This window comes from Patagioenas fasciata, chromosome 7, assembly GCF_037038585.1.
Source record: "Patagioenas fasciata isolate bPatFas1 chromosome 7, bPatFas1.hap1, whole genome shotgun sequence".
NCBI lineage: Eukaryota > Metazoa > Chordata > Aves > Columbiformes > Columbidae > Patagioenas > Patagioenas fasciata.
This window is the reverse complement of record NC_092526.1, coordinates 43,924,646-43,993,575: the sequence shown is the minus strand read 5'-3', so window position 1 is coordinate 43,993,575 and position 68,930 is coordinate 43,924,646. Positions and strand designations below refer to the sequence as shown.

Genomic DNA, 68,930 nt, shown 5'->3' with positions numbered 1-68,930 from the left:
CAGATGTTTGGGAATTAAATGGGAGTTACATACCCCATGGAGACCCCAGTCTAGTGGGCAAGTGGAGAAAATGAATCAAACTCTAAAAAGGCAACTTAGCAAGATCTGTCAGGAAGCAAAAATTCAATGGCCTCAGGCCTTGCCAATAGCATTGCTGCGCATTAGGATTAAACCTAGGAGTGGGATGTCAGTAAGTTCATACGAGATTTTGTATGGCAAACCATGTGAAGCACCAGACCCAAACCCAGAGGTACGTGTGAAAGGTAATCAGGACTTGCACAATTATGTGTTGTCTCTTGGCAGGACATTGAATCGACTCAGATCCGCACTAGTGTGGAATCGCCCACTAGCGCTCGAGAATCCGGTACATGATATAGAGCCTGGAGACACGGTGTATATAAGAACCTGGAATGAAGAACCCTTAAAAGAGCGCTGGGACGGACCCTATCAAGTACTCCTGACTACATTCACCGCAGTCAAAGTTGCTGGAGTAGACTCCTGGATACATTATACCCGAGTGAAAAGAGTTCCAAGACTGTGGAAATCGCAGATAGTGGGTCCTACCACGCTCAAGATTACATCGCAATAATGTCTGGTTTTCATTACCGAATTGTGATTTTGGTTAGAGCGTTTGTACTTTTGAAAATTGGAGGGGGAAGTGCCACTCTATTCCACAAGGCCTCTGATAAACGGTGGGAAAATGGGACAATTCAAATGGGATTGCAAATTAGGCCACGAAGAGCAGTAAACAATAATGAAAGTACCCAGGTGCCACAGGTAGTACAAAGCGTACAGAATCAGGCAGAGAATCTGATGATAGGGCTAATTTGAGATTTTGCATTGACCCAGAATACCAGTAGCATCACTGCTTGCCTTCCAATTCCAAAATCGGCTGAAGATCCAATACAGTGGGGAATAATATCTACCACCTTACCAGAAGTAAATAAAACTAGTAAAATAGCATGTGAATCTCACACTAGAATAGAAGAAGTCCCAACTGAGCGATGGGTAAAAAGCAGACCCCAGACAGAAGTAATGACAATAGAAGATTGTATGAGACTCAGAGGAAAACTTGGTCCAGGTGCTGGGTGGAAAACCAAGTGCACCTATGAAAGCTGGACCAAAGAGATGGTAAATGAAAAGGTTGAACGGACTTACTGGGAATGCAAAGATCAAAATAGCAAAAATAGAACTGAATCATGGAATAACATGTGGACACTGAGTATTGTACAACAATACCAATATAGTGAAGCGTTTCCATGGTGTGTACGGTGGTCCAATGTAACAGGAGGAACAACAGTACCATGGTGGAATTGTTCACAAATAATAACCTGCCAGACAGATGTAAAAGAAATACCTCTGTCCATCATTAAAGTTGCAACAATTGCAGGTTGCATTTGTCAGAAACAATTGGATCCAAAGGAAGCAACCAAAATAGGCATTGATGGAGATAGAATTGATTGTAGAGGCGTTATAGGTAGTGTGGGACATCTGGTTTGGGCCTTAAGTGATGGGACCTGGACAACTCACCTACCAATAGGAGGACCAGTAAGGGAAATTACTCTGGGACTGCCGACCCTATGTCCTATTTGGAAAAAGTCACCCTTGAAAAATAGGCAAGAACTTCTACAGGTTAGGCACAAACGAGAGGTAGATGAAGATGTGTGGCACGAACCATCAAGCAGTGTCAAATTTGGCTGGGCACTAGAATCTTTCTTTGCACCAATTGCGGCCTACAGAAATAGAGAAATGATTGATAAATTGATTGGGCAAATGGATCGATTGGCTAGAATAACTAAAAAGGGTTTTCGGGAACTTAATATACAATTACAGGCTACGACTAAAATGACCTTGCAGAATAGAATGGCACTCGACATAATGTTACTGAAAGAAAATGGTGTCTGTGGATATTTGAAAGACAGAATTGATCGTTGCTGCATCCATATTCCAAACGTAACTTTGGAGGTCGAGAAGGACATTTCCCAACTGACCCAAACAGAGATGGAGCTGCAAAAAGAAAAGCAGGATGCAGAACAGAGCTGGATAGGAGCTCTGTTGGATTCATTTGGTTTAAATTTAGGAGGATGGGTACATTCACTACTAGGAAGCTTAATTGTACTTACAATTGTGATTATACTTCTTTGTTTATTATATGTAGGTATTGAACGCGTAATTAGTCAAACAGATGCTAAGAATAACCACATTTTTAGTGTCCTGAGTAGGAATTACGCTAATCCTGTATTTGACAGCCATCCAGCTAGCCCTCCAGCTTATGAACTGTCACATTTGCCAAATCACCAACCAAATCAATAATTGAAGAGGTTGTTTCAAGTGAAAATCCATTGTCTAAAGAAAAGGATTTTCAAAGAGGGGAAGATGATAGTAATCAACCTTACAAGATGTTTTTTTCCATGGAACAGGACAGGATGGGTCTTCCCTGATTATCGCTGGATCTGTTACAATTGAATAAATATTAGGATAGCAACCAGCCCTGTAGCCATAGAACTCTTGTAATCAGTAACCAAACTCTGTTCTTAAAGCTGACATAGATTTATGGTATATTCTTATAACGCAGGTAACTGTAACCGAGCCTTATTTTTAAGGTGGACATAGATTTACGATATATTCTTTTAAAGTTGGTACCGTAGAAAATAACTGATAATCATAGCATCTTTTAGACAGAAAGTTTGTGTTAGAATAGGTGTGGAATATGCTAATGGTTGTCAGGGGTGTAATGAATATGTATGTGACTGACTTGTATAATAAGGTATGGTCTGAATCAGCTGTTCGAAGCCAGCTTTGGTTGTGAACCCCTGGTTTCCCAGTGCTGAAATAAAGCACCACATATAATTACGTCCATGGTTATGTGTCCTGATTGCTAACAGGTCCATTTGGCCACTCCCAGGTCCCTCCCGAACTCCTGGGTCCCTTGGTGCACTACTGGCTCCCTCCCGAACTCCTGGGTCCATTGGGGCACTCCTGGGTCCCTCCCGAACTCCTGGGTCCAACTCGAACTCCTGGGTCCCTCCAGAAATCCTGGGTCCCTCCTGAACTCCTGGGTCCGACCCAAACTCTTGGTTCCCTTGGGGCACTCCTGGGTCTCTCTTGAACTCCTGGGTCCCTTGGGGCACTCTGGGGTCCCTCCCAAACTCCTGGGTCCCTTGGGGCACTCTGGGGTCCCTCCCGAACTCCTGGGTCCCTCCCCAGCTCTTGGGTCCTCCCCGAACTCCTGGGTCTCTCCCTGAACAGCTGGATCCCTTGGGGCACTCCTGGGTCCCTTTCCGAACTCCTGGGTCCCTTGAGGTATACCTGGGTCGCTAGGGGCACCCCTGGGTCCCTCCCGAACCCCTGTGTCCATTGGGGCACTCCTGGGTCCTTCCTGAACTCCTCGGTCCCTTGGGGCACTCCTGGGTCTCTCCCGAACTCCTGGGTTCGACCCTAACTCCTGGGTTCCTCCAGAAATCCTGGGTCCCTCCTGAACTCCTGGGTCCCTTGGGGCACTCCTCTCTCCTTCCCAACTCCTGGGTCTCTCCCCGAACAGCTGGATCCCTTGGGGCACTCCTTGGTCCTTTTCCGAACTCCTGGGTCCCTTGAGGTATACCTGGGTTGCTAGGGGCACTCCTGGGTCCGTCCCGAACCCCTGTGTCCATTGGGGTTCTCCTGGGTTCCTCCCGAACTCCTGGGTCCGACCCGAACTCCTGGGTCAATCTTGAACTCCTTGGTCCCTCCTGACCTCCTGGGTTCCTCCCGATTTCCTGGATCCGTCCCGAACTCCTGGGTCCCCCCCGAACTATTGGGAGCCTCCCCGAACTCCTGGCTTTCTTCGGGCACTCCTGGGTCCCTTCTGACGGGCCTGGGACAGTGCTGGACGGCCTGTGGTGGAGATGGCCAAGGGCACTGGCAAGGCTGAATGTCCCTGACAGACCCAAGGGCTTTGTCCCCTTGTCTATGGCTGATGTTCCTGCCACCAAGGCCTACGAGGAGACACATCAGTTGTCACGGTCCCGGGGCCTCCCTGCGCCCCCTGGGGAGGCTGAGGAGGTGCCACACTGCTGTCCTCCGCTTGGCATCGCACTCCAAAATGCAACTTTCACCTCAAATCTCCTCACAAACTCCCCCAAAACGCCATGTTTTTCTACCTCAAATCCCCTCCAAGTCCCCCAAAACACGATTTTTACTTTCAAATCCCCTCACAAACTCCCTTAAGATGCCACTTTTTACCTCAGATCCCCTCAGAAACTCCCAAAAAATGAGGGGGTTTGCCCTGAAAATGAGTATTTACACCCTACAGATGGAGCTCTAGGCCCAAAATAAGGCTTTAGGCCCTAGAAATGAGTATTTGGACCCTCAGAATGAGGATTTAGACCCTAAAAAGAAAGTTTTCTTCCCACGGCACGGCAGTGAGCGCGTCTGTCACATCCCCCATCCTGCACCCGTTTCTGGGAGCGCTGGACGGAGCAGCGGACTGTTCAAGACTGAGAGCAACGGGGGTGGAACTTGTAGAAACTGGGATTCAAATTTGGCCAAGGCGACCCTGAGAGCAGCCAGGTGCCCAGGGCTGAGCTGACCCTGGGCCTCCCAAGGAGACACCCTGGCCTCCCTCCCCAGGCGCAGGGTCACAGTGGGGCCCTTTGTGACCTCACACTGTGACTCCCACTGCCCCGCATGTGCTCAGCGCAGCCGTGGCCCCAGCCCACACTGTCCGGCAGGACGGTGACGGGACAGGGTGCGAGCACGGAGCTGGCGAGAGCCCCGAGCGTAGCCCACGTCTTTCAGAGATTCATAGAATCAGAGAGTCATTTTGGGTGGAAGAAACGCTAAAGATCGTCGAGTCCAACCAGCCACAACCTATCTCTAGCTGCCCTGGCAGACTCACGCAAGGAGTCCCTGAGTGCAGCTCCCATCTTTTACTAGCGAGGAGCTTCCAACCACAGCCCACGTCTTTTACCGCTGCCCCTGGCAGACCCGCACCACCAAGACGTTTAGCTGAAGCTCCCCAGTTCCCGACTCTCACCCCTTCACCCCATCGAGCAGGATGGCGCAGAGACCCCCCAGCCGCCCCAGGCTGGCCCTGCAGGACGTCAGGGCTCGTGGGGTCGTCCGAGCTCCATCGCAGCACGAGGTGGATGTGGCCCAGCCACCAGAGATTGGTGAGTGAGGGGCCTTGATTGTCTGGGCAGGGTGGGGGGCAGCCCTTCCTCTGCTCTGTCCTGCAGACCTGCGGACCCTCTCTGCAGCCCTCCCTGCTCTCCTCCTTCATTAGATGCCAGCTGGTTACCTGTTTATGAATTTGAAGAGCAAAGCGTGAACTTCATCGTGACCTTTGTCGGCAACCCAGACAAGGTAACCACGGCTGTGCCAAAGGCGGCTGTGCCGGCGTCTGCTGGCAGGGGCTCTGCTGCGGGGCTGCTGGAGGGAGCTGGCTGGGCAGAGCTGCTGCTCCCAGGTCTCCAATGGGCACCGCACCCCGTGCTGCGGTGCCGCTGGGCGTGTCCCCATCTCACACTCCCTGTTTGTCTCTCTGCTCTACGTCTGCCAGGAGGAGAGCCAGACGATTCGTTTTCTCCTGAGCATCTGTGAGCTGTGTGACAGCAGCCAGCGCCGTGGTCTGACCCAGGGCCTAGATGTCTTCTGCCAGAGATACGAGCTGGCAGAAAATATCAAGGTGAGGGGATACCTGGCGGCTGTGGGGAAGGGATGGAGGCCCCTGGCACCAGCACCCTGTGAGGACAGCGTTGGGCAGGGGCTGGTGGCACTGGGTGCTGGCGGCTGCCAGGTCCCATCCCGGCTGTGCTCTGCAGGTGCTGCTGGAAGAGGAGCCCAGAGAGCAGCTGCGCATGGCGGTGTGGTGGCAGGCCACGCTTGCCATTGCCACATTGAGGTACCTGTCCGTGGCTCCTGGCGACTCCCAGAGCCCCATGTCCGCCTGCATGAGGCCTCGAGGCGCTGCTCCCAGCACCAGTGTCTAATTGGCTCCTCTGTCTCTTTGCAGCTCGGTGGAGGGAGTGCTGGAGGGCAAAGAGAGAAGTCTAATCCAAGTGGTCTTCTCCAGTCTCTTCTTGCCTCCTCCAGAAGAGGAAATGCCATACGCCACCTATTGCCTCTACTTCTTGGTAAGTGCTGGGTGAGCTACAGGAGCCCCCGGTCCCTCTGGGCTGCTCCCCTACCACCCCATGCTGCGATATGACCATAGATCCAAGGCAGGGCAGGGTCTCAGCTCTGCTGTCCCACCCTCATCCCTTCATCCCCTGCCTGTGGGCCTGGCCAAGTCCAGTTTCGCAGGCTGCTCTGCCCGCAGCAGATTATTTGCCGCTGGGTCTCTCCCAGGCACAGCAAAGCAGCGTGAGAGTCATCCCTTGCTGTTGGGAGCTCAGATCAGTCCCCTGCGGGCGAGAGGGATGGCAGGAAACATGGCCACAACTCCTTGTCTTCTTTGCAGACCATGACATCCATGGACTTCATGCTGCAGGAGTTGCTTCTCAACTCTCCTGCCTGCAGAGTCGGCGAGCTGCTGCAGAACATCTTCCAGGTCTGGGGCATGCAAAGTCTGGGCTTCACAAGGGCTGTTCCTGGCCCTGGGGGACGGGATGTCCACTCTGGAGGTGACAGTCCCACCCCATGCTGTGCAGAGACAGCGCGCTGCCGGGAGGGTGCCCACCTCCCTGGGAAACCTGGGGCTGCCCTCCAGGCAACTCCGCGGCACAGTGGCCGCAGAGGGTGGCATCTGCCTTCCTGCCTGGCCACAGGGCTGGCCCGGGGCCTTTGTCCCAAGCCTGCCAGGGATCCTAGGGCAGGAACCCCACTACAGGCTTTGCTCGAGACCAGGGGAAGCCTTAATGGAGTGGGCCAGTCCATCCCAGCAGCTGAGCACTGCTGCTTCTGCTGGAGCGGGGGGCCGTTCCCAGGGCTCACCAGCAGCTTCTCTCTTCCCAGATGCTCTTGACTTTCACCAGTTCTGATAGAGCACATGTGCGGCTGAGGGCCATGGGGAGTATTGAATGCCTGAGCGCTCTGCTGTCCACACGTGCCACAATGCGGGTAAGGAGCCAGGCACCCTCCGGCCAGGCCGTCTCATCACCCCTGCACCCCAGAGCAGCCTGCAGCTCTCCCCACGCAGGGCTGCTGCCCAGCCAGCTGCTTTGGGAGCTGTGACCAGCACAATCCTGGAGAGCCCTGACTGCCCTGGACACACACTTGGCTTCAGGGCTTTGGCACCAGCTGCCTCCCTTCAATCATCCTCCTGTTCTTTTTCCCTCACCCAGGACTGGCTCCACTCTCAGAGAGACATACACGGCGATGTCAGCTATAGAGACATCCAATTCCCAATCCTCGGACAGCTGCTGGGACATCTCCTTCTCCATACTTCTGGGGAAATAGAAAGTGAAGCCGAGGAAGCCGTGTCTAGCCTTCAGAGATTCATGGCTCGGCAAAACAGTAAGAGAAGTTGCTGTGGGCTTCACCCCCCTACGCACGGACATCTCCCCCTATGTCTGCTGCTCTTCCTGACCTCCTTCAGCCCTCACAGCTGCTTCCCACAGCATCCCAGCTGTCATTTTGCTGCAACAGCTAAGTGCTCTCCTGAACTCTGGGATCCATTCTCTGCTGCTCCCATTCCTCCTTCCTTTCAGGATCTAGAACCCCGCTCTTTTGTGGTTCCCAGAGCCAAAGCTACGGCTGATTGCCATGTCCCAAAGCCATGTGTTCCCTCCCAGCGCAGAGCAGATCCATCTCTGCATCCTCCTGGCTGGTCCTGCCAGTACTTCCAGCAGGAAGCTACTCCTGATGCCCTCCAGAAATCTCCTTGACCACTTAAGTCCTGCCACCTTGCAAGCAGATCTCAGGGCAGTTTGGGAAGCTTCCTGGCAAAGCTACTGTGTCTTAGTGACTTTTCTGTGTTTCCCTACTGTTTAGGCAGGAACAATCAAGCACAACAGCCCCCTTTGGAAGGTGATCTCCCCGACTTGGGGCTTTGGGTAAGCAGCTAAGACATACTAATCAGCTCTTGTTGGCGCTCTTGTTCGGCATCAGCCGGGGACTTGTGTGAGCAAAGATCTTCACAATTAGCGGGACTGCCGTGGCCTCCCTGTCCCTGCTGAGAAGGTTCCTGCTGTCCCCGAGCAGGGACGATGCGAGGGCTGCGCTCCAGTGTCCCAGCAGCAGCCCCAGTCCTCCTGGCCACCAGCAAGCTCTGGTTGGCAGCAGGGCCAGCACCCTGTGCCCAGGACCCCAACCCGCCTCCCGCGCCCCGAGGCCTCTTTTCTCATCCTCCCCATGCAGACACTGCCACCCCTGCTGCCAGCTTTGCTGCGGGCACTGCCACCAGCACTGCTAGGCGACTCTGCAGGGCTGCTGGCGCTGCCCAGTTATGCAGCACCATCAGGGCACTTGGCGTGATATGGCTTTGCTTCCTTTCTTCCTCCTCTAGTCCTGTGCACCATACCTCAGACTTTCTGAGAGGACAGACATCGTCCTTGTGTTCATTGAGGCGATGAGAGACTCCAGCATCTTTGACAAGGAGCACACGAGGGACTTGCTGGACGTGGTCATGCAAAACCCTGGCTTCTGGCTGGCGGATGTAAGTGGCCTGTGGCTGGAGTGCCCTGCCTTTTGGCCCTGTCAGGTCTTGTTCCTCTCTCCATCCCTCCTTCCCAACCCCTGTTGTCTCAGGCACCTGAAGCCACATGAAGGCAGCAGAAAGGGATGGTAAGGGCAGCCGAAGAATCCACCGCACTCCAGCAACAGCACCATCCTCACCTGTGTCCCCTCCAGGTGCCAAAGATCACGAGCTGCATCCATGAAAACCTGGAGAGCACCAGCACGGCACCAGCCCGGCAGAGCCTGGACTCCCTGCTTCTGGTGATGGCTGACAGGAGACCGGGGGAGGTGGTCCGGACGCTGCTGAGGATCGCTCCAGCAGGAGACAGGTACTGACCCCAAAAGCCATGAGGGTTTGTCCCCTGTGGGGAGAGGGGCCCGGGGACTCTCTGGCTGCCAGAGCCAAGGAATCCTGCAGGACACCCCTGAGGAGCAGGACCCTCCATCCCACCACGCTTTCCAGCCCTGGGGGTCAGCCAGGCCCGCAGCAGCCACAGCTGAGCGAGCCAGCCCAGAGCCCCCCACCGCGCCCCTGCCAGCCCCACGGGAGCACCAGCTCAGCCTCTGCTGCTGCCCAGGGCATCCCATGTGTCCTGCAGCGCTGTGGCCCAGGCTGCCCTGCTGACAGAGCGCTCTGGCTTGCAGGACTGCCCTGGCACTGTGGGAGGTAGTCTTCTCCGCACCCCGGATACCGAAGTTCTTCAAGAAGCTCCTCAGAGAACTCCAAGTCAGCAGAACATTCTACAGCCTGATCAGCTCAGCCACAGACCAGGCCTGCAAACTGCCCTTGGCTGTGAGTTACCAGGAAAGGCCTCGGTCACCTTCAAGAAGCCCAGCAGGCTCTGCCAGTGTCTCACTGCTGCCTTTGCTTGAGCTGATGCCCTCCAGTGAGCTTCAGTCGGAGGATTCTGGTGGCGAGTCCCACGTCCAGAGCTGTCAGAGGCATCCAAGCCTGGTGATAGCCTCCCTGGTCCTCCAAGTCCTCATGAGACTGGCAGAAAGACCTGACATGGTGAGCAGGGTGGCGTCAAGGGGAGCACTGTTGTCAGCTGGGGCTGGGGCAGCAGGTGGGGCGGTGGCTTGGCCTTGGCTGGGGGTCAGGCGGTGGGTGAGAGCTCCAAATGCCCTCCCTGCCGTGCTGGAGCCTGATGGCTGCCGGGGGAGCTTTCCAGGCACAGAGGCTCTCCCAGGCATCTCCCCTTCAGGCCTGTGGGGAAAGGGAAAGGGGATGGCTGAGCAGGGCACAGGGAGTCCTCGCTTTTCTTCCTGCCCTGGCCCTGCTGTCCTGTGTCTCTGCCTGTGTGCCCATGGCCGCCACCTACCAGGAGGCTGCCACAGAGATTCCTGTGCCACCACCTGCCAGGAAGCTGGACAGGAGGCTGGTGCTCAGTGACCAGCTTGCTTGCCAGGGTGGTCTTTGAGTGTTTCACAAGAAGGAAACTGTTCTTCACACAGGCAAGAAAAATGCAGGTTTTCCTGCCGCACGTCATCGGGGTGCTCGACTACGCCAATGTAGACATCAAGACGAAGGCCCTGGAGTTCTTCCGAAATGTGATGGGTCACCTGAAGAGGGAGGAGACCAGCCCCATCACCAAGCAGCTGGTGGAAAAGCTCCTGCCCCTCTTTGATGATGTAAGGCTGATGGAGGAGACCGAGCCCTGCGGGCGGGCAGCTGTCACCCCATGGGCAGCACTGGGAGTAGGGTCCTCTCCACTGGGCTCTTACAGGATGGGTTCTGGGCTTTGCAGCCCAGCACAGCTTCCTCCTGCACAATCTGAGCCTGGAGCATCTCCCCTCACATCAGCCCCCATACTGCTGCTGCTCACCCTGGGCAGAGAGCCGCTGGGTTTGAAGTCCGACTTTCCTCCTTCCTCCCAGGTGTCCAGCCGGCTGCGAGAGCTCGCCATCCGCCTCTTCAGAGAGCGGGTGCAGTCAATGATGGGGCATGACAAGAAGAGCATGAAGAGCTATGTGTGCCGTGCACTGCTCCCCCTCTTCTTTCATCTGAGCGACGAGAGCGACAGCGTGGTCAAGGTACAGCTTCCACACTGAGCACTGAGGCAGAGGAGGGCGTGCCGATACCACACGGGTGGCCTGGGCACCAGGGGACAGGGCTGCTGGCAGCTGGCAGCCTCCACCAGCACAGCCCGTAGGAAGGGTCCCTGCAGACCCAGCGCGAGCCGCAACAGAGAAGCTGCCACGGCCATTTCCATCACCTGCCCTACCTGGTCCCGCAGGGCTCAGCAGCGGCCCGTGGCCACCGAGGCCTGAACAGGCACGTCCCTACGGGCTCCTCAGCTGTCCCTGCAGGTGCTGGGGCTCAAGCTTTGAGCCTCACTCCCTGTCCCCAAGGGCTGTGCCCAAGAGAGCTCCAGATGTTTGGGCCAGGGCATGTCTCTGCTCCCAAAGGGCAGGATTATCCCAGCAACAAAGCCAAGAGGAGGGGGACGCCAGGTGCCATCTCCCAGCTTCTGCTGTTCTGCAGGCCACCAGGGAAGCCCTCCTTGCTGCAGCAGAGCTGCTCCAGTGGAAACAGCTCAAGCACTCGGCACAGACACAGCAGACATGGAGGATTGCAGAGCGCTTGGTGAGGACAACGCCCAAGGCTCAGGGCAGATGGGTGCTGCCCCACATCTGTGGGCTGTGGGCTCTGCAGAGGTGCCTCGCCCGCCCTGCTGCAGCCCGCAGCTGCATCCTTGTTCCCTGTCCTCAAGAACAAAGCCCCCAGGGGCTCTTCCCTCTGCCCCACACCCAGTGGGAGGGAGGGCTGCCAGCACCCCTGGGACCCCTCGGCCTGTGTCTCTCTGTCAGCCTCAGCCCCACAGGGCTCCTGGCTGGGACACAGGAATGGCCTGGGGGGGAAGGGGAACGTGGGTTGTTGGGAGGAGAGACAGCGACTTGCTCACACCCTTGTGCTCTCTCCAGCTGGAGCAGGACAGGAGCAGGGCTGAAGAATACTTGAATCGCAGCCTGCCGTACCTGAAGGATGCTCAGGCCAGCTTGCGAGAGGCGGCCGCGAGGTTCATCGGTGAGTCACAGCCCCCGGGTCCCTCTTTCGGCAGCATGGCCCCAGTCCCCGCCGCTGCCCAGGCGCAAGGAGCAGCCCTGTGGCTGCCAGAGCCCCGGCTGCCCCGTGCAGGGCCTCGGGCTCCCCTCCCAGCCCTGCCCACGTGGGTGGCCTTGGTGGCCGCCTTGCTCAGTCCCACCATGTCAGCTACTGGTCTTCCCTGACGAGGGGAGGGAGCAGGGCTCTGACGGAACTCTGTGCCCAGGGCTGGCTGCGCGGCCCCTGAGGGACCGAAGGGAGGAGGAGAAGCTGGCTGAGATCTGCAGCGGTGAGTAGGGAGCATGGTCCGGAGGGGATGCCTGGGGGTCTCTGCAGACGTGGGAGCTCTGGGTTCTGCTTCTTTCTGTTGCAGCCCTTCAGCCCTTGGAGCAGGACAGCGAACCCTCCATCCGCTCTCTGGCGGCTCAGACCATCCTCATCCTGAGCAACCCAAGGGAGCAGCCAAGATCGCGATGGACCCTGCGAGCCCTGTGCTGCTGGTGCCGCTAAGCCCGGCGGAGGTGCAGCTCTTCTCGGGAAGAGGGCTGGATTTTAATAAAGCTGGAGGAGAATGCTAAAGCCCCGGTGTCCTTCAGATGTGCAGCGCCCTGAGCGTGCTGAGCAGACGGCGTCGTTCCTGGGCTCTCCCGCTGCCGCAGGACGTGGCGGGTTCACAGAATCAGAGGACGGTTTGGGTTGGAAGGGACCTTCACACTCATCCAGTGCCACCCCTGCTGAATGGGAACTGCGGAAGAACCGACGTCCTTACGTTCCTTTAACTGCAGAGTGGCAGTCTGGGGGGATTTTGAATGTGTTAGCTCTGGTGGATACGGGGGCTGAGCTCACAGTTTTACGTAGTGATATTAAGAACAAAGATGCTACATCACAGATTTGTGGTTTGGAGGGACATCTGACCCCTGCTCTCCAAGCTACTGTTACCCTCACAATCGCAAATCCCAAGCCATTTACTGAAACAGTGTTGATTGCCCCAATTAAAGAATATATCCTGGGTATTGATGTCCTAGCAGGGCAGACGGTTGAAACCTTAAGTGGTCGTTTTGCTTTCGGCTCTCTGCACGCAGGATTTGCTATCCAGTCTGTAACTGTCTTGTGTGGATTCCCAAAATGGGATCCTGTTGTGCTGCCTGCACCTGCCAAGGTGGTGACTCTAAAACAATATCGCATCCCGGGGGGGAGGAAGGAATTACTGAGACTATTCGGGCACTCCAGCAAGTGGGGATCACTAAAGAAACCATGACAGCTTTCAATAATCCTATCTGGCCTGTTTGAAAAACAGATGGCACTTGGAGAATGACTGTAGGCGATAGAGAATGGAAGAAAGTCACCCCCCCCACACCTTGCAGTTATGGTGCCAGCCCTTCTGAGAGCTTCTCTCTCTGCCTTTCTCCCAGAGACAGCGCAGCAGCGGCTGAGCACAGCTCACCAGAGGAGACGGCGTGAACAGCCCTGCCAGGAGCTGCCCGACTACCCTGTGACACCGCTGGCCGCAGCCCAGGACCTCAGTGCCCCGACTGAGGGTCTCCCCAGCACCCTGGGTGAGGCTTCCACACACTGCGGGTGGGAAGGGACTTGCCGGGGGGCAGCTGTGCTCGTACCAGTGTCTCCAGAGGCTTGGGATGCTCCTGGGGGCTGGTTTAGTGCCCCTGTATGTAAACCTCAGGTGTGAATTGGCCTCCGCGTCCTCTGCAGGGGCTCAGCGGAGCTCTCTGAGCCAGCGCAGTGCCCGGAGGGGGCAGGAGGGGAGAGGCAGGTGGGTTAAAGCCCGTTTGCCCTGGCTTTGTGGTGTCCCCATCCTGTGCCGTCAGGTCCCTGCTGGGTCTTTCCCCAGGCGGGGACGCCCTTGGCGGCTTCCCCTGCGGGTCTTGCTCAGACTGCGAGGGTCTGGGCTCCGGATGAGCACGAGGAGGGGTCCCCTTCATGGGGGACATGGCACGAGGGAGGCTTTGGGATGTTTCTCTTGTTGGTGAGCAACACCCTGGACTGCGACCCTGTTTCTGTGGCACTTTCTGGGATCATTCCCACACTTCCTTCCCCTCTTCTCAGGGGGATGATTACTTAGAAAAGGAGAAGATCCTCTTGGAGTCCCTGAAGAAAGCGCCATACACCACTTCACGTCTGTCAGCATCCCGTCCGTCCTTCTGCCCTTCTCTGGACCGCAATTTCTTTGGGGTTTCGCAGTTATTTCTGGAGATCCCGAGGAAAGTGCCCTACTGCGCTTCACCTCTCCCAGCGCCTGGCCATCCTCCCTGCCCCCGACCACCATTTCTGAGAGGGTTTCTTAGAGAAATGGGTTTAAAAGCCCAAGGCTCTTTCGCCTTGTGTTCCCTGCCCCTGAGAGGGCCCCAGCCTGGACTGTTTCTCTGCTGTACCTTTTAAGTTGTATTTTATCTTATAATTAAGGCATCTTTTTAAAGCGCAAACGTCTGAGACTCTGATACAGGGAACCTGGGGTCAAGAACGTTTCCGGGACAGTTTTGTGCGCATGAATCCGCGTGTGGCACTGCTTTGCTGATGGAGCTGGGAAGGAAATACTCGTCCTTCTCTGGAGCCGAAAACCACACACAGTGGTTGGAGAAACTGCCGGTTTGACTCGGAAGGATGGAGCCAGAATTTGAGGGCAGAAATCAGTTGCCCCAGGTCCTTGGGTCTGGAGATTGTTCCGGGATGTTCTTCTGGTTTTTAAAGGCCGTCTTCCAGAAAACAACAATCCAAGTGAAGGGTCCAGGCTGTGTTTTCCTCCCCACGCATTTCCCTGTGTGATCTGCTCTGTGACCCCGTGTGAGCAGGGGTTGGACTGGGGGTCTGCAGGGGTCCCTTCAGCCCGGGATTCTGTGACTCTGCCCTGCGGTTCCCCAGCACCCCCAGGATGTTCCACAGCCCACAGGCAACTGCAGCTTTTCCTTTTTGGGCCGATTTCTAAAAAAAACCTGGCTGTGGTTTTGGGCTTCACCTCCCGTCCGGGTACCCCGGGGTGACAGCGGGGCCTCTCCGGTCCTTCCGCGGGCTCTGCCCGGTCGGAGCAGCAAGGCCGGCGATGGGGAGGGGTTCCCGGGGAGGGCAGAGCGCGCCCCGCAGGGCTGCGGGGACGTTTCTAGGCAGGCTCCGCGCTAAACAGCCCCGTTGCTAGGGCAGGGGGGAATTCCCAGCCCGGCGCTGCGGTAGACAGACCCGTTGCTACGGCTGCGGGGCCTTCCAGGCCGGACTCCGCGCGGCGCGGCCCCCGTCGCTATGGGAACGGGGCCCTTCCAGTGCGGGCGGCGCGCAGCATGGCGGTGCCCCTGCCGAGCGCGGCGCTGAGCGGCGTCCGGAGCGGGCGGGCGTTCGGCACGGCCGGTGAGTCCCGGGCCGAGGAGCCCCGGTTCCCCTGCGCGGGCAGCGGGAGCCGCTTGGGGCGTGGCGGGGAGAGCGCTCGGGCGGCTGAATTGCTGGCGTGGCCGGCTCGGGGAGGCGGGGGTGGCTCCGGCTCTTCCCGGGCTCTCTCGGCCTCGTCTCTTGCGCTCTGGAGAAAGCGGGAACTCTCTGGCAGCGAAGAGGTGGAGTGAACAGCAGAGGCAATGCCGCTGTTCGGCGGCATTCTTTATTTCATCCCTGTGCCCCCTTTGGGGGTTTCCTGCTTTATCTGCCCCCACTTAGGTGTTTTATTTCCCCCTGATGGATGCTGGATGTGCAGTGGGACCTGCTGCTGCTGCCATGGTCCCCCTTTGCTGCCCAGGGTGGGGGTGCTGGGACCACCTGCAGCCCCAGCTCATTTGGGGGATGATGACTGGCAAACCAACCTTCCCCCCACCCCGGGGGCACCCATTCTGCCCCCCTCTCTGTGCACTCTAGGTTCTCCCCATCCCTCTTCCCCTCTGCATCCTCTCTCCAGTTCCTCTGATCCCAAATATCACAGCTCCTGTGCTTCCCCCTCACACCCCCCATGCCCCAGATTCTTTCCTGGGTCTCCCCGATTCCTCTTTACCCCTCCAAATCCCCTTCAGCTCCGTTGCCCTCCGCAGGACTTTGCTCCTGTCCCCTGCTCAATCACCTCTATCCCCACCAAGCACCTTCAGCTTGGTTCTGGTCCCTGCATGCTCACTCCCACCCTGTGTGACACCCCCTGCACCGTCCCATCCCTTTCCCCCTCCCCATATACACTTGGATCCTCTCTGGACCCGTCTCCAAGACCCTCCCTGGGTTTCTGTGCCCCCTGCTCTGCTCCAAGCTCCTCTGGGGCCACCCAGACCCCTCTGTCCCTTCCTCTGCTCCCCGTGCAGCAGAGCGGCCTGTGAGAGCTCGGGCAGGATGTGCTCCCCGTGTTCCCCCTGGATGGGACCCTGCCCCACGGTCTCACAGCGAATAGAACCTGGAAAGAGGCTTTGCTGTCATCCGCTCTGGGTCGCCCATGGCGTGGCTGGGCTGGGACAAGCACCAGCCGCCTCCTTCCCCAGGGGAGCTGGAGCTGGTCACATCGTTGTGCAGGTTTTGGCAGTTGTTCTCCTTGCTGGTGTTCTTCAGATGACCTGAATCCCAGAGCACAAAATCTTTCCCATTGAGATTTCTCCCAAACAGGCACGGGTGTCAGAGCCGGCGAGCTCCAGAGTGAGCGCTGTGCTGTCCCCGCGCTGTGCTTTGTCCCTGCGTGAGCAGTGAAAGCCGGGCAGCTGTGTGGGGGTGTTATTTTTCTCTGCTAAAGTGGCTGAAGCATTTCAAAGGGTTTCCCCAGGTGTTCTTGGCAGAGAGCTAAAGCCAGGCACATTTCCCTGGCCTCTGCATCACCCAAGACACTTCAGTTCTGCTTTTCCACCAAGCTGAGTGGTGTCGTCGATGCGCTGGAGGGAAGGGGTGGCATCCAGAGGGACCTGGACAGGCTGGGGGGTCCATGTGAACCTCATGAAATTCAACCAGGCCAAGTGCAAGGTCCTGCACCTGGGTCAGGGCAATACCCAGTACCAGCACAGACTGGGGGAGGATGGATGGATGGATGGATGGATGGATGGATGGATGGATGGATGGATAGCAACCCTGTGGAGAAGGGCTGGTGGGTGACAAAAGGGACATAAGCTGGCAATGTGCACTCGCACCCAGAAAGCCAAGTGTCTCCTGGGCCACATCACCAGCAGGTGGAGGGAGGGGATGCTCCCCCTCTGCTCTGCTCTCCTGGGGCTCCCCAGAGAACCGAGTCCAACTCTGGGTTGTCCGGCACAAGACAGACATGGACCCCAGGGGCTCTGTCCCTCTGTCACCAGTGCTGCCTCAGTCCCACCCTGCTCCCTCCAGCATTTTAGAACGATGCTAAAACCCAACCTGTGGCTGGTGATGCCAACCCAGGCGATGTGTGGGTCAAAAATCACCATCACATATATTAACCCTCCTAAAACCAACACGGAAATGGCAGATGTTTGTGCCTCCTTGTGTGGATGCAGCTCTGGCTGCCTCGTCCCGCATCCCACCCTTGCAGCTCCAGGACAGACCCCACACTGGTGGCCCTGCCTGCATCTCCCGTCCCAGAACAGCCAAAGGAGCCCCTTGTTTTGGCCTCCGACTGGCTGATTTAGCCTGGTTCTCTTTCTCCATGAAGGATAAAACAAGGTGCTGAGGCTCCGGTGTCAGTCCCAGCCTGTGCCTACCCTTCGTTGTGTGTCATTTCATGTGATTTTGATCACATCCTTGAAAACAAAAAGAACCTCCAACCCACTCAATCTCAGCCCTCCCAAGGCAGAGATATTTCCGCGTGGTGAACACTCCCATGCAAATTCTCCCATGTCCTATTTTAGGTTTCTCGCCGGCACTGGCTGCAGACAACTGCGCTGGAGCTCCTGTCAAGCCTTAGACAAGGGTCTCAGGGATATGGGTCAGTGCCAGGGGTGGGTTATGGTTGGGTTCCATGATCTTGAGGGTCTTTTCCAACCAAAATGATTAATGAGTTTTTAGGGTTTATCCCAAATGATGGGAACCCCCGGTTCCAGCTCTGCTCTTTACCAAATACCTTTTAGAGGCTGAAGAGGAAGGAGACGCAACACCTCAGCATACGGGGGGTCTTCCCCAAAGCTTCCCAGTGTCCCTTCTGTCTCCTCTGCACATCAGGGCAGGGCACAAGGGACAAAGTACCACCAGCACGCTCTGAAAGGTCATCATTTCTACCAGCTGCAACCTGATCTGGGTGAAGATGTCCCTGCTCATGGCAGAGGTTGGACTGCATGAACTGTGAAGGTCCCTTCCAACCCAAACTGTTCTGTGAGTCTGATGGCTGCACTCCAGTGGTGGGGATTCAGTTCAGGAGGGACCCAGGTTTTCAGGAATGCGGACCCAGGAGTTTGGGAGAGAGGACCCAGGAGTCCGGGAAAGGGACCCAGGAGTTCAGGCGGGGATTCAGGTCAGGAGGGACCCAGGAGTTCGGGAAAGGGACCCAGGAGTTCGGGAGAGAGGACCCAGGAGTTCAGGTGGGGATTTAGTTCAGGAGGGACCCAGGAGTTGGGGAGGGACCCAGGAATTTGGGAAAGGGACCCAGGAGTCCTGGAGAGGGGACCCAGGAGTTCGGGAAAGGGGACCCAGGGGTACCCCTAAGGACCCAGTAGTTGGGGGGGGACCCAGGAGTGCCCCAAGGGACCCAGGAGTTCGGGAGAGAGGACCCAGGCGTCCGGGCGATCCCGCTGCGTGGCCACGCCCCCTCCCCATCACCCCGCCCCCCTCTCCTTGGCCCCGCCCCCTCCGCCCCTGCACTGCGCGGGCTCCGTCCCTCTCCTCCCCCCCCGCCCCCCCTGTGCTCCGGGTGCCGAGTTCGAATCCCCCCGCAGCCGCCTCCTCCCCCCGCTCCCTCGGTGTGCGGGGCCTTGCGGGAGCGCTGCGTGCGGGGCAACGCGGGGCGGGAGCCCCCGGCGCCCCCGGGATGCGTGAGGGCGGCCGGCAGGGCCTGCGGCTGAGAGGAATCAACCTGACAAGAGGTTTTGTTCCATGGAACAGGACAGGATGGGTCTTCCCTGAATATCGCTGGATCTCTTACAGTTGGATTAATATTAGGATGGCAACCAGCCCTGTAGCCATAGAACTCTTGTAATCAGTAACCAAACTCTGTTCTTAAAGCTGCCATAGATTTATGGTATATTCTTACAAGGCAGGTAACTGTAACCGAGCCTTATTCTTAAGGTGGACATAGATTTACGATATATTCTTTTAAAGTTGGTGCCGTAGAAAATAACTGATAATTGTAGCATCTTTTAGATAGAAAGTTTGTGTTATTATAGGTGTGGAATATTCTAATGGTTGTCAGGGGTGTAATGAATATGTATGTGACCGACTTGTATAATAAGGTATGGTCTGAATCAGCTGTTGGAAGCTTTGGGTGCGAACCCCTGGTTTCCCAGCGCTGGAATAAAGCACCGCATGGAACTGTGCCCGTGGTTCTGTGTCCTGATTGCTGACATTAGCACAAATCACAACTGCATTTTTCACATCCTCCTCCTCCTCCTCCTCCTCCCGCTCCTGTCCGGGATGTGCAGCTGCAGCAGGCTCAGTGCCAGGGCCACGGGCTGCAGGGGCACCAAGAGCGGGGCCGCAGCCGAGCGGGTCCAGCAGAGCCTTGGGGAGGGCTGCCCTTGGAGCAGGGCCGGAGCTCCAGCCCTCTCCCTGCAGGCCTTTCCCTGCCCCCCCAGCGCTCACCCACTGCCCAGCGCAGCCTCACAGCCACCAAGGAAACACCCACAGCGTGAGACCCAGCGGTTTGCAGGGGGGGCTTTACTGATGGGGGCAAGAGCTGGTGCCAGCAGCCTGGCCGGCACTGGCGCTCGTCACGCCGGAGAAGGCTCTTGCTGGACGTCTCTCTCGCGAGCCTCAGCGCCTGAGACGGTCTCCTGGCACTGGCCGACGTGGAGCAGATCCGCTCTCCAGAGCTGCGGAGTTGAGTACAAAGCTCTGCAGTCTTGTATGCACAGAGGTGCAGAGCAACAAGTCTGGTCAGGACACCTGTGGTGGGATCTGCTGCTGTCTGGAGAGAGCAGGTCCAGGTCCCTGGGGTGCAGTCCCACCCTGCTGCTCTCCGTGCCCCCAGGGCTGTCAGGAAAACACCCTCTTTGCCCAGCTCTGGCCTGAAGCTGGCCCACAGCCCCTTTTGCAGAGGCGAGCACTCCAAAAGGCAAACACTCAACTGGGAATGCTCTTTCCCCAGTTGTTTGTCACGGCCTGTGGTACCTGGGCCTCCCATTGCTCTGGCTCTTTTTTCCAGGCCTTTGGCGGTGCCACTGCTGCGCTTCTGCTCTATCTTGCTGCACAAGGACTCCCAGAGCTTGCGTGTTTCCTCCTCCGTGCACGCGCGGGGCTGCGCCTGCAGGACCACGGCAATGCAGCAGCAGGCAGTGTTGGTGTCCCTGGCAGGGGCTGGGGGGATTTCAGCGCCCCCCTCCCTCCTGCCCCTTCTTTTCAGCCTCTCCATCAGCCCTGCTTTGCTCACGGTCCCGACTGCAGAGCCTTTCTGCAACGACCCCTGAGCCAAGGGAGCGCGGGGCTGAAAGCAACCCGGCTGCTTGCTATCCCAGACCAGCCTGGCCGCACCGTTGCGCCGTCGCCATTACAAACGCCACCACATCAAGCCTTGGGGACGTACCGGTCCTGCCCTCCTCTCCCCCGCCTTGGCAGGGGGTGCGGCCTGGGGTGCAGCTTCCCGCAGGTGTTGGCTGCTGCCTGCCTCTTTCCCCGACCGTTCCCAGCGCAGCACGGCCAGCTCGCTGCAGACACACAGCGGGAGGAGGTGGTGTGAGCACAGGAGCGCGCTCCAGCCGGGCTCCCAGCTGGGCGCCAGCCGCGGCCGCAGGAGCGGCTCTGCCGAGAGGCCGGTGCCAGGAGAAGCGGCTCTCTCCCGCGGGGCTGCGGGGAGCAGGAGGAAGGGACTGCGGGAGAGGAAGCGCTGCCCGTGTCCGGAGAGATTTACCACTGGAGCTTGTCCTGCAGATCCAGCTGCTCATCCCTCTCCCCTCTCCTCTTGCGGGCCACCTGCCCCAGGATGCAGGTCACCACCTCCCGCAGGGCCCGGTCTGTCCGTGGGGAAAGGCTCCTGCAACAGCAAGGACAAAGTCTCCCTGACTCTGCAGCTGGGACCGTCCTGCCTCTTCCCACACTCAGCCCCACAGCTATGCGGCCCCGTTCTGCCCCACAGCCCCCTGGAGGCAGGAGGGGTTTCAAGCCCCTGCTCTGGCCCCTGCCGTGGGGTCTAACCCAGCCCGTTCCCGTGGCTGCAGAAATCCCCGGGCGCCCTGTGCAGCCCCGTGGCTCGGGGGTTGGCTCCCTGTACCCACCACCTCTGGCTCTCCCCCCACGGCCCCAGGGCTCGGCTGGAGCGGGCACACTCGTACCGCTTCGGGGGGACGCTGTTGTCCTCAGGGACTGTGGGGGGCTCTTCTCCGGCCTCTTCCCAGTCCTCCATAATGGTCCTGATCTCCAGCAGGTCCCAGCTGGACTCGTCTGACTCCACGCTGCTCGGGGAGCTGTCTGAGGAGCACTCGGGGAAGCTGGATTCCTGCACAGGAGGAGACTCTCACACAACAGCCCCGCACCCGGAGGGTGCTGCTTCCCAGCACGCAGACCCCAGAACACTTCTGGATGGACCACAGGGGACAGGGAGAACCGGGAGAAGGAGCTCAGCAGGCCCTGGGGTGACCTCTGAGTGTCACCAGGGTTTCACTGCAACTCTGTGTCCCCCTTCTCGCTCAGGAAGGGCAGCATCACCCGCCCGGCTCTGCTGCAGCAACGCTGCTGTGACGGCTTGGGTGCCAGAGGTGCTTTGCGGCCTCAGCCGCCCCGCGGGAGAAAGTGCTCTCCTTCTGCAGGAATCCCAAGTACCTGGCTCCTCTGCATCTCCTCTGGGTTTTCTGCCTCTCCTTCCACACCGGGTGTCTCCTTTTCTGCCTCGGCCTTTGCTGTCATTGCTCCGGCTGACGGCCGTTTACTTTTTTCCCCTACCGCCGCCTCTTTTTTCTTCTTTTCCTCTCCTTCCAGGAATTTCTGGATATACTGTGGAAGCTTCTCCTCTTTCTTCTTCTGCCGTTTATTCTGGAGGCCGAATGAAATGCAATAGCAGGCAGCATTAGTCTGTCCTGCCACGGCTGAGCTGTTTCCCTCCCTTCCCTCCCTTCTCTTCTGCCTCGCTGTCCACGCTGGTTTGCTCCCAGGTTCCCGCAGGCTCCACCGAGGAGCCCGTCTGGGATGACCAGGGAGATCAGCCACCACCGGGCTACAAACCAGCCGGCAGCTGGCGAGCCCAGACAAGCCCTGCAGCCACCGGGCCGACAGAAACAGCCCCACGTGAGGGCTCTGGGGGTGTTTCCAGGCTGCTGGAAGTGACAAGTATATTCTCAACTGACAGTGACCCGCCTCTCTCCAAGCAAACACCAAAGCAACCGGTCAGTGGTCCCGTGAACACCCAGTGAAGAATCTTGTGAGCGCTGGCATGTGTGGAGCAACGCTGCTCTACAGTCCAGTAGGATGTGCTCCTGCAGCATCCGGTGTCGGGTACCTTTTCTCTCCTCTCAATGGCTCTGGCTATGAAGTCCACTTCTCTGGGGGCAACCAGAGGCGGTAGCTTTCCTTTCTCCTCCTTTTCCTTCAAGCAGCTCCTCTGGATGACCGGTAGCTGCCTGGAAAGACACAACAGGGCGTGTTGGCAGGAGCGCAGGAGGAGCTGGTTCTGCATCCTGTGCTTCCAGGTGGCGCACCTGCTTCTGCAGCAGAACGGGCTCTGCTCACATCCTTGTGATCAAGTCCCCAGGCACAGAGAAGACCCCAAGCTGTCAGCCTCGGATGTGCCCAACAGCCCCCCTGCAACCCAGGACGCCCAGGTCTCGGCCCTCTCTTGCTGGAGCAACCAGAGGAACAGGGTCCTGTGCCCGGAGATAGCGCTACGCCCTGTACGGGCAGGGTGGGCGCTGGGGACACAGTGTCAAAGGGAGGAGGACGCGACCCCACGGAAAAGCCATCCTGCCACTGAGCTCTCCGTAAGACAGGCGTCAGCGCAGAAGAGGCTCCTGGTTACTCAGGGCAATCCTCTGCAGTAACTAACTGCAGAACTCTGTTCTCAGCAAACAGAAAGGCCAGGCTCATTTCAACCTGAAGGGAACGCCAAAATGACCTTCTGCTCCTGGAACGAGCCTTTGCACTTGGCTACTCAAGAGATCTGCACATCGGAAGGGAAGAAAGAAATGGTGGTGCCAGCAGAGTCTGCCAAGAAGCTGCAGACACTGCCATGAGCAAGAAACCATGAGTCAGTGGGACGTGGGCAAAGCGCACGTGGGGTGTTTCCGGGAGAAACGTCTCGCTCCCACAGAGACCGGAGCAGGGGGCCACGCTCACCCGTTTGTGCGAGTGTCTCACCTGGCGCGAGGCTCACTCCCCTCGGCTTTCTGACCCTGCTCCGGCGTCACAGTCAGGGCAGGTAACCGATGTGGAGGAAGCCTGGCTCGACGGAGGAGGCGCTTCCCGGCAGCATCCTCTAGAAATGGGAAAGGAGACGGTTCTTCAGAACAGCATCTCGGTGTTGTTCTGGGAACCGGGTGCCACTCGTGTGCCAGTTCCAAGGAGAGTGACGTGCGGGTCTGCTCGGGGCTGTGGTAACACTGGGGAAGGTGGTCCTTTTCATCCCTTTGGGGGAAAGCCATGTTTCCTGGGAGGTCTTAGGCCTTTTCTGAGACTGTTTTTTCATCCAACGCCCCATGCCCACAGTGCACCGTTATTCCCTGGGGAAGACTGTTTGCATGGCTTTCTCTCATCCGTGTGCTGAAACGGGGGCTTCCATGGGAGATACTGGTGCTGTCCAGGAGTCATTCTGGGGAGGGGAATCATTTATCTCAAGGGAACCCGGCTCTGGGGTTTCTGCATTGGTCCTGTTCACACAGATTTGCTGCTGGGGCAGGTTCACACCACAGGCCATCACCTTTTCCCTTCACACATCCGTTCAGGTCTATCAGCGCTGGCATTTTGGGCACGGTCTCAAGTTGGTACCTGGCAGAGGAAGAAGGCAGCAGGCTGAAGAAAGGACACCACGTTGTTTCCCACCGCAGCCCAACCCGGAGGGACGCAGCAGAAGCTCCAGTGCCGGGAGAGGCCCCGTCAGCCTGTGCCCGCGTTTCTCCATCCTTCCCTGAGAATGGCCGTCCTCCCACAAAACCCCCTTGCTGCTGCTGGGGAAATGACTCTGCTCATCGCGCACATGGAGAGCAGAGTATTATCTAGTGCTCTGGTTTTCTAAGACGCCTTTGAATTCTGATCTTGCCCTCCGAGTTCCTCGTAGAGCCTTGCAGATTAACGTTTCCGGACCTAAGAGCAGTCTCTCCCAGAGAGGAAAGAAAAGGAGCAGGAGAAACGTAGCGGGAAATGTTGCCTAAATGCGTCTCTAGGTCCACAGCAGGACAGATGCAGAAGCCGTGCCACTGTCCCCCGTTCCTCAAGTGAAGTCAAACGTACCATGGCAGGACGACAACACGTCCAGAAGAGGTCTGGGAAGCAGCGGTGTCATGGCGTGAGATGACCGAGTCCCTCATCTCCGGCATCTGCAACGAGGACAGAGGCGGATGACGGGAGGAGCGGACGCTGGGAAGGGCCGGCTGCTCGCTCCGCCTCAGCCCAGCGCCAGCAAAGAGCCAGAGCCGCCCAAGGGCTCTGGGCTCAGCAAGCCTTGCCCTGCCTGTGCCTCTGCTCCCGGCCCCCAGAGTGGGGCACGCAGCGCTCCCCGCCATCAACGCCGGCCTTTTCTCGCAAAGGGCAGCTCCTCTGGGGGCGGCTCTTGCAAAGCCGGGCAATTGCACGCCAGGGAGGTGCTCTGCAGAGAGCCTGCTGTGCTCTAGAGCTCCAGGAGCCCAGGGGCTGAACGAGGCATGGCCGGCCAGGGGAAAGCAGCCCCCAGAAAGCATTTCAGAAGCAGCAGGAGTGGCGCTGGGAAAGTGAAAATCCTACCTCGAGAAGAGCTTGCAGCATCTTGCCAGCGCCATTCAGCCTTTCCAAAAAGTCTAAGTAAAATCTCATTTTCACGTCTTTTCCCTGGACAATCAGCATGCCCACGTCCCTCCAGATGATGGCAACGTTCTGCCCGTTCTCTACGCAGGCATGGAAAAGGTGTGTGGTCCTTTCCATGTAGAGCTGCACGGTGCCCTCAGAGACAGCGTTCTCTGAGGCTATCTGAGCATACGGCAGTTGCTCGAAATCTTGGTGGCCTGAAAGACGAGAGAAGAGGAACACATGAGCTTGCAGACCTGCTGGGCAGGCTACAATCAAAGGTCTGCAGCCTCCAGGCCCTCGGGCAACACTTTGGTACTGGGCTGTCTGGCTGGGCCAGCGCCTCTGAGGAGACGCTCGGCTTGTCCCTTCCTCTTACAGTGGGCAGTGAGGTGCGGAGCAGACAGCGGTGGCTTCTCTGATACAGAAAGGGAAACAAAGAGTCTTAGGCACTTGGTGGGAAGAAGAGTGACTGCGGGACAAAGTGGGGAGATAGGCGCCAGGTCCCAGGGCAGCTGGAGGGTGCCAGCCCACACTCGGTGCTGTCTTTGTCTTTAGAGAGAAACGCACCCCAAACACAGCCCCAAGCTCCTGGTGCTCCCCGGGGTCCCACAACAGCTGCCCCAAAGGCAGCAGTGACCAGAAGGCGCAGGTGTCCCGCCAGTGGCTTTTGGAAGGAACCGTCTTTCCCCCCTGGGTTTCCCCTGCTTTTCCCCCGTGCAAGGAGGCTGAGGGAGCTGGAAGAGCCCCAGCATTTGCCTGGACGAGGTCTAGAGCAGCGGAAAGGGGGAGCAAGAGTTGAAGCATCATGGAACCAGAAGACACCACACCAAGGAAGCTGTGAGGGACCCTGTTGTTGAAGCAGGACAAAGAGAGTGCGCTCTTAGCTGCATTGTCCTCTGGTGATTCTTTAAAACAAACAGCTGGGCAGGGTCCTTCCACAGCCGGCTGGCTTTGTCGAGTGGAGCTCTTGGCAGGGCCGCGGTGGGTGGTTGGTGCTCCCCTCAGTCACCTCTGGAGAGCACAGCACCCCTCCCACCCTGCTCAAGGCCAGCGCCGCTTTCACGCTGCTCACCAGGAAAGTCTGTGCAAGCACAGCGGAGCTCACGGTCCTGCGCAACAGCCTTTTCAGGTTGAAACACGGGTCTCTCCACGATCACCAGATCCTGCTCGCTGAGGGCTACTCGCTTCGTGACAACCGCAAAAGTCCCGATTCCGGGAATGCGGACAGCCTGGAACAGAGGAGATGGCGGATGGGAAGAAGCCTTGGAGGGGCAGACGGGTGACTTGTCAGAGGAGGCTGATGGTGCTTAGTGCCCTGCCCTGGCCTGAGGTACAAAGGAGCAAGATGGGCTCCTTGGGAGAACACAAACAGGGGCTGCGCTTTTCCCTCGCACCCCCCTTCAGCTACGAAGAACCAAATAGGTGAGGGAAAGCTGACAAACACCCTCTGGCTCAATCAGACAGAAGGCAGGGGGTTCCCACGCTTGGAATAAATCCAGATGTGTCCCAGGCTTCCAGGTTTTCACATGCAACTCTGACGGGGGGACCTTCTTGTACATCTGAATGGACAGAGAAGGTGTCCATGTCACTGTGTGCATTGCAGTGTTGTGCTGGGGCGTTGCTCCTGCTTTCAACGAGGGGAAGAACAGCTGCACCCCATGACAAAGGGCTGTCAGGACTTGATCAGCGTTCATCAGGGTGTGAGGGGAGAAGGAGGTGAGGCCCACCTGGTGGAGAGCCAGCTGCAGGCTGAGGTGATACGATGTGCTGGCCCAAATCTTAGCGAACTCTGGAAGAACAAGGGAAAGACCCGTCATGCTCTGAGGCAGCAAGCTCAAGACCATTCGGCCCACTCCTGTCCAAGGAGCAATGCATCTTCCACTCAGGCATTTCAGGTGGTCTCTCTCCAGCCCGGCAAGAACCAAGGGACACCTCATGCTGCCTCCAAGGGGCTCCTTTCCTTGCGGGTGCAGCTCTCCAGGGTGTGACCCACTCCCACGGGAAGCCGGCAGTGCTCTGCCCTGCCCGCGGGGGCACGGGGCTGCGCTCCACGCGGCTCTCGGAGGCTCAGGGCAGGCCCTGGTGTCTCCCCAGCAGGGGCCGGTTTTGCCGCGTCACATCTCTGAACACGCAGAGCCCACGTGGCCCACGAGCACCTTCAGCTCTTCCATTCAGACGTGAGCTCAGCGTGGGCAATGCCCAGCGCCAGGCAAGGGCAGCCCCTTGGGGTCAGGGGCTTCTGCCTGGGCTGCCCCAGGAAGGCAGGGGCCACGTCAGGGAGGGAACCAGGAGCCCTGGCTGCCACATCAGCCCCTCAGCCCTTTGGGATGGTCAAGCAGGTCCCTCCTTGCAGTCACCACTCCTGAGCAACCACCCCCCACAGTCCTCGGGTTTCCATGCCTGATTTCAGAGATGTCCTTGACCCAGACACACATGTGAAATTGGGCCTGAAGGCCTTACCATAACGCTCCAGCTTCTCAATAGTTGGGCTCAGGTGAGGCTGCAAGAAGAGCTGTCTTGCCATCTTAGTTCCACTCCTGCTTCAAGTCAACAACTGCAGAGAGTGGCTGGACAATGGCTTTACTGCTTCTCCTTGTCCTCCTCCTTCTCCTCCTCCTTCTTCTCCTGATCCTTCTTCTCCTTCTCCTCCTCCTCCTCCTTCTTTTTCTCTCCTCCTCCTCCTCCTTCTCCTTCTCCACCCTTCACCCTCCTTGGTGCTGTCCTGCTCCCTCTCTCCACCTTCTCCTCCTCACTGCAGAGCAGCTACTCCAGAGCAGAGCGGTGCGAGAGCAGCTCTCAGCACTTGGAGTCCACTCGGCCTCACCGGGTGAGTGGGGCAGACGCTGGTCACGACAGGGACAGGGGGGCTGTCACCACTGTGACGTGTGGCTGTCCCACTGTGACCCCGGACCGTGTCACAGAGGGGCTGCACACACCCTCCCCCCAGGCCCTACCAGGGGCTCTGCAGTGGGCAGGGGCTTCCGGGAGCTGCCCCCACCCCACTGTCTCCTGAGCGGGAGGGGTTTCCCCAGGCCACCCCTGCCATGTCCCCACATGGGGACACCAGGCTGCAAGCGCCGATGGGCTTCCTTCCACCCTTCCCCGCTTCTTCCTGCCCCTCTCACCCAACGTGTCTGCAGCGGGGAGCGCGGCTGCCCTGCCTGGCGCAGCTTGGGCAGGCGATGGCTGCTCACACCGGCTTTGGAGCCGGCTGCACCCCTCTCCCACCGGCCCCGGCAGCACCGGACCTGCTCCCACACGGGTCCCACTGCAGCTCCCGCTGCTCACGGTTCCCAGTGCCATGGAGAGGACTGCTCTGATTTGCTGAAGGTGCTGAGGGGGGTGCCGTTGCCAAACTCGGGGAGGGGGTTCAGGCTGCTGAACCAAACAGGGTGGTGATGGATGGCCGCTGCTCCCTTGGTGTTCCCAGGAGAGAGGCCTGTCCATGCAGCAGCACTCGCGGTGCCCTAGGGCTCATTAACGCTCCGTGCCACAGGTCGCCCGGCTCCAGGCCGCCCGCCTGGTCCCACGGGCCGTCGAAGGGCTCAGGGTCGATAACTCTTGCGGGAATGGCAGGGTGTGCGGTTCCAGCTAAAGGGCCTTGGACAGATTACACGGAAGTGTTTTCTATGGGTGTAAGACGTGATGGCCCAGACCGGTGAGAACGATATCTCGGGTCAGAAAACCATCCCCGTGTGTGTGATGTGTGAATGTTGGGCCTGGGCGTGTGAACGAGTGGGTCGGAATGCTGCCCACAAGATACGCATGGGAACGTGACTGAAACCAGTCACAATAGGAGTGTGGTGTGTTTAGAATAACAATTATTGAACAAAGTCATTTGTCTAACCTCTTAGCCCAAGCTCATCCCTGTAAATCTATAAATGGAGAACCGTTAATAAAAGAGAGCTCAGCTCTGCCCGGCTCTGCTCTTGCTGCCAACAAGAACCCTGTGCCTGTGCGCCCCATCTGCGTCTGTGTGAATCGTTCCTCATGGCCACAACGCTGACAATCCTTTCCTCAGAACCCTCCGGGTCCCCAGCACCCTCCTGTCTCGTCCTCCCTAACAATGATTCAGTCCCCATTCCTCCCCGTCTGCACAAAAACGTGGTTTGCAGGTCACCAAGCTGGGGACCCATCCCTGGGGCCGCACAGGCAGTGCCCCGGCCTTTCTGCCTTGTGGACCTGTGGGTTTTCTTGAAGAATTCCTTGCCAGATTCAGGCAAGCGTATATCCGTAATATAATTTCTCTCTAAACACGTGGGTGTATTTTTCCTGGGGTTAGGGACTGTAATAGACTTAACGATATATTTGTTAATCAAACCGGTCTAAATGGATATGTTATCAGTGGCTGTGAAACCTGAGCGTGTGATATTATTATATGCTGCCATTAAACAATGCAACCTGTACGTAGTCTTTGTAAAAAACTTGTTCCACAGATATGTGTAAAAGCCTAATTTAGCGTACCCTGCAGAACATTCAGGAAGAGACTGACAGAGAGAAGGGCCCAGTTGCATCCTTGTGTGAACGGGATAACGGGGTCTTCAGCACAAAGCGGGAGGAAAACCAGCTCAAGGCCTTGGAGCCCTGGCCAAACCCAGCGTGCTAGGCCAAAGATAAGAAATGCACAAAAGAACGGACCGCAGCCTTCATCCAAAAGACCCCCGCCCGTGACCACCCGCAGACACCGCGCAGGCGCAACAGGAAAGAGCCAGAGCTGAAGACTATAGATATAATTCCTTGGAACTCATTTTAATAAGAACGGCCTTGTTGAGGAAAAGTTATGAATGTGTATAGGCGTTCCTGGAATAACCATGAATACGTAATCCTTTACCACATGTAACCAAGCTGGCCGCTCCTGGAAAGGCGCCGTGGTGCAGCGCAGGCTCCCCGGCCGCCCAGCGCTCTTTTGCCCGCTTGCTGCAATAAATTCTAAGCAATTTATTCCGACGAGTGCGTGCTGTTTATCGTGATCGTCTGTAACACCGTGCACGTTTGCACGCGTACTTTCTGTGCTTAATACAAGCACGTGTATCAATTATTTCCTCACACAATCGCGGGTGTATTTTCCTCCCCTGCTTCCGCACAAGCACGTGTAACTTTCCGTGCACATCTGCACGTGTATTAACCCTCGCAGGATTGCGAGTGTATTGTAAATTTACCCTCGCAGAATCGCGAGTGTGCACTTTCCGTACTCACTACAGTACGTGTATCTCTTCAAAATAACCCCACACCGTGTTCAGGCAAGTGCGGACTCCTCCCGGACTCAGGGACGGCTCCGGCACTGTTTTGGTGAAGCCACGTGCATGCACTCTGTGCACCGCCTGTCGTATTGGTTGCTGCCCCTTCATCATTTTCCTCAACTGGTATCCGAACCTGTATTCGAGTCACTTTTGGATGCTAAAACCCTGTTTCTCACCGGTTTAACAGAAGTTGTTTTGGACCCTGTTGCCCCTTAAACGAACCTGGGGTGCCTCCGGGACACCCCCCTTTCCATATTGATCCCCAGGAATGAGTCCCCCCTCAGTCTCCTCTTCTCCAGCTCCAGAGCCCCAGCTCCCTCAGCCTTTCCTCACACGGGAGATGCTCCACTCCCTCCAGCATCTTGGTGGCTGCGCTGGGCTCTCTGCAGCAGTTCCCTGTCCTTCTGGAGCTGAGGGAGAACTGGACACAACATTCCAGGGGTGGTCTCCCCAGGGCAGAGCAGGGGGGCAGGAGAACCTCTCTCATCATCTTGCACAATAACGCCCCCAAACTGAGTAGTTTTGCCAAAAAGAAATTGCAAATCTTCCAAACTCTCGCAAATAAATTTGTAATTTAACCAAAAAATGCGCAAATCTTGCCTCAAAACACTAATTTCCCCCCCATTTGCAAATCTTGCCCCAAAACCTTGCAATTTTGCGCCAAAATCTACAAATCTTGACAAGAAAATCCGTAATTTTGCCCAAACTTGGCAAATTTGCAAAAAAATTTATAACCTTTTTGGGGGAAACACTCATTTTTTGATCCATTTTTTCAGAGGAAACACATTTTTTTATTAGAAACAAGTGCATATTTTGGAGAAAACCCCAATTTTAGGGCCATATTTGGGGAGAAACACCCATCTTTGGACCCATTTTTGGAGGGTGCACACAGTTTTGGGTGCACTCATTTTTTTGGGGGGGGAAAAACAACTTTTGGGCCCACATTTTGTGGGCAAACACCATTTTTTGGACACATTTTTGGAATGAAACACCCATTTTCAGTCCCATTTTTCGTGGGGTAGTACCCATTCTGGAGGGAACAAGACCCATTGTTTTGGGAAAAAAACCAATACTTCCAATACTTGAGGTCCATTTTTGGGGGAAAACACTCAGTTTTGCGGGGAACCCATTTTTATGGGGAAAAAGCATTTTTGGGGCCCATTTTTTGGGCAAAGTACACAATTTGGGGGTGTCCTGGTTATGTCACAAACCAGACCGGGTCTCTTTCAGTGATTTTCTCTCAGCTAAGCTCTTCTCGGTCGCTGTACCTTTCTGGGTCAGCCTGCATATTTTTCCCAGGATGCCCGTGGCGCCGAACTGGAACTCGCCTCCAACCCTCGTCATCTTTTCGGTCCCCTAGCGGTGCCCGACAGCGACAGGGCAGGGGCTGTCTCAGGTCCTCCGCCTCTGCCCAACAGGGCAGGGCTCCATCGCCTTTGGGGGTGTCCCCTGGAGCCTCTCCGAGTGGCGCCAGCAGCTCCGCGCTCAGCACCAGCGGGTGCGGCTCCTCCTGAGGGGATGGGGGATGAGGGGGCGGGGCCACCGGCCGGCGGCGCGCGGGGCTGAGGCGGCGAGCTGCGATTGGCCGGGCGGGCCGCAGCGGCCATTCCCGCCTGAGCCTTGGGGCGGAGCCAGAGCGGGAGTGCGGGGGGCGGCCGGGCCAGGAGCCGCCCGCAGAGCGCCCGGAGAGCGGGCTTCGGGGACTCTGCCCGGGAACGAGCGGCAGGAGGAGAGGAGACGGCCCCAGCGGTACCGGGTGAGCTTCTGGCTGGAGCCTGGGAGCTGTTCCTCCCAGCGAGGGCTGTCGGGCACTGAACGGGCTGCCCAGGGCAGGGCTGGAGCCGCCATCCCTGGAGGGGTTTCCACAGGAGCTCCTGAGGGCCGTGGGCAGTGCCGGGGGGTTGTGCTTGGACTCCAGCACCTTCAAGGTGTTTGACACCCAAAGGGATTCTGTGGCACACTCAATTTTCACATTGCCATGGAGCCCGGAGGTCCCAGCAGGGTTTGGATCAGCGTGTTCTGGAACATTCTCAGTGGTGGGGTCTGTGTGCAGAGTGTGGTGGGAACGAGAAGAGAGGAGATGGAGAGAACAGTGGGGAGGTGGAGGAGCAGGAGTGGAGGTGAATACCAGAGAGAGCAAGTGTGTGCGGATCAGCAGTGATCACCCCAAACCTGCCCCGCAAACACGGCACCCAAAATCCTGCACCCCAAAATACTCTTCCCAAACCTGCACCCCAGATCCTGACCCCCAGAACCCTCAAACCCCAAATCCTGCACCCTAGATTCTGCATCCTTGTTATCCCTTCACCCCAAAACCCTGCAACACAAAATCCTGCAGCACCAAATCCTGCAACCCCAATTTCGGCCCTACCAAACTCTGCACCCCTAAACCCTACAAGTGAAATCTTGCACCCCCTAAACCTGCCCTCCCAAATCCTAAACCCCCAACAATGCACTCCCAAAGCCTGCACCCCAAATCCTGCCCCCCCAGCTTGCACTCTGCACCCCCAAACCGTGCACTCCCAATCCCTGAACGCCCAGGTCCTGCACCCCCACGTCCTTAACGCCCAAAATGTGCACCCCAGATCCTCCCCACCCAGTCCTGCACCCCTAATATTCCACCCTCTAATAATGCACCCCTAAGCCTCACACCCTGAAAGCTGCACCCCCAGGTCCTGAGTCCCCAAACCCTGCACCCCCAAATCCCGCGCCCTTAAATCCTGTCCTCCTAAAACCCAGGACCCCCATAATTTGCGTCCCTAAACCCTGCTCCCCAAACCACTGCACCCCCAATGCAGCACCCTCAGGTCCTGAACACCCAAACCCTGCACCCCAAAACCCTGCACCCCCAAAGGCAGCACCCCAAAAGAATTCCCTCCCAAACCTTGCACCTCAAAGGCCTGGAAACCCAAGCCCTTCAACCCCATCCCTGCAACACCAAAACCTGCACCCCAAACCCAGCACCCCAGAATCCTGCACCCCAAATCCTGCCTACCAAACCTTTCACTGCAAACCCCTGCACCCCAAGATTGTGCTGCCCTAAACACTGAACCCCCAAATCCTACACCCCCAGGTCCTTACCTCCCAAAACTCTGCACCCCCAAATGCTGCACCCCAAATCTCTCACCCCCAAATCCTTCCGCACAGAGTCCCAGAATGTCAGGGGTTGAAGGGACCTGGAAAGCTCATCCGGTGCAATCCCCCCATGGAGCAGGAACACCCAGCTGAGGTGACACAGGAAGGCGTGTACCCCCCCACCCTGCACCCCCAAATCCTTCACCCCCAAACCCTGCCCCCCAAAACTCCACCCCTCCACATCCTGAACCCTGAAACCCCGCACCCCCAAATCCTCTGCCCCAATGCTCTGCACCCTTAACACTTTGCAACCTTAAACTTCCCCCCAAACCCTGAACTCTGAAACTCTGCACCCCAAAACCCTGATCCCCCAAATTCTTTCTCAAACCCTGCACCCTTGATTCCTGCACCCCCAGTTCCTGAACTCATGAAACCTGCACCCCCAAACCCCTGCACCCCCAAACCCTGCACTCTGAGACCTGACTTCTAAACCCTGCACCCCCAAACGGTGCCCCCCCTAATCCTGAAGCCCCAGATCCTTCCCTCCCATACCCTGCAGCCCCAAATCCTGAACCCCCAGATCCTGAATTCCAGGATCTTGCACCCTCAGACCCTGCACCCCCAAATCAGACACATGAACACCCTGCACCCCCAAATCTTGCACCTCTAATCCTCCACCCCTTAACACTGCACCCCCAAATCTTTCACCCCAAAACCTCAACCCAGAACCCTGCACCCCAAAACCCTACACCTCCAAATCCTGAACCCTTAAACCCTGCACCCCCAGATCCTCCCCCCAAACGAATGCACCCCCAAAACCTGCACCCCCAGATCCTGCTGCCCCATACCCAGCACCCCAAACTCTGCACCCAGAAATCCTGCACTCTCATAACCCTGCACCTCAAACAATTCCCTTAACCCTGCACCCCCAAAACCTGTAACCCCAAACGCTGCACCCCCAGGTCCTGTCCCCAAACTCTGCACTGCCAGATCCTGCCCCCCTAAACCCTTAAAGCCCAAATATTGCACCCTCAGATCCTTCCTCAACACCCTGCACCCCCAAATTCCCCACCAAAAACCTGCAGCCCCAAACCCTGCACCACCAAGTTCTGTGCCCTGAAGCCCTGCACTGAAAATCCTGCCCCCTAACTCTGCACCCCCAAATCCTGCACCCCCAAATCCTGCATCCCTAAACCCTGCACCCCCAAATCCTTCAACCCCCAAAGCCAATGCACTGCCAAACCCTGGACCCCCAGATACTGCACCCCAGAACCCTGCACGTTGAAATCCTGCACCCCCAAACCCTGCAGCCCAGAACCCTGTACCCGATATCCTGCCGCCCCACACCTTGCACCCCCGAACCTACTACCCCAAATACTGCACCCCAAATCCTGCATCTTGAAACCCTGCACCCCTAAATCCTTCCTCCCAAGCCATGATTCCCCAAAACCTGTAATACCAAATCCTGCACCCCCAAATCCTGCACCCCCAAATCGTTCCCCCAAACCATTCGCCCCCGAATCTTTTATGTCCAAATCTGTCCCCCAAAACCTTGCACCCCTGAACTCTGCTCCCCCAAAGCCGGCCTGCGAAACCTTGTCAACCAATTCCATCACCCCCAGATCCTGCTCCCCAAACCCTGCACCCAAAATGCTGCCCCACGAACCCTGCACCCCCAAATTCTGACCCCCAATCAATGCACTGACAAACCCTGCACCCGCAGATCCTTCCCCCCCAAACCTGGCACCCTGAAATCGCTCACCCCAAATCCCTGCACTCTCAAATCTTGCACACCCCAAAAATGTGCACCCCCAAATCGTTCACCCCATATCCTGCCCCTTTAAACCCTGCACTTCAAAACCCTGTACCCCCAAATCCTGCACCCCAAGTCCTGAAACTTCAAACCCTGCGCCCTCAGATCCTTCCTTACCCAACCCTGCACCCCCAAATCCTCCAACCCCAAGTCCTGAACACCTGAACCCTGCACCCCCAACCCCTCACCCCAAAGCCCTGCACCCCCAAAGCCTGCCTCTGAACCCTGAACAACAAGGTTCTGCACCCCAAACCCTGCTCCCCCATATCCTGCTCCCCAGATCCTGCACCCCAGAATCCTGCACCCTCATACTGTGATCCCTGCACCCTGCACCCCCAGATCCTTCCCTCCCAAAACCCGTAGCCCCATAACCCTGCACCCCAAAACGCTGCACCTCCAGATCGTGAACCTTTAAACCCTGCACCCCAAATCCTTCTTCCCCAAAACCTGCACCCCAAAACCCTACAATCCCAGATCTTGCACCTGCAAATCTCTGCACTCCACAACCCTGCACCCTCAAATCCTGCACCCCTATATCCTGCCCCCCAAAACCCTGGCACCTCCAGACCCTTGACCCCCAAATCCTGCAACCCTAAACCAGGCACCCCCAAACCCTTCCCCACAAAACCCTGTACCCCTCAGACCCTGAAGCCCAAATCCCTCTCCCAAAGCCCCTGCACCCCTTAAATCCTGCACCCCTGAAATCCGGTTCCCTAAGACCCTGCAGCCACAGGTCCTGAAACCCAAACCCCTGCACCCCAAAATACTGCACCCCAATCCCTGCAGACCAACCCCGGCACCCCAGAGCCCTTCAACGCAAAATCCTGCACCCCCAGTTCCTGAACACGCAAAACCTGCCCCCCAAACCCTGCACCCCAAAACCTGCCCCCCAACACTGCACCCCAAAGTCCAGCACCCCAAGACTCTTCATCCCCAAACCCTGAGCCCCCAAATCATGCACCCCCAGATCCTGACTCCCAGAACCCTGCACCCACAAACACTGCACCCCATATCCTGCACCCCAAGATCCTGCTACCCTAAACCCTGAACCCCCAAATCCTGCACCCCCGATTCCTCTCTCACAAGCCCTGCACCCCAAAACTCTGCACCCCCAAATCCTCTCCCCCCAAACAATGCACCTGGAACCTTGAACCCGCAAACCCTGCACGCCCAGGTCCTGAACACCTGAACCCTGCCCCCGCAAATCCTTTAACCCCCAAACCCAGCACCCCAAACCCTGTACCCCCAGATCGTTCCCCAAACACCCTGCACCCCCAAACCCTGCACCCCAAATTCCTGCCCTACCAAGCCCTTCACCCAAACCACCGCACTCTTAAATCCTGCACCCCTAAACCCTGCACCCCCAAATCCTGCACCTCCAGAGCCTTCTTTCCTTCCTTCCTTCCTAAAGCCTGCACCCCAAATCGTGCCCTACCAAACCCTTCACCCCAAACCCCTGCACCCCGCAGTCTTGCTCCCCGTAATCCTGCCATCCCAAACCCTGCACCCCAAATTCTGCCCCCCAAACCCTGATCCCTGAAACACTGCACCTCCAAACCCTGTACCCCCAAATCCTTCCCCAACACCCTGCACCCCCAAACCCTGCACCCCAAGATCCTGCTCCCCTAAATCTTGAACACCCAAACCTTGCACCCTCAAATCTTACACCCCAAACCCTGCACCCCCAAATCCTGAAGCCCCAGATCCTTCCCTCCCATACCCTGCACCCCCAAATCCTGAACCCCCAAATCCTGCACCCCTAATCCTCCACCCTCTTAACAGTGCACCCCCAAAACCTGAACCACCAAATCCTTCACCCCCAAAACCTCCCTCCTCCAAACCCTGCACTTCAAAATGCTGCACCCCCAAATCCTTCTCCCCAACACCCTGCACCCCCAGATCCTGACCCCAAAACCCTGCACCCCAAATCCTGTACCCCAAAGCCCTGCACTCTCAAATCATACATGCCCAGAACGTGCACCCTAAACTGTGCACCCCAAAATCCTAAACCCCTTAACCCTGCACCCCCAAATCCTCCAGACCCATGTCCCGAACCCAGCACCCCAAAATCTACCCCCCAAAACCTACATCCCCAAATCCTGCACCCCCAGGTCCTGAACACCCAAAATCTGCACCCCCAATTCTGCCTCCCCAAGACCTGCACCCCCAATTCTGCCTCCACAAGACCTTCACCCCCAGTCCCTGCTCCACTAAATCCTACACCCCCAAACCCTGCACCCCCAACCTCCTGTACCCCAAATCCTGCCCCCACAAGTTGCACCCCAAAATCCTGCACCCCAAATCCTGTCCTACTCAACCCTTCACCCCAAACCCCTTCACCACAAGATCCTGCTGCCCTAAACCCTGCACCCCCAAATCATCCCCCCCAACCCTGCCCCCCAAACCCTGTCCCCCTAAAGCCTGACCCCTAAACCCTGCTCCCCAAAACCCTGCTACCCCAAATCTTGTACCCCCAGATCCTTCCCCCAACACCCTGCAATCCTAAACCCTGCACCCCCAGTTCTGGCGCTAAACCCTGCACCACTGAACCCTGCACCCCAAAACCCTGCTCCCCCAATCCTCCCCCCCAAAACTCTGCACCCCAAAACCCTATACCCAAAACCCTGCACCCCACAAGTTGCACTCCATATCCCTGCACCCCCAAATCCTCCAGCCCTCAGGTCCTGCACCCCCAGGTGCTGAACACCTGAACCCCTCACCCCAGACCCCTCACCCCAAAGCCCTGCACCCCCAAATCCTGCCTCTAAACGCTGAATTACAAGGTTCTGTACCCCAACAGCCTGCTCACCCAGATCCTGCACCCCAGAACCCTGCACCCCCATATTCTGATCCCTACAGCCTGCACCCCCAGCTCCTGCACCCCCAAAACCTGTACCCCTAAATCCTGCACCCTTCAACCCTGCAGCCCACAACGCTGCACCCCCAACCTCTGCAGCCCCAGTTCCTTAACGTGTGAAACCTGCACCCCCAAGTCCTGAGCCTCGAAACCTTACACCCGGAATCCTGCCCCCCAAACCATGCACCCCAAAATCAAGGCCCCTCAAACTTGCACTCAAAAGTCCGCACCAAAAAACCCTCCCCCCCCCAGTTCCTAAAGACATGGAACCTGCACCCCCAAATCCCTCACCCCAAAACCCTGCACCCCAGTACCCAACACCACCAAATCTTGCACCTCCAAATCCTGCTCCCGTTAGCCCTGCACTTCAAACCCTGCACCCCAAATCCTGCAACCAAACCCTGTACCCCAAATCCTCAACCAGCCCTTGTACCCCTAAATCCTTGACCTCCACATCCCGAATCTCCAAACGCAGCAACCCCAAAACCCTACACCCCCAATCCCTGCACCCCCAAATCATTGTCCTTCAAATCCCACACCCAAAGCTCGTACACCCCAAGATCTTGCACCCCCACACACTGCACCCCAAATCCTGCACCCCCAAATCCTCCAGCCCCATGTCCCAAACCCCCAAACCCTGCACCCTCAAGTCTTGCACCCCCAAACCATTCTCCCCCAAATCCTGCAACCCCAAACCCCACACCTCCTGCACCCCAAAATTCGACACCTCCAAATCCTAAACCCTTAAACCCTGCATCTCGCAAATCCTTCCCCCCAAAACAGTGCCCCCCAAACCCTGCACCCCAGATCCTGCAGCCCCTAACTCTGCACCCCAAACGCTGCACCCTCAGATCCTGCGTCCCCCAACCCTGCACCCCAAATCCTTTACCCCAAAATTCCCCAAACCTGCAAACCCAAATCCTGCACCCCCGGGTCCTGAACATGTGAACCCTGCACCCCCAAATCCTGCCGTACCCAACCCTTCACCCCAAACCTCTTCAACCCAAGATACTGAAACCCTAAGCCCTGCCCCCCCAAACCTACATCCCCAAATCCTGCACCCCCAGGTCCTGAACACCCAAAATCTGCACCCCCAAATCCCTGAACTCCAAAAACCTGCACCCCCAATTCTGCCTCCCCAAGACCTGCACCCCCAAACCCTGCACCACTAAACCCTGCACCCCCAAACCCTGTACCCCAAATCCTGCCCCCCACAAGTTGCACCCTAAAAACCTGCACCCCAAATCCTGTCCTACTCAACCCTTCACCCCAAACCCCTTCACCCCAAGATCCTGCTGCCCTAAACCCTGCACCCCCAAATCATCCCTCCCAACCCTGCCCCCCAAACCCTGTCCCCCTAAAGCCTGACCCCGAAACCCTGCTCCCCAAAACCCTGCTACCCCCAATCTTGCAACCCCAGATCCTGCTGCTCCAAACCCTGCACCCCCAAATCCTCCAGCCCCACGTACCGATCTCCCAAACCCTGCACCCCAGAACACTGCACCCCACAACCCCTTCACCGCCAAATCCTGCACCCCCAGCCCTACCCCCTAAACTTTCCACCCCCAAATCCTACCCTACCAAGCCCCCCTTGTCCCCAGGGCCCATACTGGCACCATGGGGACCCCCCTTGTCACTGGGGAACCATTGTGACATCCTGGGGACCTCCTCTGTCCCCAGGGTCCATTGTGACATTCAAGGAACCCATCTTTGTCCCCAGGGCCTATTGTGACACCATGGGGACCCCTTCTTGTCCTCAGGACCCATTGTAACAGGGTGGGGACACCCCTTGTCCCCAGGGCTCATTCTGACATCGTGGGGACCCCGCTTTGTCCCCAGGGCCCATTGTGACACCGTGGGGACCCCGTCTTGTCCCCAGGGCCCATTGTGACATTCTAGGAACCCCTTTGTCCCCAGAGCCCATTGTGACATCCCAGGGCTGCCCGTTGTCCCCAGGGCCAATTGTGACACCGTGGGGACCCCTCTTGTCACTGGGGCCCATTGTGACATCCTGGGTGACCTCCTTTGTCCCCAGGGCCCATTGTGACAGGTTGGGGACCCCCCTTGTCCCCAAGGCCCATTGTGACACTGTGGGGACCCCCTTGTCCCCAGGGTCCATTGTGACGTCCCAGGACCCCTCATTGTCCCCAGGGCCCATTGTGAAAGGGTGGGGACCCCCTTTGTCACTGGGGACCCATTGTGACATCCCAGGACCCCCCATTCTCCCCAGGGATCATTGTGACACCATGGGGACCCCTCTTGTCACTGGGGACCCATTGTGACACCATGGGGACCCCCCCTTGTCATCAGGGCCCATTGTGACATCCTGGGGACCCCCCATTGTCCCTGAGGCCCATTGTGACATCCTGGGGACCCTCTTGTCCCCAGGGCCCATTCTGACACCATGGGGACCCCCCATGTCACTGTGGACCCATTTTGACACCATGGGGAAACCCCTTTGTCCCCAGGCCCCATTGTGACATTCTGGGGACCCCCTTTGTCCCCAGGGCCCATTGTGGCACCATGGAGACCCCCATTGTCCCCAGGGCCCATTGTGACATCCTGGGGACCCCCCCTTGTCCCCAGGGCTTATTGTGACACCGTGGGGACCCCCTTTGTCCCCAGGGCCCATTGTGACATCCTGGGGACCCCCCTTTGTCACTGGGACCCATTGTGACACCGTGGGGAACCCCTTTGTCCCCAGAGCCCACTGTGACATCCTGGGGACCCCCCCTTATCCCCAGGGCATATTGTGTTGTCCCAGGACCCCCCTTTGTCCCCAGGGCCCATTGTGACATTCAGGGCACCGCCCTTTGTCCCCAGGGCCCATTGTAACATCCTAGGGACCCACTTTGTCCCTAGGTCCCATTGTGACCTGCAGGCGACCCACCTTTGTCCCCAGGGCCCATCGTGACACCATGGGGACACCCCAAGTCACTGGGGACCCATTGTGACACCATGGGGACCTCCCCTTTGTCGCCAGGTCCCATTGTGACATTCAGGGGACTCCCCATTGTCCCCAGAGCCCTTTGTGACATCCTGGGCACCCCCCTTTGTCCCTAGGCCCCATTGTGACGTCCCAGGACCCCCCATTGTCACCAGGGCCCATTGTGAAATCCTGGGGACCCCCCTTTGTCCACAGGGCCCATTGTGACATTCAGGGGACCCACCTTTGTCCCAAGGGCCCATAGTGACACCATGGGCCCCCCCCCTTTTTCTCCAGGGCCCATTGTGACATCCTGGGGAGCCCCCTTGTCCCCAGGGCCCATTGTGCTATCCTGGGGACACCCCTTTGTCCCCAAGGCCCATTGAGACGTCCCAAAACCCCCCGTTGTCCCCCGGGCCCATTGTGACATTCAGGGAACTCACCGTTGTCCCCAGGGCCCATTGTGACACCATGGGGACCCCCCTTGTTCCCAGGGCTCATTGGGACATCCTGGGGACCCCGTTTGTCCCCAGGGCCCATTGTGGCGCCATGGGCCCCCCTTTGTCCCCAGGGCGCATTGTGACATCCCAGGACCCCACTTTGTCCCCAGGGCTCATTGTGACACCGTGGGGACCCCATTTGTCCCCAGGGCCCATTGTGACATTCAAGCTACGCCCTTTGTCCCCATGGCCCATTGTGACACCATGGGGACCCCCATTGTCGCCAGGGCCCATTGTGACACCGTGGGGATGCCTTCTGGTCCCCAGGTCCCATTGTGACATCCTGGGGACCCCGTTTGTCCCCAGGACCCATTGTGACGTCCCAGCACTCCCCGTTTCCCCAGGGCCCATTGTGACACCGTGGGGACCCCCCTTGTCAGTGGGGCCCATTGTGACATTCTGGGTGACCTCCTTTGTCCCCAGGGCCCATTGTGACACCGTCGGGACCCCTCTTGTCCCCAGGGCCCATTGTGACATCCAGGGCACCCCCTTTGTCCCCAGAGGCCATTGTGACACCATGGGGACCCCCTTTGTCACTGGGGCCCATTGTGACATCCGAGGACCCCACTTTGTCCCCAGAGCCCATTGTGACATCCTAAGGAGCAGCCTTTGTCCCCAGGGCCCATTGTGAGATCCAAGGACCCCCATTGTCCCCAGGGCCCATTGTGACATCCTGGGGACCCCCTCGTCCCCAGTGCCCATTGTGACACCATGGGGTCCCCCCTTTGTCCTCAGGACCCATTGTAACATCCCAGGAGCCCCCATTGTCCCCAGTGGCCATTGTGACAGGATGGGACCCCCCTATGTCCCCAGGGCCCATTCTGACATTCAGAGGACCCGCCTTTGTCTCCAGGGCCTATTGGGACAACATAGGGAACTTGCTTGTCACTGGGGACACACTGTGACACCATGGGCCCCCCCCTTGTCCTCAGGGCCCATTGTGACACCCTAGGCACCTCCCATTGTCCCCAGGGCCCATTGTGACATCATGTGGACCCCCTTTGTCCCCAGGGCCCATTGTGACATTCCAGGATTCCACTTTGTCCGCAGGGCGCATTGTGACACCATGGGGACCCCCATTGTCCCCAGGGCCCATTGTGACACCGTGGGGAACCCCCTTGTCCGCAGGGCCCATTGTGACATCCCAGGACCCCACTTTGTCCCCAGGGTCCATTGTGACGTTTCAGGACACCCCGTTGTCCCCAGGGTCCTTTGTGACATGCTGGGGACCCCCTTTGTCCCCAGGGCCTATTGTGACACCGTGGGGACCCCCTTTGTCCCCAGAGCCCATTGTGACATCCCAGGACCCCTCTATGTCTCCAGGGCCCACTGTGACATCCTGGGGACCCCTTTTTTCCCCAGAGCCCATTGTGACATCGCAGGACCCTCCATTGTCCCAAGGGCACATTGTGACATCCTGGAGACCCCGTTTTCCCCAGGGGCCATGGTGGCACCGTGGGGACCCCCTTTGTCCCCAGGGCCCATTGTGACATCCTGGGGAGCCCCCTTTTTCCCCAGGGCCCATTGTGACATCCCAGGACCCCCAATTGTCCCCAGGGCCCATTGTGACATCCTGGGGACCCCCTTTGTCCCCAGAGCCCATTGTGACATCCTGGGGACCCGCTTTGCCCTCAGGGCCCATTGTGACGTCCCAGGACACCCCGTTGTCCCCAGGGCCCACTGTGACATGCTGGGGACCCCCTTTGTGCCCAGGGCCCATTGTGACACCGTGGGAACCCCCTTTGTCCCCAGGGCTCATTGTGACATCCTGGGGACCCCCCTTTGTCCCCAGGGCCCATTGTTACACGGTGTAGACCCCCTTTGTCCCAAGAGCCCATTGTGACATCCCAGGACCCCTCTTTTTCCCCAGGGCCCATTGTGACATCCTGGGGACCCCCCTTTGTCACTTGGGCCCATTGTGACATCCCAGGACCCTCCTTGTCCCTAGGGCCCATTGTGACATTCAGGGGACCCCTCTTTGTCCCCAGGGCCCATTGTGACATCCTGGGGAACGCCTTTGTCCCCAGGGCCCATTGTGGTGTCCCTGGACCCCTCATTGTCCCCAGAGCCCATTGTGACATCCTGGCGACCCCGCTTTGTCCCCAGGGCCCATTGTGGCACCATGGACACCCCCTTTGTCACTGGGACCCATTGTGACTTCCCAGGACCCCACTTGTCCCCAGGGCCCATTGTGGTGTCCCTGGACCCCTCACTGTCCCCAGAGCCCATTGTGACATCCTGGCGACCCCGCTTTGTCCCCAGAGCCCATTGTGGCACCATGGACACCCCCTTTGTCACTGGGACCCATTGTGACTTCCCAGGACCCCACTTTGTCCCCAGGGCTCATTGTGACATCCTGGGTACCCCCATAGTCCCCATGGCCCATTGTGACATCCGGGGTACCCCCTTGTCCCCAGGGCTCATCGTGGCACCGTGGGGACCCCCCTTGTCACTTGGGCCCTGGGGTCCTGGTTTTGTTAAAAACAAGTTTCTCTTGTAGTGAATTTGCCTGTCAGCTCAAGCTTCATATCAGCTGCATTTTCCTGGAGAACCCAACACATGTTTTGGCAAACCCAGCAATGGAATGAAAACTTATTGATAAGCACGGATGGACATCTCGCGAGGGGGGCAATGAGAAACTGATGACTGAGAGACTGACCAACGGTGAATAACATTCCGTTCACGTGAATACTTCATATAAAAGTGGGAGATCACGAGGATCTCGGCCCTTTTTCCCTTTTTCCTTCCCTTCTGCTCATGGCCGACATTAGGAGAGGACCTTGCTGGTCATCCCTGCGAACTGAGGCCAGTGACAGACTGAATCCAGCTCCGGTTGGCTGCAGAGTCCAGTCCAGGACTTTGGGTGCTGGCTCTGCAGTTGCTCAGACTTACAAGATTGGTTTTGTATATTTTGTATTATTTTCTCTATTCTTATCAGTGGCATCAGTAAAACATCTTTAACTTTTCCAACTCTCTCCCCTCTGTGCTTCTTCCCCTCCCGATCGCCTGTGCTGAGTGGGAAGGGGGGAGAGGGAGGGGCAAAAGGGGGAAGTGGGGGGGAGAGGAGGTTGACAACACATCTGCCAGGGTTTGATTGTCACCCCGCAATCTTAACCCTCGACACCAGCCTATCTCCATTTCCCTGCCCACGTCTATGTCCAGGCCTCCTGGGCACTGGTGCCCTCTGCGAGGAAAAAGTGGGTGGCCCTGTGGCATCCCCAGGGATTTTGGGCCATGAAGGCACCCAAGAGTGGCCCTGAGCAGGCAAGCAGGTGCCACCTGCCAGCGATGCCCTGACCACTCAGGACAAGGATCCTGGACCTTCCTGTGGTCTCAGGGGAGGCGCCCACCGCAGTGGCCCAGGAGGGAGGGGCCGCAGCTTTTGTTGACTTTTGTTCACTTTTAAGAGAGGCCTTTGGAGGAGTCAGGTGGGAATCAGGAGCTCCCTGCCGCAGGTTCCCCGTACACTGCCTTTTAGGGAGTTTCATTTGCAGACAAATGATTAAACTCCACTGCTTCATCAGATGAAGTGAAAAGATCAAATGCAGAACTCAGAACATCACTTTGTGGAGCAGCAGCGTCTGAATTCATGGCAATCTATTCAAGACAAACTTATACTCAGAGGTGCCCCAACAATATCACTCCTGTTACACAGTTTTAGTACAAATGCCCAAGTATTTAAGGACAAGAAAAGGAATCATTTAGCTGCACAGAACTGTCTTCCAAACATATGGAAGGTATTCGTTTGGGTATTTCTTTGAAGCCCCAAGTCACAAGCAAGAAACAGCACCAAGTTTAACAATAACGGTTTCTCAGTGGTTTTTGAGAACTTTTCCAAAAACCATTAGGCAAAAAAAAAAGCATTGAAAAACAAGAGCTGAGTGATACAATGTGAAAATGGCAAAAACCACACTCCAAACAATTGTTATTGCAAGAAACAGAAATCACACACAAGCTGTACAAACATACACGTTACCGGCTCTGGACAGACAGACGCACACCACGGCAGCACGTTCAGCTGTGCAAACCTTGAACCCACACGATCTAAAACCAATCTGACATTATCTGTACAACACGAGCCAGACTGGAAATATTCCAGCACATTCACAATGAAATACAATGTGTTGCTGGGCACAAACACCAATATTCACATCAGAACTGTGCAAACCATGGCATTACTCGCTTTGGATTTACAACACAGCCTATGTCTTACTGGAAAACACATTATGTTAATGTTTGGAAAGTTAATACAAGGCTACATTGTTTAGAATTCAGTGTAGTGTGTAGGGAAAACAGTGAGAACGTGTGTTTTTCGTGCTGCTTTTGACAGGCTGTGTCTCATCTCGGTGTGCTAAATGTGGCTTTTCTTCCGTGTGCACACCGAGTACAGACCCCTGGTTTTGGGATAACAGTTGTATCACCCAGATGGACACCAATCAAAGCCTTGCCCAGCCCAGCTCGCTGGAGCAGCGGGGCGGGTGCCGATGGGGCTCCAGCCGCACTGCCCTGTTTGTCAGGAGCCCCAGCGGTGCCTCCACCCGGCTGAGCAGCGAGCGGCCCAAAGGCGCAAGGCTAAAATCGAGATATTGTCTTCAATGAATGTAATTGTGATCTGTTTGTATATTTGAGCTTGGCGTGCGGTTTGCGTGTCTGAGCTCAGCCTTTTACTTCGCACGTTTATATTTGGTACCAAAAGAATTTTGTTCAGGGAGATAATTACAAAATGAGAACCGGTTCATTATTAAAGTGCCACCGCGCTCCCCGTTCAGATGCATCTGTACACATGAGAGTAAATGAGAGGGGGAAGTGATGTGAATGTGAAATTCTGGGTTAGCTGTGTTGCAGTCAGTGTTGTTCTGCGCACAGACTGATCTGGGTCTGAAATTAGTGTAAGAAACTACAAAAGGGAGGAGCTGAGGGATGTAACTATTGCTCAGCTAATTGAAATTGCATATGAAGTTTATAGTCGCAGGAACTAAATGAAGGGAGAAAGAGATTTTAAATCAGACTCTGCCTTTAGGGTTTCCGATTCATAAAATACAACCTGGGGATAAAGTACTAATTAAAACCTGGAAAGAGGAAACTCTGACCCCACGATGGGAAGGACCTTTTCTTGCCTTATTAACTACAGAACCAGCCGTTCGGACTGCAGAGAAAGGGTGGACACACGGCTCTCGAGTTAAAGGACCACGGACGGGAGAAAGAACCTGGGGAGTAACCCAAGGACCAGGGGAATTGAAATTGAAATGGACACGGGATTGGTGATGTAACCACTATCAGCACTGTTAATGTGAATGTCCAGTACAAAGAGTGAATCGCCCGTGCACCCAGCGCTGTTTGGCTTGTGCTCTAACGAACACGTGTTCAAGGAATACAGTTAAGGAATTGGATTAAATGTTGTTTATCCATAGAAAAAGCGTAAGCTACGTATTTCAGTTCCTCATTTGCAAAAATGCTGTAACTCTGTGCAGCACGACCCCTCATCTTTATCTCTCTATCTTTCCACCTCTTTCTGGCATTAACAACGCCCAGATCAAACCTCTCAGCACAGACACTGAGAAATGCCCGCGGCCCATGCTCTGTCAGTTCCTTGGAGCTGCTGCTGTTCTGAGATCCCAGGAGGAGAAACTTCTCTTCAGCCGAGTTTAACACGGAACCTGTTCTCAGCAGCCGAGCCTTCTCCTCTGTGCAAGGGCAGCAAACCGCAGGTTTGGAACCCACAGCCCCTCAGTCCCGCTGCAGCCAGCGAGGAGGCGACGAACGAGCGCGGACACCGAGTCCGCCCGCGGGACGCGCCGGTCGCGCTTTGTGCTGCGGGGTCAGCGGTGCGGAGGGCGGGGAGGAGCTCATCTGAGAGCTGAGGCTGACCTGCAGTTCAGGGGGTTTTCCACTGCACTGAGCCACCATGACGGCACGGCTGCCAGAGACTTTGTTATTTTAATAACTGTTCAACTCAGTCACATTTCGTATAAAAATTTGGCGGGTCAGGCGAATAATCGGACAGCTCTGTCGGGGTCCTGCCGGCAGCGCCGCTCGGCTCGCCCCTCCCGGTGACGCAATTTCCGGCTACAGGGCTGGGGCGAGCGGAGGCTGCTGAGCGGAGGCTGCTGAGCGGGTCCGGGGGGGCGAGCGGCGGGTCCGGGGGAGCGAGCGGCGGGTCCGGGGGAGCGAGCGGCGGGTCGGGATGGGGGCGGGAGAGGCGCCCGCGGTCGGGGCGCGCGCACAAGGATCCGTGTGCGAACGGGCCCTTGGAGACCCCGGTCCCGGGAACCCCCGGAGCTGAGCCCACAACTGCCGGTCTCTTGGTGCTTTGTGCAGGTGACAGCGCAGAGGCCGCCATGAGAAACCCGGGTGTCCCCAGCACGTTCCTGTTGGAGCAGCGCGTGGCCTGTGCAGCTTCGTGTGGGCCAAGGGAGGCGGCTGTGTCCGTGTTGGCTCAGGTCGGTGCAGCTGCGCTTGGATTTAGAGCAGTGACCCTGGCTGGCTGGTTGAGCCTTGGGGGTTGTTTATTGCTGAGAATGGCAGGGGTCTGTTCAGCAGGTCTTGAATTGCTGGGCACTTTTACCCTGCAAGAAGGGTTCATTTTCAGTGTTATTCATTCAGCGTAGCTCTCTCCATTGTACGGATAAGTTTTCCCGCTCTCAAAGGTTCCCTCTCCATTTGGTGGTTGAATTTCTCAGCGTCTCTTCTGCCGTTTGTTTTCCTTCTCCTGCAAAGTGGGGTGGGAAGGAAAAGGCAAAAGGCTCCGCTGCTTCCAGGCGGGGACTTGGTTGCTTGTATAACGTATGTCTGGTTCATCTCGAAGTAGACAGAGAAGAGTGGTGTTAGAAATCAGTCAGCTGCCTCCTGTTGGAGGGACAAAGTGTGCTGGATTTGAAGGCGTTGGGCAGGACAGGAAGAGCTGCCTTCTTGGGTCAGTGATGGGTGTTGGCGTGTATTGTCTGAGCTGGAGCTGATGGCTGTCACAACTTGAGCTCTAGAATTACTCTGAGACCCAGGAATCTCCAGTTCCTTGTGGAGCTTTTCCAGGCTGTGGAAGCCCCTTTCTGTCACAGATTATAACGCAGCCCTTGGAGAAGGGGGCACTGCTTGAGGTTCCTCAGTTTGGGCGTTGGGGAGGCGTCGTTCTTGGGCTCACACTGGGCGTGAGGAGACGTTTTCACGTGAGCTGAAGGCAGCTCTGGGTACCCAAAGCTGTTAACCGGTGTTAACAAACGCTGCTGCTGAGATTTGGGGGTGAAAGTGCCACAAATGTGATTTCCCAGGGAAAACAGAGAGATTTGTCAGTGCCTGGTTGTTCCATGGCACATTGTAGTTAAGCACAGTGGTAATTTTGCATCGATTTTACACAGGATTACTGGCTCTAACAGACTGCTTGCATCAAATGAATGTTGACTTGCTGCACTGGTGGCCTTGTGAACAGCAGATGGCTTCTGGAGGGGGTCCCTGGTGCCCCAAGAAGAGGAGTGACTCCCAGCCCCTCATTTATTTAAGGGGCTGGAAAGGGCTCAGAGATAATTGTGCTTAGAGACCCCAGATTTGAGGCTGGTGTCATCTCTAGGGGGCGTTCCATAGGGAAAGACTGGCCTGGGAGTTGAGGGGCACTGGGAGATGGTGGTGCTGGGAGGTGAGGGGCACTGTCAGGTGGGGGGATCAGGCTTTTGGGGTTGTTGCAGGATGGTTTCGAGTTGGAGCAGTGGGTCATCACCATAGGGTGTCTGGCTGTCAGGGACACACTGCTGTCCCCCCTCACCACTGTGGATGCCTGGGCCCTTCCCCGTGCAGCTGCCCCATGCAGGAAGCGGCACCGATGCCAGGGAAGGCAACTGGATCAGTGCTCAAGGCGGGAGTGACTCTGGGCCAAGGCTGGGTTGCCAGGGCGGGTGTCTCTGCCAAGCTTTGCCCTGGGGTCTGGAGGCGTGGGGAGGGGCAAGGAGTCGTCCTGGGAGGGATAAAGGTGCCCTCACCTTTTCTGGCATCACCCAGGACTCGCTGCACCGCAGAGGAAGATGAAGGTCGCAGTGCTCAGTGTGGCCCTGCTCTTCACCATCCTGCTGTGCACCCTGGAGGATGCGCAGGTGAGGCTCCAGTGAGGGCCCCCACCGGTGTCTTGTCTTGGTGCCCCCACACCCCTCTTCTTTGGGCCTCCCCATTCCATCCTTTAAGACCCGTCAGGTATCTCCTCCTCAGGATCTCCTCTGTGTCCTATAGAGGGTCCCCAAATGCTCTCCCTTTGATGGATGCCAACGCCTTTCTTTCCATCTTTCCACTCCGCCCTTTGCCTTTCACCCTGTCCACTGCGGTAGTGCCCCCAGATCCCCCTCCTTGAACACCCCCTCCCAAGCACTTTCCCGATCCCCGCGTTTTGTTCCTCTGCTGTCCTCTTCCTCCTGCCCCCACCAACAACCTCACTTGAATTCCCCGTGTCCCCTCCCCTTGAATTCTTTACCCCTCACTTGCATCCCATGCAGTCCTGTCCCTCCAGCACCCCCAGCCCGGTCCCTTGGGTTCTGCGAGTTCACAACAGTGCCCTGCCTCTGGGTCCCCCCCAGCCACCATCCTCCTTGGAGGCCCCAAATTCCCATGTTATCCTTTTCTCCAACCCAAGCCCTGGTCCCCACATGAACAGGTATCCCAGGTGAAACTTGGAGGAATGAGGTTGGGGGGAGCAGAAGGGATTTTCAGGCTCAGATGAGGGAGAATCCAGGGGCCTGGGTGGGGCTGGGGACACCTGTGCCCCACCCACAGCCCCATTTGTCTCCAACCCCTTTCTCTTCTTTCATAGGCATTTCCAGGAACATTGCTGGAAGCAAGTGGAGGGTCTCTCCTGCATGTGAGTAGTGGGGCGGACTTGGAGGACATCCAGTCTGGGAACTGGAGGGCACCTTGGTCCTCCCCTCCCTTGCTGGGGCTGGGACATCCCAGTGACCAGTGAGGTCTCATGGTCTCTCTACAGGAGGGACTCAAACTGGGGCGAGTGAAGAGGGCTGCGGTAGGTGTCACAAGTTCTGCTGCCCCACACCCTCCCTCCCACGGCCACGAAACTCCAGGGCATCCCGGTGTGCCCCAGAACATGCCAGTGTGCCCCAGTACACTCCCATGCACCCCCTGCAGCCCCACAGAACATCCCTGCTCCCCAGTGTTTTCCCAGGGATGCCCCATTGCCCAGGGCTCCCATTGCATTCCCTTCCACCCCATCACAACCCACTACAGCCCAGTGCACCCCAGGATACCCCAGGACACAGCCCCTTCCCCAGGACCTCCACTGCTTTCTGTGCCCCACCACACAAGCTCACGCACCCCATTTTCCCTGGAGTCACCTTCCCCAAGGACCCCATTGCTTTCCCCTGCCTCCCAGTGCACCCAAGTGTGTCCCTCACCCAACCTTTCTCCCCAGCTCCCTCTGTCTGTCAGGGTGGATGATGTTTTGCAGCAGAAACACCAGGTTCCAGATCTTCCAGATGCTGAAGTGCTAGTGCACCCATCTCCTCCATTGCTGGTGAGCAGCATCAGGGCATCTCCAGCCCCACAAAGGGTCCTGGGTGGGCAGAACGTGGATCTAGAAGCAAACAGAGGAGACTGTCCATGCCCTGTGTCCCAGGCCACGCTGGACAGAGCTGCCCCCATGACTTTTGTTGCACCCAGCGGGGCTCTACGGACCCAGAGGGTCACCGTGCAGGCCAGGCTGGGGCTCTGGGGCCTTACAGACCCCAAGGATCACCCTGAGGGCTGGGCAGGGTTCTGGGAGATGTAGGGGCATCCGGGGCTAATGACACACTGGCCAAGGAGCTCTGGGTGCCACGTGGATCTCAGGAGAACCAAGTCTTGTCCTGGGCTGATTGAGGGCTCCAACTCTTCTCTCCTTCCCTGGGTCTCTGCAGAGAGAGACAGTGGGGAGAAGCCTCCCCTCATGTCCCAGCTGACACTGGAGGTCTCATTTTGGGCTCTGATTTCAGAACTGAAACTGATGGCGACAGCCGTGTCCTGTCCCCCTCCAGCGGCATGAGGAGATGAGCATCCCTGGATGACCCCATCTGATCCCCTGGGAGCCCTGGGCCATTTCCCTCTCCTAATCAGTAAATCCCTTCAGCAAAGCTACGCCTGCGTGTGGATGTGTGTCCGTGTCCATGCTTCCACTGCTGTGCCAGCACTCGGACACCTGGGTCCTCTCTGGCCACACCATGGCCATAAGCAGAGTGACTGAGGGAGCCCAGACACCTGGGGTGTCACTGTAAACGACACCTCCTTCCCACCTGCCATGTGCCCCCAGATTCGGGCAGATTAGGGGAAAGTGGAGTGTTCCCCCATGAGGCTGGAGGAGGCTGGTTCATGAGGACTGGGTTATGGACCAGTTAAACAATCTGGACATCCATAAATCCATGGGTCCAGATAGGATCCACCTGCGGGTGCTGAGGGAGCTGGCTGAGGTCACTTTAGGCCACTGTCCATGATCTTTGCTAAGTCGTGGGAAACAGGAGAGGTGCCTGAGGCCTGGAGGAAAGCAAATGTCACTGCAGTCTGCAAAAAGGGCAAGAAGGAGGATCCAGGTATCTATAGACTGGCCAGCCTCACCTCCACCCCTGGGAAGATGATGGAACAACTTCTCCTTGGTGCCATCTCAAGTCATACAAGGGATAAGAGGGTCATTAGGGGCAGTCAACATGGCTTCACCAAGGGGAAATCGTGCTTGACCAACCTCACTGACTTTTATGAAGACGTAACGAGGTGGATGGATGATGGCAGAGCGGTGGACGTGATCTCCCTTGACTTGAGTGAGGCATTGGACACAGTCTGCACAGCATCCTCACAGCTGAACTGAGGAGTGCGGTCTGGATGAGCGGGTGGTGAGGTGGACTGGGAACTGGCTGAAGGGAAGAAGCCAGAGAGTCGTGGGCAATGGACAGAGTCCAGTTGAGACCTGGATCCAGTGCAGTGCCCCAGGGGTCAGTGCTGGGGCCTGTATTGTTCCATGTATTCATCAATGACTTGGATGAGGGAACAGAGTGACTGTCAGCGAGTTTGTTGGTGACACCAAGCTGAGAGCAGTGGTGACACTGGAAGCTGTGCTGCCATCAGAGACCTGGACAGGCTGGAGAGTTGGGCGGGAAATATTTACTGAAATATAACAAGGGCAAGTGTGGAGTCTTGAATCTGGGTAGGAACAACCCCAGGTTCCAGTGTAAGTTGGGGAATGAGCTATTAGAGAGCAGTGTAGGGGAAAGGGAGCTGGGGGTCCTGGGGACAGCAGGGTGACCATGAGCCAGCACTGGGCCCTTGTGGCCAGGAAGGCCAATGGTACCTGGGGTGGATTAGAAAGGGGTGGTGAGTAGGTTAGAGAGGTTCTCCTGCCCCTCTGCTCTGCCCTGGGGAGACCACACCTGGAATCTTGTGTCCAGTTGTGGCCCCTCAGTTCCAGAAGGACAGGGAACTGCTGGAGAGAGTCCAGCGCAGCCACCAAGATGCTGAAGGGAGTGGAGCATCTCCCGGGTGAGGAAAGGCTGAGGGAGCTGGGGCTCTGGAGCTGGAGAAGAGGAGACTGAGGGGGGGACTCATTCCTGGGGATCAATATGGAAAGGGGCAGTGCCAGGAGGATGGAGCCAGGCTCTTCTGGGTGACAACCAGTGACAGGACAAGGGGCAGTGGGTGCAAACTGGAACACAGGAGGTTCCACTTGAATTTGAGAAGCAACTTCTTCCCAGTGAGGGTGGCAGAGCCTGGCCCAGGCTGCCCAGGGAGGTTGTGGAGTCTCCTTCTCTGCAGACATTCAAACCCGCCTGGACCCCTTCCTGTGGAACCTCAGCTGGGTGTTCCTGCTCCATGGGGGGATTGCACTGGATGAGGTTTCCAGGTCCCTTCAACCTCTGACATTCTGGGATTCTGTGATTCGGTGAAATAGATGTATAATGCACGTAAACTCCACGCTTTGTGGCTGGTGGCGTCCTAAGGGTTTTGGCTGCTATGACAATGGGACATTGATGACTATAACCAGATAGGGAGGTGTCCTCGTTTCATTAAAATCCAGACCGGTTCTCTCTCAGTGATTTTTTCTTTCAGCTCACTTCTTCTAGGTGGCTGCACTTTTATGAGTTTTAGCCTGCGTATTTTTCCTAGGATGCTGCACTCAGTGCTGATAAGAGAGCAACAGAATGCTGAAGAAGCTCGTGTTTAGATTTATTACTGTGGTAGCTAGAAAAGACTGATAAGTTTTCCCACATTCTGTTGTGAGAGGGGCGTGTTTGAGGAGGGGTGGATGAACAGCTTACTAGAACTGACCAATGGAAGTATTCCATCCCGTAATCGTCATACCCCCTATATCAGAGGGTGATCACGAGGGTCACGCTCTCTTCGGCCATGGCCGGCATCTGGAGAGGACCCTGTCTGTCTGTCTGCCTGAGATCTACAGGCACCCTGCACCCAGGTTCTGGTTACTGTGCAGTCCCACCCATGACTTCGGGGCAACTGGCCTGCAGCTGCTGGAGCCGCCAGCCCCGCACACCCAGCTCTGCTGAGTGACGCCAGCTCCACATCCAGCACTTGACATTGGGTTTGTATATTTTGTATGTATTAACCCTTTAAAACTCTCCAACTTGAAGTCTAAGTCTCTCTTCCTTTCCTCTTCCCAATCATCTTTCTGATCTAAAGGAAGGGGTCGCGGGAAACGAGGGGATAACAGGGAGCGTCTGCCATGGTTTATTGTCACCTTGCCTTAAACCTTGACAATGAACCAACAGTGTGTCCTGGCAGCAGAGAGGGACCCGTATCCTGGGTGCATCCAGCACAGCATTGCCAGCCAGACAAGGAAGGTGACTGTCGCTTGGCGCTGGGAGTAACATCCCATGCAAACTGCCTAAAATCAGCGCTGGGTTGTGGTTCCTTTAAGCAGTGTCCACGTGTCCACTCCTCATGATGTGGGACATGTCAGATGGGTGCAGAGCAGGGTGACGCACCACAGGGCTGAGGTGCCACCCGTCCCTTGGGAGTGGCAACAGGAGGCCAGACGGACACTGTGACTTGTGCCTCCGTGTGTAAAAGGGACAGACTCTGTCTCTGCACATCTTTGGGTGCAGAAGGAGTCCAGGATGCCAGCTCAGATGTGGGTGCCTGGCAGACCCTGACATTTCTGTGTGTGACTCCAGGAACAAACCCCACTGGCCCAGTGAGATTCATCTCAGCTGCCCTCATTGCAAGTGCTCCTGTCTGCTCTGTCACCCTTGCCCGTGATGCCGGGCTGTGCTCTCAAAAGTGCCACAGCAATCAGAGAGGTTCTGGGGTCCTTGGGAAAGGCAGACATCCAACCCAGCTTCAAGAAGGGCTCTTTATTAAAATGCAGCCGTTTTTCCGCAAGGAGAGCTGCTCCTCCACCTGGGTCGGTGACGCCAGCAGCACAGGGCCTGCAGGGACCATCGCGATCGTGGCTGCTCCCTTGGACTGCTCAGGATGAGGATGGTCTGAGTAGCGAGGGAGCGGATGGAGGGTTTACTGTCCTTCTCCAAGGGCTGAAGGGCTGCAACAGAAAGGAGCAGAGCCCAGATGATCTCCCACATCTGCAGAGACCCCCAGGCATCCCCTCCTGAGCAAGCTCCCTACTCACCACTGCAGATCTCAGCCAGCTTCTCCTCCTCCCTTCGGTCCCTCAGGGGCCGCGCAGCCAGCCCTGAGCACAGAGTTCCGTCAGACCCCTGTTGCCTCCCCCTCACCAGAGCTGGCCCCAGGGGATAGCCCAGAGCTGACATAGCGGGACCGAGCAAGGCGGCCACCAAGGCCACCCACGTGGGCAGGGCTGGGAGGGGAGGCCAAGGCCCTGCACGGGGCGGCCGGGGCTCTGGCAGCCACAGGGCTGCTCCTTGCGCCTGGGCAGCGGCGGGGACTGGGGTCAGGCTGCTGAAAGAGGGGCCCGGGGGCTGTGACTCACCGATGAACCTCACGGCCGCCTCTCGCAAGCTGGCCTGAGCATCCCTCAAGTATGGCAGGCTCTGACTCAAGAGTTCTTGAGCCCTGCTCCTGTCCTGCTCCACCTGGAGAGGGCACAAAGGTGTGAGCATGTCATTGTCTGCACCCCACCCCGAGCTGGCTGGACCAGTCCCTCCTCCCAGTAACCCAGGTTCCCCTTTCCCCGCAGGCCTCTGCTGCCCCCCAGCCAGGAGCCCTGTGGGGCTGAGGCTGAGAGACAGACACAGGCAGAGTGGTCCCAGGGGTGCTGAGCGCCCTCCTTCCCGCCGGGCATGGGGCAGAGGGGAGAGCCCTTGGGGGCTCTGTTCTTGAGGACAGGGAACAAGGGTGCAGCTCGGGGCTGCAGCAGGGCGGGCGAGGCACATCTGCAGAGCCCACAGCCCAGACATGTGGGGCAGCCCTCAGCCAGCCTGGGCCTTAGCTGTTCTCACCAAGCTCTCTCCAGTCCTCCATGTCTGCCGAGTCCGCACCAGGTGTTGGAGCTGTTTCCATTCCAGGAGCTCTGCTGCGCCAAGGAGGGCTTCCCTGGCGGCCTGCGGGACAGCAGAAGATGGGACATGGCACCCACCGTCTGCGTAAGGAGACCTGGTGTCCTCCTGTTCTTGGCTTTGTTCCTGGAACACCTGCCCTTTGGGGCCAGCGACTTGCCCTGGCCCAAACATCTGGGGCTCTCTTGTGCACAGCCCTGGGGGACAGGGACTGAGGCTCAAAGCTTGAGACCCGGCGCCTGCAGGGACAGCTGAGGAGCCCGTAGGGATGCGCCTGTTTAGGCCTCGGTGGCCACGGGCTGCTGCTGAGCCCTGTGGGACCAGGTATGGCAGGTGGTGGAAATGGCCATGGCAGCTTCTCTACTGCTACTCGTGCTGGGTCTGTAGGGACCCTTCCTATGGGCTGGAGGAAGCTGCCAGTTGCCAGCAGCCCTGTCCCCTGGTGCCCAGGCCACCCGTGTGCTGCCAGCACACCCTTCTGTGCCTCAGTGCTCAGCGTGGAGATCTGTACCTTGGCCACGTTGTTGCTCTGGTCGCTCAAACGAAAGAAGAGGGGGAGCAGCGCACGGTGCACGTAGCTCTTCATCCTCTTCTTGTCGTGCGCCATCACGGACTGCACCCGCTCTCGGAAGAGGCGGATGGAGAGCTCTCGCAGCTGGCTGGACTCCTGGGAGGAAGGAAGAAAGGCGGACTTCAATCCCAGCAGCTCTCTGCCCATGGTGAGCAGGGGCAGTATCGGGGCTGACATGAGGGGAGATGCTCCATGGTCAGGTTGTGCAGCAGGGAGCTGTGCTGGGCTGCAAAGCCCAGAAGCCATCCCACGAGAGCCCAGGGGAGCAGAGCCTGCTCCCAGTGCTGCCCACGGGGCTGGGCCGAAGGGCAGCTGGCACTGCAGGCTGCCCACCCGCAGGGCTCAGGCTCCGTCATCAGCCTTACATCGTCAAAGAGGGGCAGGAGCTTTTCCTCCAGCTGCTCGACAGCGGGTCTGGCCTCTTCCCTCTCCAGATGTCCCATCACGCTGCGGAAGAACGCCAGGACTTTCCTTTTCATTTCTGTGTTGCCGTAGTCGAGCAACCCCACAACTTGTGGCAGGAGGGACTGTATTTTTCTTGCCTGTATGAAAAACAGTTTCATTTTTGTGAAAGGGTCAAAGACCACCCTGGCAAAAAAAGCCGGTCACTGAGCACCAGCCTCCTGTCCAGCTCCGTGGCAGGTGGTGGCACAGGAATCTCTGTGGCAGCCTCCTGGCAGGTGGTGGCCATGGGCACAGCCACGGAGATACAGGAGAGCAGGGCCAGGGCAGGGAGGGAAGAAAAGCAGTGACTCCCTGTGCCCTGCTCAGCCGCCCCTTTTCCCAAAGGCCCCCGTGGGCAGATGTCTTGGAGAGACTCTGTGCCTGGAAAGCTCCCCAGGCAGCCATCAGGCCCCAGCACGGCAGGGAGGGCATTTGGAGCTGTCAGCCACTGCCTGACCCCCAGCCAAGGCCAAGCCACCGCCTCCCCCAATGCCCCAGCCCCAGCTGCCAACATTGCTCCTCTTGATGCTGCCCTGCTCACCATGTCAGCTCTTTCTGACCCACTGATGACGCCTCCGGGAAACGTGGAGTCTATGACCAGGAGTCTTTCGCGCAAGTTCTTTAAGATCTTCTTCAGAGGCTGGGGTGTGGAGATCATCATGTCCCACATGTCCAGGGCAGCCCTGCAGGAGAGCGCTGTCAGCAGGGCAGCCTGGGCCACAGCAGCGTGTCCGGGCTCAGCGCTGCAGGATGGTTGGATGCCCTGGGCAGCAGCAGAGGCTGAGCTGGTGCTCCCGTGGGGCTGGCAGAGCGTGGGGGGCTCTGGGCTGGCTCGCTCAGCTGTGGCTGCTGCGGGCCTGGTTGACCCCCAGCGCTGGAAAGCGTGGTGGGATGGAGGGTCCTGCTCCTCGGGGGTGTCCTGCAGGATTCCTTGGCTCTGTGCCCCTATCCCCACAGTGAACAAGCCCTCATGGCTTCTGGGGCCAGTACCTGTCTCCTGGTGGAGCGATCCTCAGCAGCGCTGTGAGCACCTCCCCGGGTCTCCTGTCAGCCATGAGGAGAAGCAGGGACGCCACGCTCTGCCGGGCTGGTGCTGTGCTGATGCTGTCCAGGTTTTTGTGGATGCATCTCATGATCTTTGGCAGCTGGAGGAGACACAGGTGAGGATGGCACTGCCACTGGAGTGCAGCCACTTCCTCAGCTGCCCGTTCCATCCCTCTCTGCCACCTTCGTGTGGCTTCAGATTCCTGAGACACCAGGGCTTGGGGGGGAGGGATGGAGGGAGGAACAAGGCCTGACAGGGCTGAAGGGCAGGGCAATCCAGCCTGGCAGGGCAATCCAGCCACAGGCCACTTACATCCACCAGCCAGAAGTCAGGGAATTCCATGACCATGTCCAGCAAGTCTGTTGCCCGCTTCTTGTCAAAGATGCTGGCGTCTCTTATCGCCTCGATGAACACGAGGACGATGTCTGTCCTCTCAGAAGTTCTGAGGTGTCTCGCACAGGACTATGGGAGAAAGGAAAGAAAGGAAGGAAGTGAAGCCAAGTCACACCGAGCGCCCTGATGCTGCTGCTTAGCCAGGCAGTGCCAGCAGCCCTGCAGAGATGCCTGACGGTGCTGGTGGCAGAGCCCGCAGCAAAACTGGCAGCAGGGGCGGCAGTGGCTGCACGGGGAGGATGAGAAGAGAGGCCCGGGGTGAGGGAGGAGGGTTGGACTCATGGGCACAGGGTGCTGGCCCTGCCGTGAACCAGGGCTTGCTGGCGGCCAGCGGGACTGGGGCTGCTGCTGGGATACTGGTGCCAAAGCCCTGAACCCAAGCGCGTGTCCAGGGCTGGCTCTGTGGGCCGTCAGGGCTCTGCAGGCCCGTGCCGGCCACAGCTCCCAAAGCAGCTGCCTGGGCAGCAGCCCCGCATGGGGAGAGCTGCAGGCCGCTCTGGGGTGCAGGGATGGGGAGACGGCCCGGCTGGAGGGTGCCTGGCTCCTTACCGCCAGCGTGGGATGTCTGAATAGCGCAGAGCTCATCTTCTCTATCCTCCCCACAGCCCTCTCCTGCACACATTCTCTCTCAGAGCTGGTGTATGTCAAGAGCATCTGGGAAGAGAGAAGCTGCTGGTGAGCCCTGGGAGCAGCCAGCACTCCAGCAGAAGCAGCACCGCCCAACTCCTGGGCTGGACTCTGTTCTCGAGCAAAGCCTGTAGTGGGGTTCCTCTCCTCGGACCCCTCGCAGGCTTGGGACAAACCCCCCGGGCCAGCCCCGTGGCCAGGCAGGAAGGCAGATGCCACCCTCTGTGGCCACTGCGCTGCAGAAGAGCCTGGCGGGCAGCCCCTGGCTCCCCAGGGAGGTGGGCACCCTCCCGGCAGCGCTCTCTGCACGGCACGGGTGGCACTGTCACCTCCAGAGTGAGGAACAGCCCTTGTGAAGCCCACTCTTTGCACACGCCAGACCTGGAAGATATTCTGGAGCAGCTCGCTGACTCTGGAGGCTGAAGAGCCGAGCACCAATGCCTGCAGCATGTTGTCCATGGCTTCCATGGCCTGCAAGAAGACAACGAGTTTTGGCCGTGTTTCCTGCCATCTGTTTCACACACGGGGGACTGATCTGAACTCTCAGTGGCAAGAGGCAACTCCTGTGCTGATTTGCTGGGCCTGGGAGAGACTCAGGGGCAAATAATCTGCTACAGGCAGAGCGGCAATTGGCACTGGATGCGGCCAGGACAACTGGCAGCGGACGAAGGCACGAGGGTGTGAAAGCAGAGCTGAGACCAACCCTGCCTTGTATCTCTGGTTATATATCAGCACGGGGTGAACAGGGAGCAGCCAGAGGGACTGTGGGCTCCCGTAGTTCACCAAGCACTTACTTTTAAGAAGAGATAACGGCCCATATCCTGCATTTTCTCTTCTGGAGGAAGCAAGAAGACACTAGAGAAGCAGGCTTGGAGGAGGCTTGCCTCCTTGCCCTCCAGCGCCCTCTCCACCGCGCTGCAGAGAGAGGGGAGCCAGTCACACTTTGGTATTTGGAGCAGTGCCTTGAGATCTTGTGCAGGGGTCCGCGGGAGGGATGGGCAGGTACCTCAATTCGGCAATGGCAAGCATGGCGTTCCACCGCACCGCCGTGCGCACTTTGTTTCTGGGCTCCTCTTCCAGCAGCACCTGCAGAACACAGCCGGGATGGGACGTGGCAGCTGCCAGCACCCAGTGCCACCAGCACCCAGCGCCACCAGCACCCAGCGCCACCAGCACCCAGTGCCACCAGCCCCCGGCCCTGCCCAACGCTGTCCTCACAGGGTGCCGGGGGCATCGCCCCCTTCCCCAGAGACGCCAGGTGTCCCCTCACCTTGATATTCTCTGCCAGCTCGTATCTCTGGCAGAAGAGATCTAGGCCCTGTGGGAGGCCGTGGCGCTTGCTTTTGTAGCAAAGGTCACAAATGTTCTGAAGAAATGGAATCTTCTGACTCTCCTCCTGGCAGCCAGGGGACAGAGAGACAAACAGGGAGTGTGAGATGGGGACACAGAGCCAGTGGCACCACAGCACGGGGATCCAGTGACAACTGGAGACCTGGGAGCAGCAGCTCTGCCCAGCCAGCTCCCTCCAGCAGCCCCGCAGCAGAGCCCCTGTCAGCAGACACCGGCTCAGCCGCCCTCCAAACGGCCACGGTTACCTTTTCTGGGCTGCTGATGAAGGACACGATGGAGTCCACGCGTCTCCTTTCGAATTGGTAGACAGGTAACCAGCCAGCATCTAATAAAGGAGGAGAGCAGGGAGGGCTGCAGAGAGGGTTTGCAGGCAGGAAAGAGCAGAGGAAGGAGCTCTGCCCCACGTCCATCCCGGTGCCCGCTGCCCCGGCACAGTCTCCCCGTGCGTGTGGGGCTGGAGGGTGCCCGGCAGACAGGCTGAGATGCTGGCACCAGGCAGGATGGGGAAAGCCCCCAGTGCAGTGGGTGAGGAACTCGCTTCAGACGGGCAGGAAAGGTCCCCGTCCCGCAGCACGGTGCCTCCTGCCCGCCCAGCTGCCTCTCGCTGCCCGTGCCCTGCAGCAGGACCTGGGTCCCCTCTGCCCGTAGAAGCTTTGCTGGGGCCGGCTCCCAGCTTGGAGCAGCCCTGGATTTCAGGCAGCATCATGCCCACCAGCCATGGAACCCCCTGCCAGCGTGAGGGGAAGCGTGATCCTGGTGTGGAGCAGAGAGCGATCGCTGGGCCCCACCCCGCCCAGACAATCAGGGCCCCTCACTCACCGATCTGCAGTGGCTGGACCACATCCACCTGGTTGGGCTCTGGTGGAGATCTGACCTCCTGGGGAGCCCCAACCTCCTCCTGCCAGGCCAGCCTAGGTTGGATGGGGGGCCTCTCCGCCATTTTGCAGACAAATGGAAGGACTAAGGGTGGGGAAGGCGGACGCTTCCTCAAAACTCCTCGGTGCTGCAGCTCTGCCAGAGGCAGCGGTGAAAGGTGTGGGCTGCGCTCGTGTGCTCCTCGTTGGGGAAAGACGTGAGCTGAGCTCAGGAGCTCCTTGCTCCGAGTCTGCCAGGGGCAGCAGAGTCTGCCGGGGCAGCTAGAGCTGGGTTGTGGTTGGACTCGATGATCTCAAGTGTCTCTTCCAACCCAAAAAATTCTCTGATTCTCTGACAGACGTGGGCTACGCTCGGGGCTCTCGCCAGCTCCGTGCTCGCACCCTGTCCCGTCACCGTCCTGTCGGACAGTGTGGGCTGGGGACACAGCTGCGCTGATCACATGCGGGGCAGTGGGTGTCACCAAGTGAGGTCACAAAGGGCCCCACTGTGACCCTGTGCCTGGGTGGGGAGGGTCAGGATGTCCCTTGGGAGGCACAGGCCAGCTCAGCCCTGGGCACCTGGCTGCTAAATTTCCATCCCAGTTTCTAAAAGTTCACCACCCATCCCACTCTGAGCAGAGTCTTGAACAGTCTGCTGCACCGCTCCATGTTCCCAGCGGCTGGTGCACGATGGGGGTGTCACAGACACACTCAATGCCACGCTCCTTGCTCCAGGTGTCTATGAGGATGTTGCGGAAAGGATCCCGTTGGCTGGCTCAGTTCTCTCTGGGTTGCCATGTGTGGCAGATGCACTCGACCCCCCAATCACCCCCAGCCAAACCCGCAGCAGTTTGGTCCAGAATGCAGAGGAGGGAAGGGCCTGAGCTGTAACCAGGCCAAGAACTCCTGCCAGGAGACCCACAAGGAAGCAGAACGGCAACTGAACGCCGGGAACTTGTGAGCACAGTGAGTCTCATGCAGACTTTTCCTGCTGTGTGCAATTTGACTACGAATCAACCACTTCACTCCATAAATGCGACAGCCTGGAGGAGCCCGCTTTGAGCTCTCCCAGCTAAATAAGTAAGCTGTGTGGCAAGGGTTTTACTACTCAGAGGTCAATGGATGAGCCCAATTTAAGTTTAATAGTAATCATTTACCTTAAGTAGATGCACACTAAATATAATCAATTATTTAGGGACATAAGGTTGTATGATTTTTAATATACTCTTTGCTTCATGTTACTTGGTAGGCTGGATTTGCTAAAATTTTAAGCTGTAAACTTCTGCTCATATCTACCAAAAGCAACTACAAACTACACTGAACACTTTCAAGATAAGGCCTATATTGCACTTTGCTGAGAAGAAAGGAATTTGCGTCCAGGCAAAACAGCACCTGCAAGGTTATGGACAATAAACGATGTCTACAGCTCAACACAACAAAGCCCACGTGGAATCAGAGAAGTTTGCCACTGGAGCTTTAAGCATGGACCCCAGTGCGAACGGTTTTCAGGGAGGGGCGAATCCTGACAGTTTGCTCCGTGACCGGGTACAGGCACCTGCAGAGAAGGCCAGCAGCATTCGGCTTGGCGTATTTCCCCCATGCAGTAAATAATAGAGTGAACCTGCCACTGAATTCTTGAAGTTTCACTTGTCTTTAAGAAATCCAAGTGTTGTTCTGCACTGAGCAGAACCCTAAATTACTCCCCATTGATCCCCATTGTCCCCCATTGACCCCCATTGACTTCTCTTGATCCCCATTGACTCCCGTTGACTCCCGTTGATCCCCGTTGACTCCCATTGATCCCCATTGCCCCCCATTGCCCCCCATTGACTACCATTGACCCCCATTAACCCCTATTGACTCCCATTGCCCCCAATTGACCCCGTTGACCCCCATTGATTCCCGTTGACTCCCTTTGTCTCCCATTGACTCCCATTGATCCCCATTGACCCTCATTTACCCCCATTAGCCCCCATTGATCCCTATTGACTCCCATTACCTCCCATTGACTACCATTGACCCCCATTAACCCCTATTGACTCCCATTGCCCCAAATTGACCCCATTGACCCCCATTGATTCCCGTTGACTCCCTTTGTCTCCCATTGACTCCCATTGATCCCCATTGACCCTCATTTACCCCCATTAGCCCCCATTGATCCCCTTTGCCCCCAGTTGACCCCCGTTGACTCACGTTGACCCCCATTGACCCCCTATATTAAGTTAGCAGGACTTATTGAGAGGGCTTTAAACAAGATTTGAAGGGGGAGGAGACAAAACCAGATGTGGCAGAGACACAGCCAAGGGCGACATGCTGGCATCTGAGGGCCTTCGGTCTGCCTACCCAGTGCAATCAATGGTACAGCTGAAGTGCATCTGTACGAATGCACGCAGCACGGGCAACAAACAGGAGGAGCTGGAAGCCCTTGTGAGGTACAAAAGCTGTGATTTAATTGTCATCACAGAAACATGGTGGATGACTCTCAGAACTGGAGCGCTGCAATGGATGGTGATAAACTGTTCAGAAGGACGGGCGAGGAAGGAGAGGAGGTGGGGTAGCCATGTATGCTAGAGAGGGTTTTGATTGAAACTTTATGAGGGTGATGACAGGGTTGAGTGTCTATGGGCAAGAATCAAGGCAAAGGGCAACAAGGCAGATATCCTGGTGGGAGACTGTTACAGACCACCCAACCAGGATGAACAGGCAGATTAAATATTCTACAGAAAGCTGGGAGAAGTCTCCCGATCACCAGCCCTTGTTCTTATGGCGGACTTCACCCTACAAGGTGTCTGCTGGAAGTACAACCCAGCAGAGAGGAAACAGTCCAGGATGCTCCTGGAGTGTACGGAAGACAATTCCTGACACAGCTGGTCAGTGAGACTACCAGGGAAGGAGCCCCACTGGATCTGTTGTTTGTCAATAGAGAAGAACTCATTGGAGGTCACCTTGGGTGTAGTGATCATGAAATAATTGAGCTGATCATCCTTGGAGAAGTTAGAAGGGTGCTCAGCAGAACTGGTACTTTGGCCTTCAAGGGCAGACTTGGACCTGTTCAAGGGGCTGGTTGGCCGAGTCCTTTGGGAGACAACTCAAGGGGACTGCAAGGATGCTGTGAAGTTATGCAGGAACAAAACGAGGTCTGAAGCCCAACCAGACCTGAGCCCAGCTACTGCGGTAAAAGACAACACAAAATACTTCTATAAATCCATCAGCAACAAAAGGATAATTTAAGAGCATCTCCACCCTCTGGTGTGTGGGGAAAAACACAGTGACAGCGATGAGGGAAAGGCTGAGATGCTAAATGCCTTCTCTGGCTCAGTCTTTAAGAGTCAGAGCAGTTGTGCTCCAGGTACCCAGCCCCCTGAGACAGGAGACAGGGACAAGGAGCAGAATGAAGCCCCAGTAGTGCAAGGGACAATGGTTGGCGACCTGCTACACCACTTGGATACCCACAAGTCTATAGGGCCAGATGAGATACACCCAAGGGTGCTGAGGGAGCTGGCGGAGGTGATCACTGAGCCACTTTCAATTATTCAGCTGCAGCCCTGGCTAAGTGGGGAGGCCCCAGTTGACTGGAAGTTGGAAAATGTGACACCCATCTACGAGAAGGGCCAGAAGGACAATCCAGGGAACTACAGAACTGTCAGTCTGACAGATCATCCCAAGTGACATCAGGCAGCGCATACAAGACAACCAAGACATCAGGCCAAGTCAACATGGGTTTATGAAAGGCAGGTCCTGATTGACCAACCTGATCTCCTTCTATGACAAGGTGACCCCCTGGCAGATGAGGGAAAGGACGAGAATGTTGTGTCCTTAGACTTCAGTAAAACCTTTGACACCGTATCCCACAGCATCTCCTGGAGAAGCTGCAGCTCATGGCCTGGATGCTGTATCTGCGATGGATAAAGAACTGGCTGGAGGGCCGGGTCCAAGGAGTTGCGGTGAACGGAGCCAAATCCAGTTGGTGACCGGTCATCAGTGGTGTCCCCAGGTCTCAGTATTGGGGTCAATTTTGTTTAATCTCTTTATCAATGATCTGGATGAGGTGATTGAGTGCACTTACCTTTTGCAGATGACACCGAGTTGGGTGTGAGTGTTGATCCACTGGAGGGGAGAAGGTCATGCAGAGGGATCCGGATGAGCTGGATTGTTGGGCTGAGGCCAGTTGTCTGAGGTTTAACAAGGCCAAGTGCCAGGTCCTTCACTTGCGTCACAACAACCGCTACAGGCTCAAGAAGAGTGGCTGGAAAGCTGCCTGGCAGAGTGTGATCTGGGGATGTTGGTTGACAGCAACTGAACATGAGGCAACGTGTGCCCAGGTGACTGAGGGGAGTCCTTATCAGTCTGTACAACTACATGAAAGGAGGTGGTAGCATGGTGGGAATTGGTCTCTTCTCCCAAGTAGCAAGTGATAGGACAAGAGGAAATGGCCTCAAGTTGTGCCAGGGAAGGTTCAGATTGGATATTAGGAGACATTTGTTCATGGAAAAGGTTGTGAAGCAGTGGAACAGGCTGCCCAGGGAAGTGGTGGAGTCACCATCCCTGGAGGGGTTTAAAGGATGTTTAGATGGATTTATTAGGGACATGGGTTAGTGCTAGAGTTGCGTTATGGTTGGACTCAAAGATCCTGAGGGTCTCTTAGAGCTGAAATTATTCTATAATTCTATTGACAAATGGAATTCAGGACAGTTATTCCCTTTAATATGCGTTATAGGCCTGCAGTGTTACGTGAGGTGCCAAGGCTCTCACACACCCCTACATGCATTGGGAGGGTCAGCGATGGTCCTGTCCAGGGCAGCCATCCCCATTCACAGTGAGTGTGGGACAGACACACAGACAGCACTGCAGACAGATTCAGTGCCTTTGTGCGAGAAACTCGTTCCCACCTCTGAAGCATCACAAGATCTGCCCCTTCTCTATCCAGTAGATGTAGGGCAGCCCATGAATAGGAAGCGCATCACACCGGGGTGTCCTTGGGTATAGCTACATTTCCAAATTTCCTTTCATTCTTTTCACAACCCTGTTCTCACTGTCTGGATAACACGATCAAGGCGCAGACAAACCATTGTCACACTGGGCCTGTCAGCAGCACTTTGTCATTCCCACAGATCAGTGACACGTCTGCCCAAGTACCTCAGGGGCAGCAGAGACACCACTGACTAAACACACATTTCCTTACGGGTCTGTCATTCCCAGCCTGTTTCTCTCTGTGCTTGGGGACAGCAGGGCTTACTCACTCTCGTGCTGCCCAGTTTCAGCCCTGCCTTTCCATCTGCCAAGCACTGTAACATTACTCTGCTGCTTTGGCCCAGCAGCACTGGGGAGGCTGCAGCAGTGCAGGAGTAGCCTGAGAGTGCTTGAAGGGTGGTTTCAGAGGTGGTGGGGGTTTTCTTCATAGTGGAAAAGAGCTTGAGAAAGAAATAATGGCACAAAGAGCAGCTGGGGAGGTCCAGGCTGGACATGAGCAGAAAGGAATGTGACTGGAAGGGCAGTGCTGTGGTGGAGCAGGTCAGCAGAGGGAGTCTGCATCAGCCCAAGGCTTTGTGCTTCAAGGAACAGCTGGGGAGGATGCAGAGATCTCAGCAAAGGAAGGAAGATGCTCAGACAAGAGCCAGGTGGACCCCAGGGGAGATGTCTGCAGCCTGCAGGGAAAGAGGTGCAGGGGATGCCACAGCACAGGACAGGCTGTGGTGGAGGTGATCAAGGGATGTAAAGAGGCTGAAAGCCCCCACCAGACATGAGCTCCTTCTCCCCTTGGCTGTGGCTGTTGTCTGCACCTCTGATGCCTGTGAGGAGACACCTTGTCCTTCCAGCACAGGGGCCTCATGGCCTCCTTGTCCCCAGCCAGGAACCTGGGAGGTGTGGGACCGTAGTCCTGCCCTTGGCCTTGCACAGCCCCACATCACACTGTCCAGGAAGAGCATTGGGAGTTTTCCCCTTCTTGGGGTAAAAGGCCTTTGATGGGAGATGGTTGTAGAGATCTGGGGGGCAGAAGTCTGAAGTTGTCCTTTCAAAATATGAGCAGGCTGGGCTTTGGAGCTGAGAGACAACAGAGATGCTCTCAAAGATGTTTTTCAATAGTGATACTATCACCAGTAACAGTCACATGGAGCTCCTTATTCTCAGTGATGATGATAATGATGAACCAAACTTTTTAATTTCATTCCCAACAGTCATTCTTGCTTCTCAAAAGAGCTGCTACATTTCAGCAGCTGACCTTCTGCATGAAGTTCTTAGACCAGTGCTTTTTCTCTCTCTTCTACCTTTTTTATGCTTGAAAGAGTACACATCTTGGGCAGAATTGCCCCCAAATCCTCCTTCTTCCATACCTGTTCTCCTTTTTCTGGTGTGAGGCAGAGGTGGCATAGGGAAGTTGTTTCTTTTTTAGCCAAAGAAACTCAAGGAACAGAGAACAGGTCAGTTCAAAGGCACAAATGAAGACAGAAGGTGTCTTGACCAACCTCCTGCTCAAAGCAGCCTCAGACCACATTACTCAGAGCTTTATCCAAACACATCTTGAACACTTTCTGGGGTCAAGTGGATGTGCACTCCTGGGAAACAACTTCCAGATTGTTTTTACCCATCTAATTGCACACTGACAGAGACTATAATATCCTGCCTTGGACACAAGAATATTGTGGGGGATGATGCTGAATGCCTTGTAGACTTCCAGGTAACAGACCACCACTACTCTCCCCACTTCCACAACACTGTCCTTTCCTCACAGAAAGACACAGCTATGGGGGTGACTCAGCAAGGTTTTATTGCATTTCACTCTGTATCAGAGTTGATATATTTGGTGCTTTTCGGTGATAACACCTGCACAGATGATCACAAAAAGACAACAATTTCATAAGAGATGGTTACAAAGGCCCTACCATGAACAAGTAATCTCACTGTGAGATCTGGAGGGAGAAAGACTATAACAAGCATCAGGAAGAGCCAAGAAGTTCAAGACCTCTTCTGAAGAGCGAGAGGACCTGAGCAGCAGTGACTGGCCATGCGTGGTGTGGGAGAGAGGGGACATCAGGGAACATGGGGTAGAAAAGGGTGATGGCTGATGACTTCAGCAAATCCTTACAACCATGTCTGAGACACAAGTGGAACGTGGTTGATGTCTGTGGGTGGAAGGGGAATAGGAAGCATATTTTTGGAGGTAGGTTTCCCTCGGACTAATCATATATGGCAGTGCCATTTGCATACTGCGGGCATGGCTGTGCCTGGGAGATGGGGAATGGCTGCTGCTGGGGTGGCTGTGCTCAGTCATGGCCCATGAGCTGACCCTGCTCTGCTCCTCTCTTACACTGCCCACACTTGGATGGAGCCTCCTGGAGCGTTGGCCCATTACTGAACAACAAGAGTGAAAGGTTTGTGAGACACATGGGAGTGCAGGAAGAGAGAGGTCCATGCGTAGCAGTAAGTGTGTTAAAGAAGAAGACCTGAAGAGCATGGGCTGGTCATACTAATGTGGAATAGACTGATTTTTCTTTTTGAGTTTAGGGCAGCAGCAGAAGGAACGTGTGCATTTCAGTGCTGGAGCATGGACCCAAATTGAGGATTCGAGCAAGTTTGGGACTGGGACAGCTTAGGTGATTGGTGACCATTGCCAGGTCTCTGAAAGAAGCTGAATGGGTTTGGAGTATCTCACAGTCATTGCCAAATCGTCAGAAAACCAGAGCCTTGTGGTTAAAGCAACAGCACTTGGCACCAAACACACCCCCAAAACACAAATACCCTCACAGTGAGCACTGGCAGAGCCTGAGAAATATAAGACAGAAAGGGTCTCCTTGGTCTGGTTCTGGGGTCAGGGCTCAGCCATCCTGATGGTAAATAGACATGAAGGGCTGACATGGCATCAGAGCCACTTCCACATCAACTTCCCCACCCGTAACCAGTGTCTCAAGGCTTTTGCTTCACCAGCCTCCAGGGACAGGGACCTGCACTGGTTGTTTCCTTCACAGCTGTGTCAGTGATGGCCCTTCGTGGGGTCCCAAACACCCACAGAACTTGGGTTTTGCTTCTGCTTTTCACTTCATCAGAGGTTTCTTCATTCTTTCAGCGTCTGCAGTTCAGGATCACGGCAGCAGAGGGCTCACTAACATCTAAAATGCTCTTACAAGCCAAGGCTCTGTGCGTCACTTTCCTAAAGGCTTCAAGTCTGGTGCGGATGATTAG

The 68,930-nt window shown here is 56.9% G+C and overlaps 2 protein-coding genes, 2 long non-coding RNA genes and 1 other non-coding gene across 12 annotated transcripts; all 5 read left to right on the top strand.

Moving 5' to 3' along the window:
• Positions 1-14,881: 14,881 nt before the first annotated feature.
• LOC136103164 (uncharacterized) lies at positions 14,882-19,035 on the top strand. 3 transcript variants are annotated; one of them, XR_011740146.1, is made up of 4 exons: positions 14,884-14,995; positions 17,419-17,495; positions 17,638-17,878; positions 18,605-19,035. It is a non-coding gene; the product is annotated as an uncharacterized lncRNA (long non-coding RNA). The 3 variants fall into 3 exon arrangements; XR_010651570.2 differs by lacking the exon at positions 17,419-17,495 and having other exon boundaries at positions 14,882-14,995; XR_011740145.1 differs by having other exon boundaries at positions 14,883-14,995; positions 17,419-17,878.
• Positions 19,036-31,495: 12,460 nt separating this feature from the next.
• Positions 31,496-44,000, top strand: LOC139828473 (uncharacterized). Its single transcript, XR_011740147.1, has 3 exons — positions 31,496-31,615; positions 33,007-33,088; positions 43,531-44,000. It is a non-coding gene; the product is annotated as an uncharacterized lncRNA (long non-coding RNA).
• An 810-nt stretch (positions 44,001-44,810) lies between these two features.
• Positions 44,811-51,128, top strand: LOC139828472 (uncharacterized). 6 transcript variants are annotated; one of them, XM_071811529.1, is made up of 6 exons: positions 44,811-46,448; positions 46,563-47,145; positions 47,349-47,470; positions 49,017-49,108; positions 49,816-49,863; positions 49,987-50,970. In XM_071811529.1, the coding sequence occupies exons 4-6, from the start codon at positions 49,040-49,042 to the stop codon at positions 50,782-50,784; spliced, it is 915 nt and encodes a 304-aa protein (XP_071667630.1). In that variant the 5' UTR covers positions 44,811-46,448; positions 46,563-47,145; positions 47,349-47,470; positions 49,017-49,039; the 3' UTR covers positions 50,785-50,970. The 6 variants fall into 6 exon arrangements, with proteins under 6 accessions (XP_071667630.1, XP_071667629.1, XP_071667633.1 ...); XM_071811532.1 differs by lacking the exons at positions 44,811-46,448; positions 46,563-47,145 and adding an exon at positions 50,987-51,128 and having other exon boundaries at positions 47,202-47,470; positions 49,987-50,022; positions 50,428-50,529; XM_071811528.1 differs by having other exon boundaries at positions 44,811-47,145.
• LOC136103473 (small nucleolar RNA SNORD45) lies at positions 47,943-48,027 on the top strand. The gene has a single exon (XR_010651614.1). It is a non-coding gene; the product is annotated as a small nucleolar RNA SNORD45 (small nucleolar RNA).
• A 3,880-nt stretch (positions 51,129-55,008) lies between the features above and the next one.
• LOC139828471 (uncharacterized) lies at positions 55,009-58,682 on the top strand. Its single transcript, XM_071811526.1, has 3 exons — positions 55,009-56,187; positions 56,829-57,643; positions 58,527-58,682. The coding sequence occupies exons 1-3, from the start codon at positions 55,737-55,739 to the stop codon at positions 58,680-58,682; spliced, it is 1,422 nt and encodes a 473-aa protein (XP_071667627.1). The 5' UTR covers positions 55,009-55,736.
• Positions 58,683-68,930: the final 10,248 nt, after the last annotated feature.

Coding starts and splice junctions, on each gene's coding strand:
- LOC139828472 (XM_071811529.1), top strand. CDS start 49,040: ATGAAGGTCGCAGTGCTCAGTGTGGCCCTGCTCTTCACCATCCTGCTG. Junction 49,109..49,815: donor GCACCCTGGAGGATGCGCAG/GTGAGGCTCCAG, acceptor CTTCTTTCATAG/GCATTTCCAGGAACATTGCT. Junction 49,864..49,986: donor GTGGAGGGTCTCTCCTGCAT/GTGAGTAGTGGG, acceptor GTCTCTCTACAG/GAGGGACTCAAACTGGGGCG.
- LOC139828471 (XM_071811526.1), top strand. CDS start 55,737: ATGCGCCTGTTTAGGCCTCGGTGGCCACGGGCTGCTGCTGAGCCCTGT. Junction 56,188..56,828: donor CCAGCAGCTCTCTGCCCATG/GTGAGCAGGGGC, acceptor CTTTTCCCAAAG/GCCCCCGTGGGCAGATGTCT. Junction 57,644..58,526: donor GGCAGCTGGAGGAGACACAG/GTGAGGATGGCA, acceptor TCCTCCCCACAG/CCCTCTCCTGCACACATTCT.